Below are 72089 nucleotides of genomic sequence, written 5' to 3' on the forward strand. Positions count from 1 at the left end.
ATTATCAAGGTATACTGCAACCATATGACAAGAGATACTTTAATATCATCATCGAAATACCAGAATCTAACTTTAAGATTATTGTGGTGTGTGTCTAACCCTATCACTTGTAAAATCATAAGAAACTAACAATGTAAAATCAAGAGCAATGGAACTGAAAATAGGGTTAAAATGTGTTTTGGTCTCTATGGCTCTCTGTCTTGCTGAATTCTATCTAATCTCTCCCTCTGCAAACTCAGAAAGAAACTACAGATGGCCAGTCATTCTTTTCTTCAGTTGGAGGTTTGTTCAGATATATTTCTCCTCTGAATTTTGAGAAGCATTGTTCTACAAATTACCTTTTCTTTTCTATCACTACATTATTAACAAGCAATGGTTGCCTTAGCAACTCTTTAATAGGCTGCAATTCTTAAAACCTATCTTTTCTGGAGAGATTGTTCAGACAGGCTTCCTCCATTAGGAACCAATAGCTCTTCCTAATAAATATGCAGAAACATTTTTGATTAGGAAACAAATCATGTGGCTTGAATACTTAAAATATTTATTATACATAAGAGTTAGCTACATACATTTATCAGAAACTAAAATGTTGTTTTATAAAGTAATAACTGATCATGGTAGCATCCACCACTTACTAAGCATTATTTTTTCCCACTTATTTTTTTCAGTAACCTTAAGGGGTATGCAGCATTACTTTCTAAATTCATCAGATGAGAGACTTAAGTTTATAAGGGTTAGTTCAGTAGCATGCTAGTAAATAGTTAACAACCAACATCCAGCTCTCTAAAAAGAAAATTATAAATGCATAAGTATAATTATATATATAATTTTATTATAAATATTACTGAAACAAAGTATGTGTAGCACATAGTGTTAAAAATAAGTTACCTTTGTTTTTAATATAATATACTTAATTTTATGTTTATGTCATTTAATTTTTAATAAAGGCTGCATTTAACAATTGGCATGAAAATTTCCTGAAAATAACAATCAGTTCTTGCAATTTAGTACTAGTCTCCATATTACAAGTAGGTTAGTTACTTGCTACAAATGACTAGGTTAGGTGACACTGCTACTAAGAAGTGTAATATTTAGATACAATAGAGCTTTTTAGGAAGGAAATTCAAAGAAATACAGGGCTGCCTCAGAATTCCAAAGAAAAAACTCCCTGTTAAAGCACTACTTATTTCAACTTTAACTCATACTCTTGAGCATGTTTCTCTTTGCCTCTTATGTACTTAGTCATTTACTATTCAGAACCCTGCACTTATTTTTACTATAATCTTCTGGCATAAATATATCTTTAATTTGTTCAAGGTCAGTTTATGACCTAGTACCCACTCCATCCAAGTTGGCTTGAAAGTTTGCCTCGTTAGCATTGACCCTGCCAATCACCTTGCTCTTGACAGGACCTCTGCTGAGCTTGAAGTCTTCCCTGGCTTTATCTGTGCTGTTTCTATCACAGTTCTATCCCTCCGCTGCCAGCCCTCACAGACACCTTCGCAGAAGACGGGTGCCCTTGGAGAGAGCACTGGCAAAAAAAAAACCCCTCCGCCCTGAGCACCAGCACCGATACACGGGCAGCCCATGGAAGAAAAGCCTCACCCATCAGGGCTTGCTCCTGGCACAGCTCTGAAGGAGGTGAAGCTTATTTTTGACACCTCTTTATTCCCTTTGAATTACTCTCCATTCATGCATTCTCAGTGGAGTTGGCGCCTCTTTCGCATTGAATTTCCTCAGCTTGGACTCCCTTTGCCTGCATCCAGGCCCTCAAGGCCCAACTCTCACGAACATATTCCATGGACCTTTCTCCTGCGTCCACCATCTCAATTAGTATCAATTGATCATTTCTTTGCCCTCCACAGAATATTGCTAGTGCCTGCATTATAATCAATAGCAATCCTTTTTAAGGGAAATTTATGCAATGGCTCTAATATGCCCAGCACTAAAATACTTGGTAGCAATACAGGGATAAATAAAACCAGAAGAAAATTCCTTGACCCAGAGGATTCTCTTTGGAAATGCAAAGACTGGGGACATAATTGCAGGGATGTAAGTGCTACAGTAGAGAAAGTTGTTTTAAAAAGAGTGTGAGTGAATTTGATTTTTGCTGATGCCCAGATCTTACAGCATATGCACCCAGTTTGGCTCCTCCTACTTAGGAATAATCTTTACATCTGCTAATATACAACAGAACCTTAATCATACCATTTCCCCCTCCATTAAAAGTGGCACATTTTAGCCGTTATATTTCTCTCATTAATGCCTCAGTGATATTACTTCCAAGTGCTATAAATGGAGATGGGATAAGATATCCTTTTCTGGATTAAAGATATCCCAAAAGGAATTATATTTAAATTCAACAAAACTTATGGAGCATTTACTACATGACAGGTACTAGGATAGTGGTTTTCAAAAGGATATTTAATCCTTCCTACCACTTCCTATTTTAGAGGTGAGAGAACAAAGTTATCTTGTAAATTCATCCTTTAGCCCCTAAGAGCTCATTCATGACAACTGGGAAAAATAACATAAATATCATCAATGCCCTATTTATGTAAGAGACAACGGAATATAACATCATTAATTCATTGTTATTTTAGCCAAATACAGAAAGTCATACATATTCACTAACAATATCATGTGGAATGATTCTGTTGTTAATTCGATATGGGCAAGCATGCGTTTGTTGTTAGTGTTGTTTTCTAAGAGAAATGATAAGTGTTTTCATTTTACTGTTGTTTTTGTTCATTTGTTTGTTTTATTTTTATAGAAAGAGAAGTGCTGTGGGCATGGGTTGATGCCGGTGAAGTCTACATAATTGCCTTGAAACGAGCATGGCATTACGATTCAACTTTAAACGCTCATGAAATTCAAAGCGGGAGAGTCTAGCATGAGGCAACACTTAGGCTTTAGCCCTTTCTCGTTTTGTAATTGTTTGCTTTTCTTTGCTCTATGAATTCTTTATGACTCAGAATATCAAAAATGCACCAACAGTTGCAGCAGATAAAAGATCCTCCACCATGTGCAATCCGTGGGGAGAACATCATTGGAGACCAAGGGAGCAGCCTGACCTTTCCCTGCACATTCACTCCATGGCGGGAGTAAGGATTCTACGTGAGCGGTGCCAGACTCATCACAAAGCTCCTCATCTCTGAAATATCTAGTCTCTTCGAGGTAAAACTTTTTATGTAATTATTAAGTATCCATTAATCTAACATATTTGTTTTTACTTTCTTTTTGGCTAAGATTTTTTTTTTTAATATGAACCTTAAAATCAAAACAATTATATATATTTTTTTTACTTTTGCCCTGTTTCTTACACACAGATGGCATACTTGTAATCTCAAAAAGATTTTATCTTTTGTTATGCCCCTAAAAAACCCTAGATATATGAGTTTATACTTATGAGTATATTTTATATACACTAAAATGTATCCAATATTTATGAAATGTCTTCATACATTCTTATGGTATGCCCCAAATATTTTAAAGAGTTTAAAGTAATCTTAAAACCAATGAACCTACAAAATAAATCTCTATCATTTATCTAGAGCATCAAAACAAAGAAGTATCTCTAGAATGGTGCTTATTCAGAACAGCCTTGAAGAGATTTAACATTTTTCAGTTGTATGTGGAGTCCTTCCCTTCTGGGGAATCATGAATTATAACTTATTTTGAATTTCTAACAAGAAATAGATATGTAAATGTATAATACAGAGAAAAATAAGTAATTTTCCTGGTATCTTAAGACATCAGAAAAACAGACAGGACAAATTTTTAAAGAATCCCTCATATCTTGTTTCCTTTGATTTGATCGCATTCTTTTAAAGAGATGGAAAAAGACTTGAATTCATTACAAGTCCTTAATTGCCAGTTTCTCCACAAAATAGATGTTTATGTGCAGGCTTCAGAATAGCTACCATTCATTTGAGGGAGATCTTGTACAGCCGAAGTTAAAATAAATAGCAATGTTTTACTAAGTTTGCAAAAGCGTAATTAGTCCTAGAGGCACAATATTTTTAAGCGTCAGACACTTGTTCTCCAGCTGTACTATTTAGAGCTGTAGTTTCAGAAGCAGCTTATAGCCATCTCATTGAAGTCCAAGCCTTTTCATGACTGACAAACACTTTCACTATGTGTGTGCTCACAGAAACAGAACAATACATCGCCACCACTTCTTTGATAGAGGCATCTGCTACCTTTTTTTTTAGTTCAATAGTGCATATAAACACTTCAAAACATATTCCATAGGGGCCCAGTAGCGTTAATTTGTGTTTGTTCTGTCATGCAATTATATTAGAGAAATGAAATAACTGATCGGGAAACTCACAGGTGGGCAGAAATAGTATTACAGTTTAAACAACATATCATTCCTACAGTGCTGTGTTGGAGTCTCCAGGGGATCATAGTATTCATTTCTCTTTTCCCAAACAATACCCTAGTGGAAATCATTCTGAAGTATTCAAAGGTTTTTGTTTTTAAGTAGCAGATGTTTTATTTTTTTCTCATGTATACAGCAAATAACAAAGACGGCATTTATAAATTATGTTCACTTTAAGAACTTTGTAGGTAATATAACCTTCTTATTACAGCTGGTTCACTTGGCACCTTCATGGGGCTAATGGGGTCATTGGCAATGGCACTAAGTGTTGACCCCATCTAAACCAGTAGACTGCGTTCTATACCTTGGAATGCATATATGTGTATAGTTACGTTCACTTAAAACCATGAAGGCTGTGATGGCTCCTATAAAGGATGAAAATGTATAGCATATTGCTTGGTCCAAATCCATCACTCTACTTAAAGAAAAAATAAGACAGAAAATGGATGGATACATAGAAAATTGCATATCTTTGTATATGGTAACAAGTTCCTTGTTTTCTCTTCTTTTTGCTGTTGCTTACATTTCAGCTAAGAATTTCCCTTTCTTCTATTCCTTCCTACTTTCTCTTTTGACAGTGAAATCTTGAGAACAAGGATAATGTGTTACATTTAAATCTTTTGTCTCACAGTAGATGCTCAAAGACTATAGGAATGACACATCATTTCATCCCTATTATATACTAAGAAAAAGGAAAAAGATATTATAAGATCTCACACAGTCTGAGTCATAGATCCCTTTATCTTATCTCTATTAAAACACTTTTCAAAATATATTTTAGGCTTCTGACAGAACGATCTCCTCTCTGATTTATGACAATATTTAAGATGATAATAAAGGAATATTAAAAATATAAATCCACAGAACAGAGAACGGCAAAGAAGACAAAGTGGACAGAAATCCAATGGAGGAACAATGACTGGTTAGGCAGTTAGAGATGCTACAGCTGGAAATACTGAAACCTAATACATGTGCAGAGGGAACTAGGGCTGATGGAATAGCCATGGTCTAAGAGTATGAGTTTGTGTACCTAGAGCAATTAGAAGCTATGAAAATTTTATGTTTGGAGGACTGATAAAATCAGATCTACATTTTATAATGATAAATGAGACCCCGTGATATATTTGGAATATATATTACAGACACAGGTTTAATAAACCCAGTATATGAGGTATGTCCAGATGGTGTCCAGTCATATAATATGAAAAATAAAGACATTTATTCAAGAAGATACAAGATACAAGAGTCATTATACATAGGACCAAGTGGGCACCTTGGGACCTCACATAGTTCTCCCAGTCACCATCAGCTACCCTATCATATTTACTGAACCCCACTGATGTTCTGAAATCTCTTCCCTTTCAAAGGTGATTTCAGTCTTGAGAAAAGCCAGAAGTAGCAGGGCACCAAATCTGAACTGTGGGGTGTTAAGTTACCTGGGTGATTTGATGTTTCACAAAAAAAAAAAGAAAAAAACACTTTGCATGCGATGTGAAGCATGAGTGGGTGCATTGTCATGATGAGGCTGCCAATCACCAGTTGCCCATAGCTGTGGCCTTCTGAATCATCCAAATAGTTTCTGCAAAGGAATGTTCAAGCTTCACACAAAATTTGATGCATATTTGTTGTTCTACTCACTCAGTCATTTTGAATGCAACGACCACACAGTGCACGTGCTCACTCAGTGGTGTTTGCTGCCCCTATTGACTAGTACAGTGAAGTTTTCATTGTTCATGCATGCACATTCCAGTCCACTCTCCTTGGCTTGCCAGGTTACAGCAATGTCCCACAAACTATTCTTGTTATATTAACAATGGCTGGACAGACTTTAAATAAAACATCCTTACAAATTTATTAAAGAATAAAAACACCCATTCAGAAATGAGCAAAGGATAAAAGACCCAATTCACAATAAATAATTACAAGTGTCCAGTAAATATAATAATGAAATCTTTACTATCAATGGAACATTTTTATCTATGACTTCATAATTAAAAGTTGTTACTATTCATGCTATAATACTCTGCAGCCACTAAAATTATATAGCCTAATTATGTATATTGGCATAGAAAGATGTCAAAAATTCATTGTTAATAAAAACAAGGATTTCAACAGACTTTTGCATAATTTCATATCTTGTAAGAGCTATGTACGCATGCGGTCACACACACTTACATGTGTAAGAGTCTGGAAGATACAGTAACAGCAAGTGATCTCTAAGCGGGAAAACTACTGTTGCAATCAGAGAATTATAAAGCCATTCTCATTTTTAAATAAATGAATGTGTATTATTATTCAAAAATGTTTAATATGCTGAGCTCTGTCCTGTACTTAGCACTGTGCCCAATGGTGTGAAAGTAAGAAGAGTTTGACATGTTCTCTGTTTTTAAGAGCAGCCATTCTAGGTTAGAGAGAGGATCAAATGTATTTAAAATTACTAAACCAAAGCAAACTGTTGCTAATAATAAGATAAGAAATATATTTATATATGTTACTTGATTTCACAGGAAAGATGAGTTGATTTTCAGTGAGAATTCTCAACATTCACTTAATGATGTCACTAAAAAACATGGTTTCCGGTCTCTATCAAGTTATTGGTGAGTCCTGGAAATATGAAATGTAGGACAGAGTCCCTGACCTCAAGAATCTCAAAAGTAAGAAACAGATGGATACACAAAGAATGACTGCATCAAAATACCACAATACTCTGTAAAATGCAGAGTACCTTATCTGATTGGTGGGAATATATAGAAAGAATACTCAGCTCAGCACTCTCCTGTCAACTTCTTGAGAGCGAGGCCGTTCATATTCGCACCACTGTCCCCTAAATGCACACAAACATACACACACACACCCCACCACACCAAAAGCATGTAACTACTGAAATTCTCTAATTTCTCACAGTACCAAATGTACCCCAACTTCCCCTATATCAGCAGTAAGAATGAGAATTTGTCCTACACCAATCTCCTGCTTTGCTTTAATTCTCAAACGGTTCAGTGTTCTGGAAGGGGAAAAAGAGACTGAGGTCTCCATTTAAATAGTATCCCAACATTACTGAGAAAAAGATAGAACCATCCTTTTGAAGGTAATATGAATTAGAATTGAGCAAAACACACTAGGGCAAAAGAAGCTACTGTTCAAACCAATGGCATATTTTTACAATAATAAATAATAGTGACTTTGCTACACTAGGAAATGAGCTAAGATCTGTCCAGGTATTATTTAACATATTCTTTTACAAACCTCCTAAGAAAGTGTACCCTTTCTTTACAAATAAGTAGAGAACAAAGAATGTAAATAAGACAACCAAGATATAGTAAATCGTCAGATTAAGGTTTAAACCAAATTCTTCTGTCTAGCATAAAAATGCATACTCTTTCTACTAAACCGCATTGTTTTCTTGTAACTTTTTTCCAAAAATGTCTTCTTTAACAGCATAAATATTTTAAAGCGTTTCCTATATGCTTGACTCTTAACTACTTGTTGTGAAGAGAATGATAAATAAGGCAAGGTCTCTTTATTTAATAATCTCACTTCCTAACCAATTACTGTCAATATACCCTGTTGTTTCCTTTCCCCATTGTTAGGAAAATATCACCAAATAAGTGAAACAGAATGATTTGTACATAAATGAATGAATAGATGTAGGGCACTCTAAGTTCACCAGACAAAAGCATTCTATGAATTTAAGGTATTGTAATTATTATGAATTGGTGCCAAAAATCTCCATGACTCATTTTTTTACATACTTTGACTTCATGTTTCCAATGTACCCTTTTGTATGTCTATTTTTGCTCACCTTTAAAATTTGTTTATATTTTAAAGGAGAATTGAAGACATAGATTGTCAGTTCACCTACTTTTAAATTAGACTAAGATCATGCTCAAAGGCTGGTGAAATTTAGGAATAAGGGAAACACAGGCCATTCCATAACAGGACTTGTATACACAAAGGCAAAGCAGTTCACTGCAGAGCTGCTCAGCTGCAGTTCTACATAAGTTTTCATCTTGGCAGCCAGCATCTTCCTCCTGAAGCACACAATGTGATGCATCAGTGGGTGCATTGTCATGATGAGGCTGCAATGCTGAGGAGCAAGGAATCCATGTGAATCAATTGTGATTTACTGTGTTGCAATTTAATCTATAAATTTTTGCACTCTGGGAAAATTTGTGAAAACCTCAGATGGTAAAAGTACACTTGAAGATAAAGTCAAAGACAAACCACATTTTGTAAAATAGTGTTTGAGTTTACTCTTTATTAGCTCCTATCTGGAGACATAAAAAATATAGTAATTATTTTCTTTATACACAAGAAATCTCCAAGTTTTTGCACAGGTTTCTGTTTTTCACCAATTCACTGATGTCTAGGCATGCACTTGCTTTCTTTAGATGGTTTATTTATATTTAATTTATGTTTCCATGTTACATTGACATAATAAAATTTCTGTTCAGTGGTAGTGTAAACTTCTGATGAGGGAAAACCGCTAAACTTTTTCCAAGATCATTAAATTTGGAATTTAAAAATCAGGCTCAAATTAAAACTGTTACATTTTTTTTTTAATCCTCACCCAAAGATATGTTCATTGATTTTTTAGTGAGAGAAAGAAAGATCCATCCAGTGTCCCTCACCGCAGCACGCACCCAACTGTGGATCAAAACCTGCAACCGTGCTACGTGCCCTGACCTGGAATCAAACCCACAACCGTCTGGTGCAGAGGCCATACTCCAACCAGCTCAGCCACCTGGCCAGGGTAACTTGAACACTTTTAGAATGTGCTTAAACAGAGAGGAATAGTAAAAGGCAAAGTTTTTAGGCCAAATGGTTTCCCCAAAGAAAGAAATTTAACCAAATACAAATAAAACTATTTGAGGCCTCTGGATATAAAGAAAGCCCTAAAATAGTATATAATAAAAGTATCAACTAAAAAACTCAAGATTCTGCACTGGAAGAATAAGCACTGTTAGAATAACAAGATACAAATGAAAGAAATCCAAATGCAATAAGAATAACAGTAAATAGAAGGGGAGCAGAAAAGGGTTGGATTTCGATTTAAAAATAGAAAGAGAAATGGGACGAAGAATGAGATGTTTCAATAAATGAGATTTTCTTGAACTTTGGTTTAACCAATGATGTACTGACATGTTGAGGTTGTCATTACCATGGTTTTGCACTTGAGATCATCCAGGTATATTCAATATACTCAGAATATGGAAGACTTCAAAAAGTCTTGTATTTGGGAAACTGAGTTCCATTCGGCCCAGCATTTTCCCCAAAATTAGATATACACAATTCTTTTCCATTTATGACTCAAATATGTAAAGCAATATCAACTGTTATAAATGACTTGATGAAATACAGGCACACCCTAGTGAAATATGCCAGAACCTTAATCTAAAACTCCCCCAAAAGAAGTTTTCAGGTTATTTTTTGTCACTAATATATGTTAGTATCACACAAGTTTGACACTCAAAAAGGTTCTCAGTTAATTCTTATTAAATAAGTGAATGAAGGATATACTCAATAAATGAAGACATGAACATAGATTACTTTGAAATAACTACCAGTGAGGACTATGTCAACAGGTTTTTTGGGTAGGATTAAATGAGTTAATACATGTAAAGTGTTTTTGGATAGTATCTCAAAAATAGTTTGTGCTCTGTTAGCTATAATTATTATTCATCCATAAACAAGATAGAAGTTAGGACAAATAGGGGTGGAAAAGAAACTGACTTTTAAGAGTTGCTGAGTAAGGTTAAAACAAATTTTTTATTTTTTCCCTAAAGAGGGTTGGAAAACTCTCATGGATTCTAGAAGACATTATTGTTCTCAAAATAATCCACTAAAATTGAATGCGTGATTATGAGGCAAGTTTCTCATAAATATGTTTGCGAGTCGACATCGATGATCTAAGTGGCTAAGTCCAGTTTCAATAAGTATTTTACCTAGTGGATGAAAACATGCAGAACAGATCAAGTTCATGAACACTCACAATAGCGTGGGACTGTCTTTAAAGGTTTTAAAATTAGAACAGACTTCCCAGGGAAAACAGCAATGAAAACATTAAAATACAGCTCTGTATGTATAGTGCCACCCAGACCACCCCTCTACTCACCACTTTTGTCCTGCTCCCTATTCTTATATATACATCCTGATGAGATGACCCCTGGCCACCAGCCACCTAAGGGTAGCAGAGAAGGCTCATGTGGATGTCCTCTTTCTGTGTACATTGCAGAAACACTTGTTCAGCATCCAGCTCTGATGAGTTGTGGAAAAAGAGGAGTATCTTTACCTGCAAAACTGCAGTCTGTCAGTGTTGGTTTGTTGTACTTATTTGGAAGCAAGCTTGCAATTTCAGTGATGCCTTCTCATGATTCTTTGGTTTCCTTGACATGCAAAAAGGCCCTGCACTTTTGTTTTCCCTTCAGGGGCCTTTGTTTGCCACTAATTTCTGGCCAATGTATTTTTGCCAAAGAAAAGATTATTTCTTCCTTTCCCACCTCTCTGAGTACTTAAAAAAACAATGACTTTGCTGGGTATCCCTTTCAGAGCTAGTCATAGGAGTGCTACCTTTTCAGCAGCACAGGGAAAGAGCATAGCTTCAAAGAGTGTATTCACCATTTTTCAACTGTTCTATTCTTGCTGGTTCTCGGCTCTCCAATTTAGGGGAAATATCACGCAATGACTTGTAAAGTACTTTTCTACTCTTTCCCACCCCATTTTACTCTCCTCTCCATAAAGAGAGACATGTATTTACTTTTGACATTATCTTTTAAAACATCCTTAAAAGCATATTTATTGCCCCATCTAATGCAATAATGAGAAATTCTCTTGTATATTTTTTTTGTAAAGATATATTTTGGTCATCTTATGAGAAGTTTTCAGGGTGACTACTTTTAAATTAATCAGATGAGATGATGAGCAATACACTATTGCTGTAGCTTTTTTGCTCAGCAATTAGCAATAATAGGCATGTTGATTGACACAGGTAACTGAGACCAGTTTTATTTTTTACAAATATTATGTGGAAGTGGCTTGATGATTGTGATAAAGCATATATAAACAGATAATTGTTAATTCTCTGAACTTGGGAAAGGAGGCTATATCCTAAAAGTAACCAGTTTGAACAGGTCATGGCTACATGGAACCCCAGTGACAAAAAGTAACCACACAGGACGGTCTGATCACAAATTCCTAACTGGGTAGGTCATGGTGGGTAGTCACGTCCCTGGCCTATAGTTTCTTTAGCAAAGGTCAATCTTTACCTTAGGTTGAGTCCTTCCCATTATTCTTATGCATCTAGGATAACACATATTTGAAATGTCAGAGTAATTTTCTTTCTAGACCCCTTGGAGATATAACTGCTGGCATCAAAGCACAAGATCACCAGAGAGCAAGAGACCACAGAACCCCTCATTGTTATCTTGTTGCTTGCATATCATCTCTATGTGCTGTAAATGTAAATTATTAACTATCTTGAAGCCACCAATGTAAAAGAGTATGTGTTTCTCCATTTTGTGTTTTGTCCAGTTCTAGAGATTTCCCTGCTTTGCTTTCTCCTGCTTCCTTAATCTGCCACTGAGGGATTTCAGATAACATTCCTAACATGTTTTACTTTGATCCTAAATGTATAAAATGAGTTGCAAAACTGCTATTTTCTGGAGCATTTTCTCAATCGAGATCATGCTTCTGGGCTTCTCAAAATTTTAACTCAAACTCATAAAATTTCTCTATAGGTTGGATGGTCATTATGTTACTCTTGTGTTATCATAAACAAATACAGATAACACCATAATTTGAATAATTAGAACTAAAAAGCAGAATGTAATAGCACGCATCAAATATAAAGTTCTGTTGCAAACTCAGAGAGTTCAGTAGGTTGCATTGGAACAGCTTTAATTTTTAACAGCACTTTATTAATACTTGTCCATAAAAAGATAAGCCAAAGATTGGAGAGAGGCATTTGCAACATGTAAAATTGATAAAGTATTAGCACCTATTACACATGTAGGACTTAGAAGAAAATAATAAATACAACTAAAATTGAGAAAATGCAAGTCATAGAATACTATACATATTGTGATATTATCTTGATGAAGTTCAAAAACTGCCAATACTGATATTATACATTAAGAGTAAAATATATAAGTGTGCACATGATAAATTAAAAATTCAGAGTCAGAGTTAGCTCTGTGAATAAAGGAAATGCATTGAAAGAGGGGTATATGTGTGAAGTAGGAGATTCTTGTATATTCTTCCAAAAATAAGTCTCATCTGAACATAGGCACACATGTTTATCTCTTTCTTTGGCAAATGATACAATGTTCTATGCAATGTGCTACAAGTTTTTTGTTTTTATTTATTAGGAGACCTTTCCATGTCAATTATTTTAGTTCCAGCCTTTGCTATCACAAGCAAGACTGACATCTGCATACCACATACATACCTCTTTGCTCACTTGTTCAATACACATTACACATTACTGTGCTTCCCCATTCCCCGAGTTTGAGTGCAGAGAAGCAGGAGGGGAATTTTCACTGATCAAGAACTAAGTGCCTCACAAAACTGCTTATTAACATCGGTCTAAGACTAAACAAAGAAACCAGAGACATACCCAACGTGACTAACTCAGAATGATCTCTGAAGGAGGAAGCCCAAGGAATCCATCTACTGTGCTTCGTTTGTGTTGTTTTCTGTTCTTATCTTCCTCCAGCCTTGCTCCCTGCTCTGGTATCACCACCTGCTTTGTCCTTTACACTTCCCCTGCTGCAGTCCCATTAACTTTCTCTGAACAATGTGTGCTGAATTATTCCTTTGAATCATAGAAAATCGTTGTTTAGCACTTAAAAATGATTAAATATTGGCAATCTCATATGTTCCAACTTATATCTGTGATTCTTTTAATGCTGAGAGTGAAAAAACCCCAGTGGCCTTTACGATACCGTCAGTCTTTATAATTCAGTTGTAGTTGCGCAGTCCACGATAACATTGATGCGATTTCCTTCCCGCAGCCCCTGGCCCCGACCAGTCATCTTTCTCAGCCTCCTCAGCTTGCTGTCGCTCATCTTTCTACTAAACAGGTGAAATTCACTGTTTTGAACTAATCAGAGTTCTTGTACCACTGTTACCCTATTAGGTTTACCTCACTTGAAACATTATACAAAACTGAAAAAAACTGCTCATACTCAACTGTAAATCCTAAGTATAAAAGTACAACACTCCAACTTCTATTCCATTCTGGTGGGCTCCATGTTCCCTTGCACCTTATAGAGATTTATTTTATTTTGTCATTTTTAGGAAACATTACTGCATAAGCAATGCTTTTGAGTCTTTGTGTAATTACTGGAGAAAACATTCTCTATTGCATGTCTCATCTAATAGGCCCAGGAGAAAAACCTGTTTTAGAAACTCTACCCTAAGAAAATATTTTTACTTTCTAATTAAATGTTTTCCACTATGCAACAGAGAAAGGTATGTTTCTTTTCTTCAAATAAGAATTTTTAGTTTAATTCTTTGGTCAGAGCTAACATCAGAGTATACTGAAACTACAATAACTTAAAAGTCCTTTATTTCTAACATTAACTCTAAATCTAACTCAATTTTGTTTCATTCCACAACTATACTTACAATTGAAACTTCTACATTGACAACTTTACTGTAATTTATATTATTTAACTAATTTTATGTTTTCTAAGTAATCAACTAAAATAAAAAATAAATAAAAACAGAAAACCTGCCACAGCATAATTTAAAGTAAATCTACACAAGCAAATGAAGGATCTACCAAATTAATAAAATTACTATTGAAACAGCATATAGATTATAACTATTTCATAAGTTGTTTTAAAAATAATCCTGACCGGTGTAGCTCAGTGGCTTGAGTGTTGGCATGTGAACCAAATGGTCGCTGGTTCAATTCCTGGTCAAGCCCCAGGCCTGGGTTGTGGGCCAGGTCCCCAGCTTGGAGTGTGTGAGGCAGTGTGCCTCTTGTACGTTGATGTTCCTCTCCCTCCCTTCCTCTATCTCTAGAAACAAAGAAATAAAATCTTTTAAAAATAATTCAATGCTATGAATTTCAGATACCTAGAATGGCTGAATTAGACCAACATAAAATTTTTAAAAGAGATAGAAAATACTCCATATGACACTATAATGGTAGATACATTTATTCAAACCTGTAGAATGTTCAAGTGTGAACACTAAAGTAAATGATGAACTTTGGATGGCAATGATGTGTTGATGTAGCTACATCAGTTGTAACATAAGTATTACTATGGTGAAGGATATTGATGATGAAGAAGGCTAGGCATATGTGGGGGAGGGGAGATATAGGATACTTCTGTGCCTTCTTCTCAATTTTCCTGTGAACCTAAAGCTGTTCTACTCTAAAAACATCATTTAAAATGTAAATTGAAAAGAATTAGATAAGAATAACTTTTACTTTTTATTTGGTATATGCAGAACTTAAATGTTTCCCTTTGGATTACATGGAAACTTCTAAAGCTTGAAAATAATATGTTATCTTCCATAGCAAGATATTTCTCCAAACATCATCTTTATGTAATACATTGGTTTTTGCCTTACAAAGTTAAATATCTGCCTCAATCTGAGTAAATGTGAACAGTTTCAAAAATAAGACATTTAATCAATACAATTAATGCTTTTGAGAAAAGCCAAACTAATTCCAATTCCTTCACAAACACTTATGATTGAAATGGAGGTAGAAGGCTTAATTGTAAAATATTATCAAAGGTAACAAGCATAGCATTTACAGCTATCAATAAATGAACTTCAAATTGATTTACCACTTTGTCACATGAATCTAAGTTCAGTATTTAACTGTATTTGTATTGTGTTTCATTTATCAATAAAACTATATATGTCCATATATATGTGTATATATGTGTGTGTGTGTGTGTGTGTGTGTGTGTGTGTGTGTGTATCTTTCCTTTATACTTTATCAAGGAAATGACCATTAACCAAGTCAGTTACATCCTCATCCCCAGCTTAGTAGACAGTGTGCTTTACACTGTGCAAGGTGGTAAAACAAGACAATACATTCTCATTGCTAAAAATTTCAGAGTGGAAGAATATGAAATCTCATTAGGTATACTGGCAAGTATCCTTGTATTTATGAATCAAAAATCTCAATTCCCACTAGAAGTAAGTAAAGGCATCTGCTACCACATTCTGTTTAAGCAAAAGTATGTGTTCAGCACAGAGTTCCAAAAATCAAGTGTAGTCTGCAAGCCTGCGCTTTGGAAGCCAATTTTTTCTCTAAAACTTAAGTGTTAAAGTATGTATGTTGAATATGATGCCATCTATTATTTTAAGCATAATTTAATTAAATTTATCTAAATAATTTTATATGTTGACCCCCTGCAAGTCAGTGTTCTGGGACTACTTAACTTCACTGTGTCATTTATTGAATGGGTAAATATAGGTTTTCCATCAGTTTTGTCATTTATAAAATGGGAAAAAGACCTACTTTATTTAATTTTTTTGAGCATAAGTATTACCTGCTCCCCATTCAAACAGACATCAGGATTGTTATTTCATTATCTCTTCCAAGATATGTGATACGGAGGATGGAAAAAAAGAGTAAAAAGCAGCTTTTTAGAATTTTTAGAACTAGGAATTAAAGAATAGAAAGTAGGGAAAGTAATGACTTAGGAAAACTTTCCTCCAACCAGTCAACCAACTAACCAAACAAACAAACAACAAAAAATGGTTTCCCTGGGCTGCAGGTAGAGAAATTTGTGACTCCTGGATAAACCCAGGGGTTGCAATATCCTGAAAAATAAGGGAGTGTATGTGATATTTCTTAGGGGAAAAAATCTATGCACATCAGGTGTATTCAGCATGAAAAAAATATTTCTTTATCCTGATATTTCAGAATATCAGTAGAGAGAACCCAGGCTCTAAAAGGGCCACGTGATCAGAGGCAACGGATGCCTCAGCAGTAACCTGTGAGACAGATGACTGATGATCAAAGGCTCCCCCATCCCATTTCTGATATCATTCTGATGCATATATGCAGGTCCATTGATTTTAATGAATGGACCCCTCTGGTGGAGGATGCTGATAATGGGGAAGGTCATACATGCATGGAGTTACAGGGCATACAGGAAATCTCTGTACTTTACCCTCAATTTTTTTATGAGCCTTAAACTGAATTAAAAATACTCTTCATTAAAACAAAAGCAGAATGCTTTTAGAGTAATAGAAAATAAAGATAGAAAGATTGGGTTCCAGCATTTTACAGAGCACATTAAAGATTAGGTTGTGTTTTACTCAACTTTGCAGGGCTTTGGCCTAGGAAGTAGCATGTCAAGGTATTAATTACAAAATGCTACATTCTTCTATAAACAATGTCTTATTTTAATACAAAATAAGAGAAAATGTGAATAATTCCTTCACTTGGCAGGATGAATTAGAAAACCCTAGGAGGCAGGTCCCAGGAACAGAGCAAGCCAACAGCTGGGAAATTTCATTGTGAAAGCAAAAAATACTGACATAGAACACATAGTGACATGTGAAAGTAATTACTGCAAAGGACAGAAAGTAACAGATTTCCCTGTTGGACAATGGAATTTGAGGATATGGAAGCCAGGGCAAGAAAATTATATCAAAAAGCATATAATCAGCACAAAGAAAACTGATGTCAGAGACAAAGCTATTTGGCTCATATGAAGTCTGTCCAGGAGGTATCCAGCCATGTAATATGAAAAATAGAGACATTTATTCAAGAAGATACAAGATATAAGAAACTGGTACATTGGACAATGATGCCTCAATACCCTTCAAAGTAGGCACCTTGGGACCTCACATAGTTTTCCCAGTTGCCATCAGCTGCCCCATCATATTTTCCTGGATCTCGTCAACAGTCTGAAATTTCTTCCCTTCCAAAGATGATTTTAGTTTTGGGAAAAACCAGAAGTTTCAGGGTGCCAAATCTGGGCTGTAAGGGGGCGGAGTCACCTGGGTGACTTGATATTTTGCCAAAAAATTCTGCACCAGATGTGATAAATGAGCCATCACGTTGTGATGAAGTTGGCAATCACAAGTTGCCCATAGCTGCAGCCTTCTGAATTATGCGAATAGTTTCCACAGAGGAATGTTCAAGCTTCACACAAAATTTGATGCAGATCTGTTGCTTTAATCTCTCAGTCAGTTTGAATGTGACAGCAACACAGTACACATGCTCACTCAATGGCATCTACCACCTCACTGACTACTACAGTGTAGTCTTCATTGTTCATGCACGCACATTCCAGTCCACTCACATTGACTGCCAGGTTACATCGATGTTGTGCAAACTGTTCTCATTTTATTAACAATGGTTGGACTTTCTCCAGACAGACCTCTATTTTGGTCAGGACTCCAATTTGCAAAGAAAGAAGATTGATAAGGCTAATGCTTGGCCTTTGTCTAGTGGGGCTAAAATTGAAAGTTGGTTATTATAGTCAGATTCTCAGCCTTTTCCATATCCATAGACCACCTTATTTCCCTCTCCTCCTGAACAAAATTAAAGGAGCCTCTAATCCACTCTTTGACTGTGTAAGAAATCCATGAGATGGCAGGAGACACAGAGATTATTGAAAATGGACATTGAAGAATAAGAAATCCTCAACCAAGCACAGAGATCCAATAGAAATTATATACAAAGTACCAAAAATCCCGAGTCTTAGACTAAGAGATGTTGAATGGCATCAGAGTAAGAACAAGACCCCAAGGAAGGCTAAAAGTAGACATTTTAAAGCTTCTTGAACTAGAGCGGATAAAGATGCCTGGGTACAACTGGAAATATAGTAGACGGAGAGGAAGTAGATGTTCAGATTTCATTTTTTCCTGCTTCTGTCCTATCCAAATTGGACAAAAGCATTTCCCAAGCTATGTTGTACAACCTGGGATAAATGCACAGTCTTCTCCGTAAGAATTGACGGTTCAAATGCAAAGACCATCATATATCCCAAAACTCTAACCAGTCTGGTGCTGAGACATATTAAATTCTTGACCCATATGGATGAACACAGTTGCCGGAGTTGCTGCCTCTGGAAGACTTAACAATACAGAGACAGAGGCACTGAGAATATCTCAGACTCCACTTACCAAAACCAAGTGAACAGTTGGACACTGAGCCCTTAGAATGATGCAGAACACAAATTTTCCAAATAGGAGAACATGTTTCCATTTTTCAGATATCTCAGTTCTAACAATACTTTGAAAGTTTAACATAGAAAATAAAATACATTGTAGTTTATTTAGCATGACTGACCATATCAATGATATTTCCATACTTTATAAGCTGAGGCAGAATCATTCATATGTGAAAGGCTTTATAGGTAATATCTGTGCTCATACAATTGCACTTTCTATGTAAAGTTAATGGAGCTCAGAGCTATTCAACCCAGAAGGAATGAAAACTAAGAAATATTAACTGGAAATGATGTACCAAATAACATGTTTTTTGTTTTACATCAATTAATTTATGCTCTGAAAACAGTAGCAAAATTATATCATGTATGTGAATGCTACTGTATTTTAATTTACATTACTATTAGAGAGATCAAAATGAGTAAATAAGCTTATTGGTAAGTTGGATTTACTTGCTAACATTACAAAGTTCTCTAAAACTAAAACCATATAATTTGTTTTTAAAGAGGGATTTTGATAATGATAGAAATTATATCTTAAATGCATATAAGAATATAAAATATACATGTCTTCTAAGAAAGATGTGATTTAATTCACTCTTTAAAAGTCACCTTTGTCTTCCTATAAATCAAATGTTTTCTCCTGACATTTTAATACACTCATATCTCCAGGCTCTTGGAACATTCTGCATGCATTTCTACATCAGGGGCTTCCATCTTCAAAGCATTTATTTTCATCATTGAATATGGAGTTAAATAATTTTGGTTATTTGTCATCAATAATGTCCAAACTGATCATTTACAATGAAACACAGCTTAAAATTTATGAACAGGTTAGTAAAATAAATGGCAAGACGAAGTTGAGATGATTAACATTTGTGCTTTAATTTTCTAAAATCAACAAAATAAATTATTTTGACAAGGACATGAGTAACTTGAACCATTTAATTTCAATATAAAAGTTTAGAAATAATATAATATTAGTTTTTTAAATAACATATTTTTGAATAGGCTATGGTAAGGAAATGTTTTTTTATTTAATATAGCAAAGGACACATTAGCTGGAGTGTACACTTTCTTCAGCCATCTCTTAGATGGCCTTGAAATTTGTGAGGGCCTTTAATATTATCCTATAAAAAAATTTTCTGAGAAGTAGCTAGAGAGAAGCTCTTTATTTAGAGAAAGTAAATCATTCTGTCATTATAATACTATTATAAATTAACTTATTGTGTAATTTTAGAATAAAATATTTAAAAGGTTAAAAATATTTTAGTTTTTGCTTAAGTGCCAAGAAATATATACATTTTTAAATGCTGATTTAAATGAATGTTACAACAGATAAAAATTCAATCTTCCCAAAAGCATAATATATGTGGAGGAAAGACTATAAGGACTGTTAATTAGGAGACTCACTTATAATTAGGAATAGGCTCTAATATATTTAGGTCAGAAAACATCCATTCTGTTTACCTATTCTCCAACATTTCATGGTCCAATTTTTTTCCTACAAACATATATATAATCACTCATTTTCAATTTTAATGTACTAGAGCTGATTCTCATTAGTTATGCAGCTTGATGCCATAATTTCAAACGTGAAGATGAGATTACCTGTTCTGAAGAGATTACAGACTAATAAAAGATGTTGAAACTCACAATTAATTTCATGTCACTGTAATTTACATCAAACCATACACAATTCCCAATATACCATTTTACATATTTGTATGATTCAACCTAGGATTATACCAAAATAGAATGATTAAAGTATTATAGAATCATACAAGAAGAAAAAAAAGTTGTTGGCCTAAAAGATTATGTGTATATGTAGTGTAAAAAATTTACAAATTAAGCTATGAATCTCAAGATTTAGCTGGATTGAAAGAAACTTAAATGATTTAGAAGTCTCTTAGAATTTTTTTATTATAAAGTTCCTGTAGCTTAAAATATAAATCTAAAAATTCTAGGGTCTTCCTTAAACACAAAAACGTACATATGTGCTTACTGTTCTGCCATTTTTTTTCTCCCTCTTAAAACGTTCTTATGCTATATTCATTTAGAGATCCCAGTTCAATTTTTCTTAATCAGAATAAAGGCCATAATAAACCAGTTTCCTTAGAATTTGCTAATGACTATTAAATATAAATTTAATAATAATTCTAAAAAGATGGATTCCAGCTGGTTAAGCAAAATCCTCCTTAAAATCCTCCAGTGTACTCCCACCACTGGAATTAGAAGGAATTATATAATTCATTAATTTTAACTGAAGTATAATGAGTAATACTTATTGAATTATTTATTTTTACTTAATATTTTTTAAACATTCTTTCCTTTTTTATGTCTACTCAAAAAATATAACTAAAACTAGTTATTATCCAGGTCAAAATGTATGTATTAATATCTGAAGTATAGTTTTTAATTAATTCTTTCCACAGTTTTTTTAGTTAAAAATGATTATTTTCAAGTCCTATCATTACCAGTAGCTGTAGCCCTCCATATATCAATGATAGGCTTCAAATCCTGACCATCAACTATTTTTGCCCAGGTCAATCCTTTCTAGTAACATGATTCCAACTATCCTTTATCCCTTTGAATCTATATTAATCCTAATGATTTTTCACTTATCTAGCTTATATTTCCTGGTCAGTCAATGATCATAATTATTCCCTTGAGTCTGTGGTTCCTCCCTCCATGATATTATGAATGCTGCATCAAGCTTTCTGCCTTCATAGCACGTCTTGCCTGAAGTTGAATGTAGAAGGGGAAAGATGTTACCCCAACAAGCAATCTCACTTTAAATTTGTTACCACAAACCGCAGTGCTGCCAAGAAAACATTCTATTTATCATTAGTCCATTTACTCTCTCATTCTCTTAAATGACTACAACCTTTTCTCTTCACCGATATCTTTGCTCCCATTTTCATTCTCAGATAAAGACTTTGCTGCCAAGTTCATTAAGAAATTTAACCAATATGAAAAAAAGTCCTTCTGATGCCAACTCCTCCATTTTAGTACCATATCCCATTATCTTTTACCTCCCTTAACACCTCTCCTACAAGACTGAGAAAGATAGGAAAAAAGAACTATTTAGTAAGACAGAGGCAAAGTTGCTGATCCTTAGAGAAGAAAAGATTCCACAAAATTAAAAAGAAAATGTATTTTTGAGGGTTAAATTCCTACATAAAGTTTATCAGTATCATTTCTCAGAGAACTTTGAAGAGATCTCAAAACTTCAGAAAGAAACGTTGACATAGTGGCTGTACCAAGGCTTTAAAATTACTCTAGAATGACCACATCCAAGATTGGCATGTGTGTTTTGATGTTTTCTCCTTCAAATGTATTCTATGGTCTAAGAAAATAAACAACTCAGAAACAACTATGAGAAACTGAAAATTAGTTAGTTTTCTCCCATTTCCTAGTAAATTTCTAAATCTTTTGGATTCTTATACAACTCTAGGTAGAAAGAGAGACCATTACAAATCCAGTTGGAAAATCTCACCTCCCTAACAAGTGGAATTTCACAGTCAGATTTAATTTTACTTAGGAAAAAAGTAAACCAATGTGAGCTTTCTTAAATACAGATGTGGTGATTGAAAATTTATACATGGTATGCAAATGGGACGATCTAGTGTGGTTGAAAATTTTCATACATCACATAATGACATCTGAGGCAGAATGAAAACCTGAGCATTTGAGCTAACTGATTTCAAACAATAGCCATGACCTCAAGAGATCTACTGTGTCAAGATAAATTGAACTCTCAAAAGTCACTGGAGATTTGATGACTATAAGTAGGCTGTAATGAGTGTGAGTTTTCAAAAATAGATCAAAATGTTTTAAAATCCTTGAGAAAACCAGGATGACAACAAAAAGGAAGAATGTGAATACTTCCTTGTTAGAGGTTTTTGACAATATGATTCCTGTGAAATTCCCTATAAAGCAAGGAGCTGAAAAGTGAGCTTTGCCGTCCTGTTCCAGATTATGGATCTAAACAACTTGGATCTTCTAGATTTCATAGAGGGCATACAATACTTAATCTCACTTCACTCCAGTGAAAAGGTTGGATACATTGCCCCTATTTCTCTACTTATGGACTCATCAGCAAATTTTGGACAGGTAATAGGGAAAGTTGTTTTCCTTACTAAAAATGTCACTACCCTCAAATAAGAATGCATTTTAGGAATGAAATGGCTGCCACAGAAGAAAAGTAAATTAAATATTAACACAATGGCATTGCTGCAGCAATGATGTCTCTCTGAGGCTAGGAAATGGTGACAGCTGTGAGAATCTCTAATTTTCCTGTACTTTGTGATTAATCTTCTCTGGCTCTTCTTAATTTCCATGTACAATAAGGACTAGAAACACAAACACAATAATGTCAACCCCTCACCATCACCCCAGATAATTTGAGATCTATGTGGATCTATATAAACCATCTACAGAATCTTTCATGGTACTGATGTACCATGGACCACTCAAGCGTTTTTGGATGCTAACTCTCAAGGTTCTTCTCCCATCTGGAAATAAATTCCTCAGCCAGCCCTTTTAATCAGCAAAAAGACATTGACATTACCTAGCCTCATTCACATTACTTGTCCTTAATCTTTGTGGCCAGCTTCTCAGCCACATGAAGATATCCAGGAATAAAGGGAATCTAGGAAGCATTTAAACTACCTTCACCTAGAAATTCTACCCTCCCCACCTTACAGAAGAGAAAACTCAGCTTAAAATACTTTAACAAGGAAAATGGAGACAGATTCATAGATGGAAAGCAGGATGACAGCCAGTCAGCGATGGAGAGATTGGAGTGGAGTGATTGAGCAAAAAGAAAAAGGACCCCTGGACATGGACAGCAGTGAGGTGATTGCTGGTGGGTGAGAGGGCATAAGGGGACTAAATGGTAATGGAAAAATAAAATAAAGAATTAAAAAAATTTTAAAGATATTTTATATTCTTTCCATTAAATCTACTAGGCAATAAAATGCAAGCAGAGATTAGAACCAAGATTAACTGGTTCCAGCTACCAAGCAACTTGCATTTAATAGGTTCTATTGACTTACATCAACTTCAATATCTAGAACAGGAAAGTACAATATAGCATCGTAGCTGTTAGGTTCACAGAAGCTTGAGGATCTACAGATAGTCGTCATAGGTCAGAGATGTAGGAGGGAGGTATGAGAAAGGTAAAGAGAGGTCCTACCACACATAATCTGAGACATGGATATGGTTTCATCTTTGCCTGGACCTATTTCTTATCACCAGCCTTAGGTGAAGGGGTTAGATGGATGACAGTCAGATTCCCCATTGCTGCATTGCTCAAAATCCTAATTGAAAGGGTCAAGTGGGCCTGCAGGAAGGTAGATGAGGAGACCCAGAATCCTCGGTGTAACCTGAAGCCTGCACACATGAACACCTCTACCTCTATCTATGCCATGATGTTCCTAAAGTTTCAATCTAACCAGAAGAGCAGGATTTCAGCGAGGTATCAAGAAGAATATAAGAGTAACTTTGGTATGGTCAATACTCTAAACAATCTAGAAAGGCTGTCCAGGCTAAAATTTTTTATATATAGACTTGGCAAATCCAATTATATTGTGGGTCCAGACAAAGAGCCCCAAAGAAATGAATCAGTCTGGTTACAATGATGGCCTAGATACTCAGGATGTTCCAGAACACCAGCCAGCTCAACAAATCTTAATGCGCACATGTAGTATAGAGTCACTAATTATCCTAATTATCCTGGTCATCTAAGATGAGTGATCCAAGACAGAATGATGAACTATATTATACCACTATCTTAGACCTGCCAACTCCTACTCCCTTCCCCAACCTTTTCTCCAGCACCCAGGAAATAATCTGCTTACACTGTCTTGGATGACTTTGTGGATAAGTAGAACCCAGAGAAGTCTAGAATTACTCAGAGGTTCTAGTTCAGGGCTAAATTTTTCCTGAATTCCAGTATGACATGGGCTTCCCATAAACACATATTTTCAAAACAAAAATAAATACATTTTATGAGACATACTGTAAATCTTGACAAGTACATATGACAAAGAGTTTGTAAAGAGTTTTGAGATTTTATATAATATTTAAGGTTGCATATACCTCTGAGCCTGCCACAGGGACCCATATTAGAACACAGCTTAGACAATCTCTAATCTGTTTGTAGCTTTATCAAATATATGCTATTCTCTCAAGAATGTCACTATTGTATATACTCAGTGTTACATCTGAAACAATTTTAAAAATGTAGAAAATGAACAAAATGTGCTAATATTTTAGTGATAGCTGTTAAATATGCTGTTTGGATACATTGTACTGTGTAAAGATCATTCCAGCTACAATCTGAAGGATGAGAAAGAGAGATAGGAAAGAACTCTTAGAAGCAGATTAAACAAATAAAAATGCCTTGTCAAGGAATAAATGCCTTTGAAGAAAACAGTGGGGCCAACAGTTCAGGATTTCATTTATTCATATCTTCATACATAAATTTTTAATTCTACATTAACTACTTATAAATTTCCTCTTTCTCTCTCCCTGCTAAGTTAAACCTTGCGGTGGTAATGATGAATCCCATAGTAATACAACTTACTGTGAAAAGAAATATGAAATGGGGAGAGTCAGGAAAGATAGAGCAGCAGTGCAGGTCTTGGGGAAATTAGGTTGGTTGAAGGGTTTAACCGCTGTTTTGAGCACTTAATTGGTGTTTAAAAGATAATTTTTATTTTATTATCTAGCTAGATGACAGTGGTGAATTATGGGAGGACATTGATAAGGAAAGATATAAAGAAAAAAATAAAAAAGTAAACTGTGAGCCCATTTTGTCAGTGTTCAGTGTTTGCCAGTAGAGAATATTACAAATATGAGAGAATAAAATTCTCAACATGGAAGAATGTGATGCACTCTTAATTCTGATTTGAGATGCAATTATATTTCTGAAGTTACATCTTTCTAGAGCTGTTATACACAGGCAACTAAATAAATCATCTCATGTTTAACAAATAAGTATCTTTCAAAATACAGATTTTATTTTTAACTTGGCAAGGCAGTTTTGCAGCTGTCAATGAATAACTCAAGAAAGTCTCACCAACAAAAGAGCCATTACTGAGAAAGGAGATATTCCAGAGGAATAATAGAAGGCTTATTTAGGGGAAAAAATGATAATTCCACTGCATTTAAATACATATTTATGTTCATCAGCCACATTTTTGTCTGCATAAATGAAACGACTGGTTTAAAGATTCCCATAAAGAGATTATATAGGATGTTAATATTAAATCAATCAACAAATAAAATATTAACACCTTTACTGTATTTGTTCTCAGTGAGCAAAGCAAGCCAAGAAAGTCAATTGAAAATCTCTTCTAATCATTTAAAATTTATGGGAACTGACATTTTTGAGATTGTGTTCACAGCTGACTATTATAATTTGGTAATCTGTGAGATCTTTGGAAAGAGCAGCCACGCTTTTCCCTTTATTCTATGAAAGACTCCATTGCCCAGTTGTTAATATCATAGACTCTGCAGTCAGGTTGCCTCGGTTCACATTCTGGTGGCTCTACCTAACTGGTTTTGTAATCTAGCTCTCTGAGCCTCACTTTCCCAACTAAAATGGGGATACTAATCATGGCACACATGTCCTGTGGTTATTGGAAAAAGACAATGTAAATACTTAGCACAGTGCCTGGCAGTGTTAGACCTCACTGCAAATGACCACTCCTTCATGGTCTCATTCTGGAAAGAGTATTGATAATTGTTACAATAATAGTAACTGAAGAAATAGAAATTCAAATGTAAAAGAGACAAAGAAAACAGGAGCAGATGGTGGAAAGAGAGAAAATGCAAAATGGGAATGGGAAACCTAAAGAAAGCGGGTTGTATGTTTCAGTGGCTGGAATAAGAAAAAGACAAAAGAGATAAAGTCCTTTCTAGGAAAGAAAAAAAGTGAGAGCAGTCCTTTTTATTAGAATTTATGTAGGCAGATCATCACTACCTAGAGCACTTTAGATACAAAGTTCTAATTAAGCTAAAATTCTATTGAGTTATTGAATTCAGTGCATAATTCAATTAATTGTATTGTGTAACTGACCATTAATACTAAAAGTATAAGATAAATCATTCTTTCCCACAGCAGTTAGGGGGACTATTTAATGGTGATTACTAAACAACATTTCCCAACAATCAATATAAAGGGAAGTTATTGTTTCTGAGCTGTGTCACACATTTTGAAAGATTGTTCACTATTTTTTTTTTCTCATTCTACTCAAGTGGTGATTAGAAATCAATTCATGCCATAAACACTCACAGGGGAAAAGCTGGATCATGAGGTTCTATTGCCAGAGGTGGCCAGTGAGAGCCAAGGTACCCAGAGAAAAAAATCATAAAGTAGAAATACTATAGGAAGTTGAAAGCAGAATTAGGAAAAATATGGCTATTTCATTTTTAAGTTCCATGGTGTGATAAGTCTGCTGTAGATATTTGTGCTTTTACTATCAATGATGGCAAAGAATGACTAGCAACTTTAGTTTGTGATGTATTAATATTAATTCTGTTGACCAAATTCTAGCACCAAGCAATAATTCAAGGTAATTCCAAATTAAGATCTGAGTGCTTTTTCAATGGTGTAAAAGGGGTGTGGTCTACGTACTACTCAGTCTGTATGGTTTCTAGTTCTTTGAGGAAGAAGAAGCATTCATGCATTCTCCTTCATAATATTAGCACACACCTTGTTCTTCAGAATAACATTATCTCCTGTTCATTATATCGCATTTAAAAAACTAAAACTAAATATAAATATATATACACATACTTTTAAATATTAAAAAAAACCAACATTTTATAATAATGGTGTAAGTGATTTTGGAGCAACTGCTGAAATCACAAGCAAAGCCAGTGACATATGAAGCTCAGACTGATTTAAATCAGTAAACAACTGAGGAAGAGAAAATCAACAAGGTGCTTCAAATGATAATGCTTTAAATTTTAAAGCATAAGAAGTGGCTCTTGGAAAAAATGATGACATTCTAGTATAGTTTGTAAAATTGATCCTTTTAATGATATTTCTGCAAAAGTCAAGGTTGAATTTAAGCTGTTATATGATGCTAGCATACCACAATTTTGTCTAAATGTAAAAATATAATGCTTAAGCAACTCTGTATTTAAGAACTAATTATTATTTTACCTTAAGCCCATATTTTGCTAAATGTAGAATAAAATTGTTTATATTATTAGTTTTATTTTGCAGAATAAAGCCTCACACACTTCAAGATTACTATTAAATGTTTATTTTAGGAGATTCACTCTTGTCAATTATTTCATACTATTTTCTTGTATAACAAGAACCTCATATATATGTGTATTATGCTGAGAATTCTGGTTATAGTCCTGAATTTGCCTCCTTGATGACTTGTTATATTTAATTCTGAACACAAAAGTTTTGTTTTGTTCTTTTTTTTTGCAAGATGCTAGAAGGATTCAGAAATTTGGCTAACTAGAGGTTATCTAGTATTCACCTTTCCAGATAATACAGTGATGATATAAAATAGTAAAACATAAAACAAGACAACACATCTCATTCCTGAACAAAGAGCTGTTCTATATTAAAGACATGTGTGTTTCTAAAACATGATTTTTTTCCCCTAAGCCTCCTAATGTGTGAATGCCAAGAAACCAATATAAGATGGTAGTGTCATTACCTTTATTGCCCAATATGCCAACGATAAGCTGAATTTTGGGATTAGTGGAGAAAATATGGCAATAGCTGTGGTTTAGAGTGTTAACATTAGACTGTTTAAATAATGAGTATCCAAGCATATATATCGGTATTTAAATCCATGCTATTCATGCTTAAGCATGAGTCTAAGACTACTGAGGCTTTCTGAGTGAGTGACTATGGCTAAAAAGAAAGTGTTTTAATAATATTCATTCTTATATCCTTTCCACTTATGTTTTAGCATTATGTTTGTAACTGAAAGCTCTCTATTTTGATCTCTAATGCAATAACATACTGATTTTTTAAAATTTATTATTTTTAAAGTTTCTACTCAGTACATGAAAAAAATTTTTTTTCTCTTTCTCTCTGAGTAGTATCTCCTCATTTCAGTAGACCATGTGTGGGCAGTCTATGTAGAGCCCTGCTAGAGTTGCAAGTCCATATCTTTCCAACTAATTCTACTGGTCCAATAGCATTAAGGATAAAATGACCTCAAAGGTGTCAAAGTATCTAACAGTTTAAGGTTACACGGTCAACTTTGCCATTTTTTGAGAAAACTCCTTGTTGTCTCTGGGCTTCATCAGAACTCTCGAAGTGATTGAGAATTAATGAGCATTTAAGATGGCTCAACTAGTACTATGCTAAGCACTTAGCAGTGTACACAACTATAGGAGAGAAGCAGACAATCAACCTGAATGAGTTGTAAGGCAAGGTGATTAATAGGAAATAAGTTGTATTTCTTATTTCCGTTCAGTGTAAGAATTAGTTTCAACGTAGACTCAAAAACAGTTTGATATATTCTTTTTTCCATAAATATCAGTAGTGTCAGACAAATAAGAAAAAATATAGAACAAAAAATGAACCCTCAAACAGGCCCAGATAGACACAAAAATGGAAGGAAAAAAAAACAAACTCTGTTAGGTACATCTGTGTCCTACACAACTATAGATAAAATGTGGATAAACAATTGTATTCTTGTATTAGTTAGAATATTCGACGAGCAACAGAAATGTGCTGCCAAAGGCATTTGAAGAATTAATATGTGGTAGAACATCACATTAAAATAAGTGATTTTTTTAAAAACAGTTTAAATAGTTCAGGATACCAGCTACAGATATCTGGAATTAAGAACTAATGAGAAGCCTTTTGGGGGTACCACCAACAGGATCGATCAGCTCCAACCATTTTATTCCATTCTTTTTTGGTTCTTAGCTTAGGAATCAAGGCCTAAGAAGAAAGAATCTAGCTGGCTTGGATCACAGGCCCTTTGCCTGGAAAAGGGCACACCCCTTGATTAACAATCACATAGCTTCCTATCCAATGGGTATGTTGCCAAAGCAAAATCACTGACTTCTTATCAGTAGGAAGAGAGATAGACGTTGAGAATCCAAACTGACACAGAGGCATAACCTACTTCTGTGCAAATTGAGAATGATTACTGTGGCCAAGAAAGAGAGATGAGGGGAAGTAAGTCCATTAATTTCATAGAGGGAACAAATTAGAAATTCATTATCAAATAATTCAACTTCATAATGTCAGAGTGTAAAGTATATTCTCCATGCATGTTTATATTTCTGGATTTAGTTTATACCACCGATATTGCAATAAAAATTCTGATGCATGATGCTGATAAACTGGATAAATAAGATCACTTATAGTATTCTTCTATGTCTCACCTTCTTTCTGCCTGGCTGGGCTATCTATCTGTGGTTTGTTCAGCTGTGATCACAGCAGCACTATGACTTCAGGGGAGTTGAAAGAGCTCTCCCATTACTCAACTATTACAGGCAAAACTAGGGCATGAACTCTTGTGTATCATTTCTAAGTTCAATTGTTCCACTGAAAGAAAACGGCCTCCTCTTTCAGTTAAGTAGAAGAAAGTTACATGACCTCCACGGCAGAATAAACTCCCATGAAGGAATTCCACTGACAATTTCTACTGGCAAAAGGAAGAAGCAATTAAAGGATGTGCTTGACAACCAGAATAGGAAACCCAAAGTAGAGTCTCAACACAGCTGCTCTGTTTTTTGCTATTTGAATCCTAGCACCAACATTCTGCTAACTGCATGGTAATTGCACAGTTTACAAGACATTATGTTTTAAAGACTATTGTTGGGTGGGTAGGTTGATCATATTAAATTGCTTTTCAAGTATAAAGCTAATTTCAGTTTTCTACAAAACATGCTATTTTGTCCTATATTTAAAATTTCAAGATTTTTTAAAATATGCTAGGCAACACTATAGTTATTACCATTCCCAGAGACCAAAAACTTACTCCTAGCAGGGTACTGTTAGCACTGAAACATAATTCCACCTTTACATTAACAAGAGAGCACTGACCAGGAGCAAAGTAGGTACAAGGAAATAGAACATTGTTCCCAATTGAACACATAGCTCTAAATGTTAAAACTCAAAAGGGGGCTTGTATTACTGCTAAAAGAAATGTCAAGTTTCTTTTCACCAAAAGGTTTGTTAAGATTTTTTAAACAAGACCAGAAGTTAAAATTAATATAGGTCATAGATTCACAAAAACTGTTGATCTGAGTCACAGGGGCCTGGCTTCCTGACCATCAGGAAACACAGTGTCCAGGGCAGCATGGTCCCTGCGTTCGGATGAGTGGGCCTGCATCCCCGCTCTGCTGTGCAAACTCACTGTGATGCTGGGCGTGCTGCTTAACTTCCCTGAGCCTCAGTTTCCTCATCTGTAAAATGGAAAACATAAGGGGATGTTTTTGACCAAATATCTTATGCTTATAAAGTGCTTATCACAGTGTCTGAAACATATTAAGCATTCACAAAATATTAGTTATTATTTGTATGTTGCTGAAACTGTCTCAGAAGTGATTATTTTATTTATAAATCATGAATAATAATCTGTTTTCATTGCTAGAGTGCTACTGCAGTCAAATGAGATAACATATGTAAAACTCATGTGAAATATGAAATAGCATTTAAAAATGTTATAATAGTGAAATAGTAAATGAAATAGTGAAGTCTTAAAAGTAAACAGGGCCTGACCCTTGATCTTTCCTAAATGACCTTTTATAATGAAGATAGAAAATAATATAGTAACAGGAACAAAGAAAAAAAAACATATCAGGAAGATATAAAGTGGAATTCCTTATATTTTTTTTGTCTAGGAAGTCTAAACTGTCACTAAATAGTGACTGATAAAATGAGTCTCACTTTTTTAAATATGAAAAGTCAAGGACACATGTAGAAGGTACAGGTCTACCTTCAGAGTTTAGAGGCTAACACAGATAAAAAGTTCCTCCTTGCAATAATTGAAATGCTCAAAAATGAAATCAGCCATTTTTAGAAAAACCTGAAGCTATTATTGTATATGTCCTAAGTATAGTGCATTACAGTAATATGTATGTATCATAATGATATAAACAGAGGGTCTTCTGAATCCAAGTTGGAATGGGATTTCCTCAAAACAAAACAAGATTATACACCATAACAGCTTAACATGCAATGAATATAAAATCCTAACAGAAGGGCTATGACAGAAAGTAGATGAAAAAGGTAAGGATCAGTTGGTGTCACCCCAGCAGTGACCATGTCTGTGGCCTGTGGGCAATTTGCTTATTCAAGCTTCCCTAGGCTGATAGAAAGAGTCCTTCATACAATCTCATTTTTTAAAAAAATTCTAGTTCTTTTAAACTAACCAAATGCATTTATCTACCAGATGTGACCAGTAGAGATTTAGTCATATATTGTGTAAGTGCCAACTGAACCTATTGGCATTCTTATTTACATGTCACATGTATATGGAGGTCTATTAGGGATAAATCAACTCTGTGAGGATTAAATCACATGACTTTTTTAATTTTATTTTTTAAATTTTTACTTTACTTTTTCCATTACAATTTAGTCCCCTTATCCTCTCTGCTCCCAGCAATTACCACACTGTTGTCCATGTCCACGAGTCCTTTTTCCTTTCTGCTCACATGACATTTTATTGTGACTAACAAATGACTCATACCTGTGAGATGCTACATCAAACATCTGGGCTGCCTCTATGTATCTTTGCTGGCAGCAGTATCTGAGTTCAGCTAACGTCTGCATTTCATAGATGTGAACAAAACCAATACGTATAAAGATAGTTATTGTACCATGAGTAGTGGTCGAGTTAGAAATAAAGTGGAGGTCTGTCAGGCTTGTTCTTTTCAATTACAGGATTAGGTAAGTAGAATAAAAGATAAAAAGAAGGAGAAGGGGAGGGAAGGAAGTAGAGGGGAGGAGAGAAAAAGAGAATAGGAGAGAAAACAAGAGAAAAGTAAAGACAATACTGGGCTTACAGATTCAAAAAAACTTTTTTTCACGCCTTACTAAAACAAGGTGCAAATATCTGCAATATCTATGTTCAGGGTATTCATAACCTTTAATCCCTTTTCACCTTTTATTTCATTGTTCTTGCATGATTTTGGGCTGGAAGTTGTTTTTCAATATTTTACACAAACAACCATACATAAATATACTTGTATAGGTTACTGTTTGGAAATAAATCATTCAGAGCACTGACATTTCTCTTACTTAAATATCTTGTTCAGGCAGCAAGGCCTTTAAAACTATTCAAATAAAATAAGAATAATAAATCGTCAAAAAATAACTGAAAAAGAGGAAAAGATGAAAGTATAGCAAAATATCCTAATAGGTATGCTTTACTCTTTCAGGTACATGTGGTAGACCAGACAGCCCTTCCGTGACCCACAGTGGTCCATGTATTCATGCAGTAATCCTCTCCCTTTGAATGTGAATGGGACTGTGACTCACTTTGAACCAATAAAATATGGCAAAGGTAATTAGATGTCACTCTTGTCATTACATTATGTGTGTGTATTTATTGCATAAATATAAAATTATTAAATATAATATAAATTGTATATAAACTGTTATAAATTACATTTATTTGTTGTGCCAAGAAAACTGTAAAATAGTAGTTCTGCCCTGTTTTCAGCTACTAATTCTGTGGTATTTTGTTACACAGCAATGCAAAACTAATACAGCTCTGTTTTACTGCAGTTTAGCCTATTAATTCTAATGAATTATTTCTGCAGTTACAGGATAGAACAGGACACTCCCCAAATAAAAGCCTAGTTACATGTGTATAAACTACTCAATTTGAGACAAGTTACTTAATTTTGTAAGTTTCAATTTTTTCATGTATAAAAATGGATATGACAATAACTACCTTTCGGGTTTTTAATGTGAGGATTAGAAGTAACAAATATAAAAATGCATGGCATTCAAAAAATAACAGTCCAAGAAATAGTAAAATCCTGGCCTATTGGTTGGGGCCATGAGAACCAGGACATATCTTACCCCACAGACTTACTTTCAAAGAGGATGTCATCCTTCTACATCTGGTGGTGAACACTGAGACCCGTTGTCTGCATTCTCTCACTCAAGCCAATGATTTTACTGATGACATAGCAAGAGGCTGCTTGAGTTGCGAAGCAAGATTTAGGCCATGGAACAGAGCAAGTCTTTGGAGGCTGCAAAGATTCAAACATATATTCTGAGTTTAATCACATCTTCTCCCAACTCACAAAAGAACTAGTCACATATTGAAAAATGAAGTTGTAGAGCTAATAAATATCTTTTTCATAATAAAAAAAATTGCAATCACTTAAAAGCTTCAAGTTTTTAGTGTAGTCCAACAAAATCACTCAGCAGATCTCAGCACTAATTATAGTAATTTAGCTTCTCTCATATAAGTAAGATTCTGGGGGAACCTTAATCAGAGACTATGGATGCACAAATACTGATTTCACTGTTTGTATCTTTTTTTATTTCTTCATACTTGTTCCCATTTGGTTTAGTTCGAGAGTACATAGGTTTTAACCATTAAAGTGGGCAGTCATTATTGCTAAAAATCAAAAGGGAATTACTCTACAATAATAAATGTCATAAAAAACGGGCTATACCCTGGAGAAAATTTCTCCATTTGGGAACTAATAAAACCACAATTCTTCTTCAGCTGGAATTGCACATTATCAGGGTGGTACAAATATCAAAGTTCTGACTCAAGGGGAAAATCATTTTTAATAGCCATATAAGAGAATGGAAGTAGGACTTTAATATACTGTAATTTCAGCCAAAGTTTATATACACACACATACACACACACACGTATATCATATATTTGATTTGTCTGACTCAATAACATACAATAGCAAACCACAGCATCAATTTCTATCTTTAATTTCTATCTCACTTGATTTCTGCTCTAAACACACGCTGAACACTTTCACCAAGAAAACAGTCTCCGGGATCAAAAGAAGCTATAAATTCTGGGAACCATTATTCCCCTTGTGTGCTCTTAATAGTTCTGAAAGCTGCATGGTGGCCAGGATAACCAGAAAGAACCCAATATTCATAGATTTAATTTTACATCATGAAGTGAAAATATTATTGGGCCACAAAAAAACTATTTATTAACTATCATCAGTGTAAATGTTAACATTCCAAATCTTTAAGGTCTCAGTCCCACTATAAAATAATGAAATATTTTTGATTGCTCTTTTTACCAAGAGTTACAAAGATCAAGCGCTTTATATATTTCAATGAAAAAAAATCATTTTACAATTGTTCTAAAATTTAACGATATTAGTGAGTATGAGGAATTCAAAATACATATTATTAAACTCAGTGGTATATTTATCTTATTGAATAAACCTGAAGTTCACATTTCTCACTATATTCTCATAATTGTAAGTGAAAAAGCCATACATTTGATGTACTTTGTAATTAAAACTGAAAGTCCACCAAATGGAAAGTAGTAAGAATGGATTTTATAAGTACAATAAATATCACTGTACACATGATCTTTAGAATAAAATAAAAAATTATGTTTATCTTTTATAGCCTAGAAAAACATTAACATGTTAAATTATTAGGTACTTTTGACAGATGCTAAAGATTTCTGAAATTAATATATAGACATATATAATAACTTAATCCATATTTTTATGTTTACAAAGAAAAGGACTCAAAGCCTAGTTCATTTTATCATAGCAAATGCACAAGTATTTCAAAAAATATTGGAAAACAATTGATAATGATTTCTTAAAAGTATTTGTGTTTTAGTAGACATATTGTACTTCTCTCAAATATGTCTCACAACATTCTCCAAAAGTATAAATCAAGATTAAGATGCAGTAAGAGGTTATATGAAAAAAAGATTCTTCTACTGAGTTTCATATGTGTTTATGTCAAAACAAGGATTTCTAATGTCAGAGACTCAAAATATCCAGAGTATACATGTTCATTAAGAAAAGAACATATATGATTGCTTAATGGAGTAAAAAAGCTTATCTTTTTATACATATTTCTCCTCTCCCAGCAATGTATATGTTAAACAATAATCTGTGTCTCAGGCACTGCTTTACAATCTCACTGCTCTTCTGAAGTTAACAATGGTCCAACCACAGTTATCCTATTTGCAAGTCCCTGAATGTAACCTGTGCTTGTCTGCTGCTGGCTGTCATCCCTGCCTTTCCTCAGCCTAGAATATTTTTCAAATTCCCTTTTTTATCACATCCCTAGCTGGCTTTTGTAAATGCTGTTAACTCATCAAAATATAGCAAAAATATATATTTCCCCTCTGATGTCCTCAGTCACCACAGCAGGAATTAATCACAACTTCCTTGGGGCTTCCTAGGATTGTGTTTATACTTAACTTTTGACACCTGTCACTTCATGCATTTTGTTATGGCAATTTTGGAACACATGTTTCTCCCCCACTAGGTTGTAAAATTATTTAGGTCAGGATAACAACTTAGTAAACATTGGCTGAATTTAATTTAATCCCTAATGTTCTGCATGAAATGCACAGAAAAAAATTTAAATACTTGTTTGGCTCTTATTATTAAAATATATTCCTCCCCAACTGCACAATTATTCCCAGCAGTAAATGAACTCTGGGGTACTGTTCACGAACATGGGCAGCTAATAAATATGTCCTCTAATGTGAGATTGCCTACAAGGGATGTAAAAACTCTAAAATATTTTTTTCCTGAGCACAGATATAAAGTCACAGTAAATTTTTTTCTTTACTACACCTCAGCTAAATTGTTAACTAAATTAAAAATTGTATAACCCTGTCTAGACTGACAGTTCTTGACTTTTCAGTAAATGAGGGTCTCTTTCAATATCAAAAATGTCAAGACCCTCTACATCACTGGTTTGTCTGCTGCTGTTTCCCAGCACTTAGAACACCAGGAAGACAAACAATCAAATTAAAAAATGGGCAAAGGACCTGAACAGACACTTCTCCAAGGAGGTCATGCAGAGGGCACATAAACATGAAAGGATGCTCAGCATCACTAGCCATCAGAGAAATGCAAATTAAAACCACAATGAGATACCACTTCACACTAGTCAGAATGGCCATCTTTAACAAATCAAAAAACAACAAATGCACATAAGGATGTAGAGAAAAAGGAACCCGTGCATCACATCCACTGTGGAGAACAGTATGGAATTTCCTCAAAAAACTAAAAATGAAACTGCTTTTGACCCAGCAATTCCATTGATGGGAATATACCCTAAGAATCCTGAAACACCAGTTCAAAAGAACCTGTGCACTCCAATGTTCATAGCAGTGTTATTTATAATAGCCAAGTACTGGGAACAGCTTGAGTGCCCATCAGTAAATGAGTGGATGAAAAAGCTGTGATTCATTCACACAGTGGAAAACTACACAGCAGAAAGAAAGAAAGAACTCCTACCCTTTGTGACAGCATGGATGGAACTGGAGAGCATTGTGCCAAGTTAAGCCAGGCGGCTAAAGACAAATACCATATGATCTTAGCGACAAGTGGAAACTAATCAACAAAACAAACAAGTGAGCAAAATAGAACCAGAGACATGGAAATAAAGAACAAACTGACAGTGACCAGAGCAGGTGGGGGAAGGGGAATAATGGGGAAAAGAAGGGGTAGGTCTAGTCAAGGAAAAGGTATGAATGATCCACGGACATGGACAACAGGGTGAAGACTGTCGGTGGGAGCGGGACGGAGCAGGGGAGAGCAATGGGGAAAAATTGGGGCAACTGTAATTGAACAATAAAAAAAAAGAAAAACACAGGAAAATAAAATTAAAAAAAAGAGCAGGGCCCAGTTAGTTGTTCTTCAAGCTGATTGCCTCCTGTCTTTCATGCCAATATTTCTTAGATCCCAGTAAAATCTTCAATCAACTGATGCTACCACTTGTTCACTGCTCTTCCCATACACACACTCCATGCTCTCATTTCTCTCTTCACTCAGCTTGGATTCTATGACTCATCACTATAGTTCTCCCTTCCATATATCCTTAACTCACTCCATTTTACAAGCCAGGCTAAATCCCAACCCTGATTAAACCCAACCTTCCTCATAGTCTGCCCCCATTTCTGAGCAGGTAAAGGTGGCTGCAGAAAGACACTCCTCTGCGTGGTGCTCCTACATTTTAATCATGTGTTAGGATGCTTCACTAGTGAAGCCAGAGAGTTACAGGGAGTCAACTTTCTCTATTATCCTCAATGGAAGAGCTGGTTACCTATTTCACTGAGATTTTGAACTTACTCCCTGCAAATTTACCAAATATCTTTCATTTTCAAAATTACCCTCTGCACGTCCCTCTGTTGCACTGAATGAACTTTCTCTACCCCTACCCATGACCTACAGCACAAGAGAAAATAGACTCATGAAGGCTTAGGGATGTGTCCAGGTGAAGGGGTTAAGCATTTGAACTTGGACATTCTGATGCTTATAAATTCCCAAGATAGATGTTTATTTGCTTGGATGTCACAGTGATATACAGCATTAGAAGAAAAATTAGTTAGACAAGCTTGGATTCAAATCATGACAATAAAAGTTACTAGTTCATTGACCTTTGTCATATTATCTAAGTTCTCTAACCCTACTTTTTCTCATCTGTAAAGTAGGGAAATAATACTGGTGTTACAAATAAGTATTAGCTCCTCTTCTGTTTATATAGAGGTTGAGTCTTAGTATCATACTGAGTAAAACATATGGCAGAAATGTTATAACTACACATTGTACATCAGAAAAAAAAAACAAAGAAGCATTAACTAAAGCATGCATATTTGTATTCATTTCATTGCATTTTGAAATTTTAAATTTTATTGGGAATTACTATCTTAACCCCATCTGAGATATGAGCATAAAGTGTAAAATAACTAATTTTATAGGACAACATATGTAAAGAATAGTGCACAAAATACCCCATTATGGGAAGCCTGGAATTTCTTCCCATTAGTGCCTATTATTGCTCCAAATGCCAACCCTAGCTTACAATAGCGTGTGCTTATGTTTATTTCACTGTTATTACTTAACTGTAGAGTCATATGGTTTGCAAAGCAACCTATTCCTACCTTACCAGGCAGTAACTACTATAAAAACCTCCTTCAAATCGTGGCAGAGATAAAAGATAGGAACAAAGGCCCCCCACAGTGACACTTGAAAAGCTGACCACTTAAAAATGTTGTCAATGAGGAAACTTTGATACCATCTTTCGAATCCTGATGCCTAGTGTTACCATATTGTGACAGGTAACTTAAGAAAAGAGAATAAATCTTCCAAGCTACTATTTTTTCCTGCAAATTGCAGATTTATTTCTTCCTCAAATTATAGCCTTCACTCTTGCTTAATTTTCATTGTCCTCATAATTCATCAGAGTAGGCTTCATGTCAATGTGACAGCAAAAAATTAAACTTTGCTGGTGCTCAACAAATTCATATTTGAGGGAAGAATTTATTCAGAATAAATAGCAAACTATGCAAGCCCAGATTGCCAGATGACATTAAAATACAGCTATATATAAATAATCAAAGAAGCCTGCTTCACATAAAATCCTATATTATCTATGATTAGTATTTAATTTTTAAATTCCAGATAATTTACCGTTACTAAAATGGCTATGATTGAAGTTGACCTCAGTGTCCTGCTTATTTCACTAAGAACACAAATAAATATATAATTAAAAATACTGAACACATCATCCTATTGATAGAAGTTGAAAGTTAATGTATAATGAGAGTGGATGATACTCATTTTTTTTTTAACTAGCACATCCAGTCTGTATGCTGGTGCATAATAAATGAAGAAGTAAAGGCTAGGAACAAGGAAAGAAAATTTGGAATATTAATCTGAATCTAATTTTCACTGATACATCATTGTTTCTAGTCCAAATAAATAAACTTTGTGTACCCGAGCAAATGAAATAAAACAAAATCAAAGAAGTTGGGGGGAATACAAGACACTGAACCTATATTTCACTTCCTTTGGCATCTGTTTCACCTTCTAATGACATGCCTTTGTATACAACTGTGAAGTGAAGACAGGTTCCCAAAATAATCTTTGCTAATTAGGGTGGGAAGACCCTAAATGCTGGGCATTTATGATTTTACTTGGTCATTAAAAACATCACACACAAGCTTTGGTTTCCATTTGTCTAATGAAGGAATAGCAAACTAACATAAATCACGGTGCCAAACAGGAAATATAAATTTAAGATTCAGAGCAATAGAAACAGTTTGGAATAGAATAGGGCATGACCTTTGAAAAAGTATTAAAATTTAAAAAATATATTAAATATTCCAATAGATTAATCTCCCTTAGTCACCAGTTTTTTACATTATACTAATTTTATACTCTACATGGTACTAATTTTATTCTGTACTAGGAAATTACAGACTGGGCATCACATTCAGGAGCAAATAAAGTTGGTGCAGAGCATGAAAGGTCAAACATAGCTCTTGAGATTTTCTCCTGGTCATTTCTTAAGGTTGAATGAGCATTAAGATGTGCAAGCAAAGGCGGAGTTGCTGAGTGTTATGAAAACATAGATCTGTGGAGTCATATAGTGCCCCTCAACTTTCATGGAGCAATGGTATTCTCAATCCAGCCTCTGACTAACAGGGGTGGTGGTCATGTTTTCCTGATTATCACTGAGTTCCAACAGATTTCTGCTGTGGCCTAATGAGTTCCTGAGTCTGTAGCTTAATTTAGGTGGTGCTCCAGGAGTGTCTACCTGTCAATCCACCAGGATTTCTGAATAAACCTAACTCATTCTGGATAAACACCATACACCACATGCAGGAGAATTCACATTGCTTACGCAGGACACAGTACTTCATCCTGCCTTAACATTTCTAGTAGCAAGTAAAAATCATGACTTTCATCATTTTAAAGTGATCTCTCAGCATAATGTCAACTCACATACTTCCAAATTCTTTTCCAGGATGTCGAAATCTGCCTAACTTGCTCATTGATTTGTGTAAGATTCCTTGTTGTGCTTGTTCATAAATCACCAAACTGTTGGGAAAGGGCCATAGACGTTGGCACAGCAATTTATGTTCTCATAGCTGATTAGATAAGGTTAAAGGAGTGATTTCTTCTCAAGAACTCCAATAGGATAAATTAAAAAATAATTCTCATTTAAGATTTGATTTATAATTTCTGTATTTTCTTACCACTTACACGATGCCTATTTCTCACTCATAACACACAGAGGTTTGACTGATTGAGGATTACTTTGTAGCTCTATGGATATACAAATCCTATCCAAAAACACTTCTTTTTTAAAGTGTAACTTTGGAAATAAAAAACAAAAATCAGCCTCTGTGTTTATTATGAACACGACCAGAAATAAAACATTCATGTGTTCACAAAGTTTCTTCTTCATTCCTGGTCAGCTCAATTCAATATAAAATGAGGTGAATTAGAATTATTTTTTTTGAAAAAATACATGCTCTAATGGTTTTGATAACAAGAAATGATGCAAACCTCTCCCCTAAAATAAGAAAAAAAAGTCAAGAAAAAATAAGATTCTAAATATAAAAACAAAACAGAGAAATAGACTTCTGGTTTGTTCTCCATGATTCAATTAAAACAGCCTAAAGCCATCTGCGGTACCAGAGGAAGGTATCTGGTCTTCGTTTCTGGTTCCTGGCACAGAGTTCCTAAACTCTTAAAATGTCATGAATGAAAAAGATGATAGGAGTGTCTTTTGTTCTCTTTTGTCAAGATGAGGTGACTATTGGCAGGGTCCCTAGATAACGTCAGGATGGAGCTTGGTCACCAGAAAGACCAGACCTTGATTAGAAGTTTGGATATTTCAGCCTCAACCCTCAACTTCCAAGTTGATGAATTGGGCTGAAAGGTGTACCAGTCAAGATGCTAAGAGGGTGTTCCTTCCAAAAGGAGCATGGAAACTCTGTGTACCAACAGCCTTTCCTATATGTCACCTATGTATCTTTTCTGTTTGGCTCTTCCTCACTTGTAGCCTTTAGAGTAAACTAGAAAATATAAGTATTTTCCAGAGTCCTGTGAATCATTCCAGTGAATTATCGACCTGGGGAGGGACTGCAGGAACCCCCAATCTATAGCCCATCAGTCATAAGTACAGGTGGCTCAGAACTTGTAATTGGGATCTGAAGTGGGGGTAACCTTGTAGCACTGGGCTCTCTACGTTATGGAAGCTGGTGCAACTCCAGGTAGATATTATCCGAATTAAATTGAATTGGTTGACACCTGGTTGGTGTCAGAGAACTGGAGAAGTGCTATTGGAAAAGACACATGTATTTGGTATCAGGAGGAAAAAGAAAACCTCTCATTTGGTATCAGATGTGATGTGCGTAAAAACAGATGAGGTCAGTAAAGCGTTTCAGTTTTTAGTGCTCTCTCCCTTTTCCCAAAGGTGATAAAAGAAGACTACAAGTTCCAGAGAACTCACAGCTTCCTTTTCACTTGCTTCCATAAAATAAACTTCTTTCTTTTTATTGAAAGCACAGCCATCACCACTATCACATAACTTTCTGCCATGTTGGTTCTATCGCCAAGGTCGTTGGTATAGTTTATTAAGCTAATTCTTTAGTAAAAAGAAATGTATTTGTGAAATCACATATTCTAATGTTTTGTAACAAGCTAGGGAAAAATAAAGCAGTATAACCTCCTCTCTTCTACTGAAGGTTTTTTATTTGCTTGTTTCTTAACCCTAGTCTCTTTTTAAGGAATCATTTTGTTGTTTTTACTTGCATTATTGTTCTTTTTCTTATCATTGTTCATGTTTTTTGTTTTTAATAATTAAGATCACCAATGGTTTAAAAGGTGGCTGCAAAAACTAAATTAAAAAGTTTTTAAGGAAATTAATAAAATGGGAGGAGAAAGCCATTTAAAATTTGTCTTGAGTTGATCGGGGTGGGGGGGGGGAATACTTTACACACACTGTAGGATGTCATTGACAACCTGAAGATGATCAATTTAAAATCATCTCTTCGTTATCCTTTCCAGTCCTTTTAAATAGGGCTCTGTATTGTGTCCTGTTGCCTTCATCTCTAAAACCCAGGAGTAGCAGTTCATTCAAACTCCTATGATGCTCTACATTCACCCTGGCACTCAATAAGCTAGGCCTCTGTAGTTCAAGAGGGAAATTGGACTATACTCAACTTTTATTTATAACACTTCTCCAAAAAGGCCCTGTAATTAATAACCTCATAAATTTTTCAGAAATAATTTTTAAAAAGGCACCCAGTTAAAAGCACTATCCATAGCTGCCGAGAAAGGCAAGAAATAATACTGTGTCAGTTTTTTAATTAATTAATTTATTTTTTATCACCATTTATTTCTCCTATACTCTTTTCCACTTCGACCCACCCCTCCCCCAAATCATCACTCTGTTGTCCCTGTTCATGAGTTATTATTCTTTTTCTTTCTTGCTCAATCCCTCCACCCCCAGCCCCACCCCCCAGAGCTGTCAGTCTACTCTCTACCCATGAGTCTGTCAGAGTTCTACTGAGATTTTTTTAAGAACTTTGGAAAAGAAAGTATGCTCCTATAACCAAAACTGCCAGTCATTTTATATTTAAATAAAAGTTTAAAAATACATATATTTTAAACTCTCTCCTGGAGATTATGCCCTAATGGCTACTTGAATGAGTCAAGCAGAGGTGGCTCGAGAAACAATATGGAAAGGAGGACCACAGAATGTTTCAATTGTACCCAACTTTATTGAGGTCCTAGATTCTGTGCGAGGAATAAAGGGCATAAATATTAAAAAAAAACACATGAAAAAATCCATCAATCCATACATAAAGGATTAAATAAATAAATGGGAGATAAGATGCACAATTTCCTCTGCATCTTATGGTAAGGATTGAGGAAATTGTGCATCTTATCTCCCATTTATTTATTTAATCCTTCTAAATGAATAAAAATTCCAAATTGCTTATGTACTTCCTCTGCCTTCGAGGAGTTGGAACATAACACTCCTGAAACAGGAAGTACACATAGTGACTTCCCTCCAAAGAGTTCAATGCGGAAAGGGGCAAACGGTAAGTCTACAGGGAAGCACACAGATTGACACCCTCAGCCCGGTCATCAGGGCAACATCAGTGGTGAAAAGTCATGCTCATAGTGTATACTTTTGACACTTTGTAGTGAAACTATCACTCTACCTCTGTGGCTTTCTTCCAAAGAATACACAATACCAGTTTAATCATGAGGACAACATCCCATGAGAAAAGACAAATCCCAATGAGGGACTTCTGACAATATGCCTGGCCTGTACCGCTCCAGTCTATGAGAGCCATCAAAGTTGAAGAAAATGAAAAACGGTCACACCTGTGACAGCTTTAGTTAATAATCATGTATCAATGTTTGTTCAATTGTTGTAAATATCCCACACTAATGTTAGATAGTAATAAGGTAAACTAGTGTAAGGTATATGAGAACTCTGTACTATCATCACAATTTTTCTGTAAACCTAATATTATTATAAAGTAAAAAACTTTATTAAAAAAATGCATGATCTTTGCTTCTAAGTAGCTAATGGTAAGGATTGAGTCTTCATTGGAAAGAAATGCTTCTTGGTTTCTCACAAAAAAACTCCACTATGATTATGATTCTGAAGAACATAACATTATAGTGCATCCAATAATGTATTTAAAAACTTGACAGATCTGCTAATCTGATTTAGGACTATGTCAAGTCTCTGCTTATTCCTATTGGTAGGCACTGATTTAAATTTGAAACTGTCCTTATGTCATTGACTTAAGAATTAAAGTTTAAAAGATTAATTGTAATTCCTCCTCTTTCTAAGCTATGACCTCAGTTAAGAGAATGAATACTTAATATACCATAATTTATTTTAGGTGGTTACATCATATCTTTAAGTTTGCTCTTGCAATTTTCTGGTCATAAACATTGAGAAAGAGTGAATCTCCATCTATAGCCATTTACTTGAGCTATCAAACAAACAAATGAAAAAAGTTCTCAAGTACAAAATAAGAGAAAAATAATGTATTTGGAAACCTATCTTTCTTTCATCCATTTATTTTCCTAAATTATATTCAGTAACACGATGTTTCTTTTAAAAGGAATAGTAGATTTCTATAATTAAAAAATGTTTTTACTATTGTTTGGATAAGTTGTAAATGACGCTGCAACTTTATTCTCTAAATTTTAGTTACTGCAGCTTTTTTTCCCTCTAATAGTTTACATGTTTCCTATTTCATTTTTAGATCTGAGCCATACTAGAATTTATTTGTGGGCTCTGTAATGGTAAATTGGATGTTAGCTGTATAAAATGCATTGCGCGGTTTTATCTATTCTGTTAGCTATATAACAAATTATCCTAAAATTTAGCAGCTCAAATCAAGGGACATTTATTATTCGTGCAGTTTCGGTGGGTCAGCAATTCAGTAGGAGTGCAGCTGGATAGTTCTGGCTCAGAGTCTGTCATGAGGCTGTCTTCATGTGTTAAACCAGGGCTGCATTCTATCTTAAGGCTGGACTGGGGAGGTACCTCCAAGCTCATTCAAATATTGGGAGCACTCAGAAGACGCATTTCCAATCCCACTTACGTGGAACTCTTCATAGTGCCCAGTATGGCAGCTGGCTTCCCAAAAGTGAGCGACGAAAGAGAGAGTGAGAATGAGAAAGAAAACTCAAGACAGAGCCATATTACTTTGTAACATAATCTTGGAAATGAAAACCTACCATTTCTGCAGTATTCTCCTTAATTAGAAGCAAGTCAGTGGCAGTGAGTCCTGAGCACACTCAAGAGGCGGGCAAAGCACAGGGCAGAATCCCAGGAGGCTGGGATCACTGGAAACCATCTTAGAAGCTGCCTACCACAATTGACAACTAGCATCTTTTCCTTTCTTCTGAAAATGTTATAAAAGCAATAAGGATATCACAAATAGGACATAACCAAACAAAACATGATAACTCTTTTTTTGTTTTTTCACAGAACTGAGAAACAAATAAGCCATATACAGAGGTGGACAAAGGTAGGTTTGAATCCAACCACCACAGGGGGCAGCAGGGCTAACCCAAGCAGGTCCCTGAAACGCAGGCTTGTATACTGATTTCCAAAGACAACAAGAATGTGTAAATAATGAAGTCCCGCAATTTGTGCACTTTATGAGGTTGTACCTCAGTGCAGTGTGCCATCATGACAGTCTTTTCGCTCAATAGAGCTATTATAATAATCCCAACCTGCGTGTCTTTTTCCATATGAATAACTATAAAACTACTTTTGCCCACCTCTGTATTACAAAATAACCAAGGAGCTATCAGAACCATCAGTAATCTTCCAAAACCTACAAGGAATTAGAAAGAAGTGAAGAAAATGGTAGGGAATGTAGATATTGCAGTAATAATTAGCATGATCATATAATTTGTCACCCAAGCCAGAAAAAAAAATTGGTATAGTTTAACTTATTATGAGAAATTTATATTTAAAGTATATGAGAGACCATTATTCATTTTTCATATTGGTAAAATCATCTAAATTTGATAATTAGCATTCTTATACACCGTTGGTGAAGTTTAAATTGACACAACCTCTATGTAGTATAGTATTTGAATACCTATTAAAATTATAAATACATGCGCTCTCTTACTCAGGAATCCCACCTCAGGATATTTAGCTTTGGAATATCCTACACAAATATCATGTTATTTATTGCAGCATTACTGTAAAGCAAACATTTGAAAATCCTATGAATATCTATCAATAGATAGCTAATGAAATAAAGTAAGAGAGGACTGGAAGATGAACTCATGTCTATGAGCAATTGATATTTGACAAAGGTGGCAGGAGCATACAAGGGAGAAAGAGTCTCTTCAATAAATGGTGCGGGGAGAACTGGACTGCTACACACACACACATACACACACACTAAAGAAAGAAAGAAACTAGACCACCAATTTACGCCATACACAAAAATAAACTCAAAATGGATAAAAAACTTATATGTAAGTCATGAAACTATAACAATCCTAGAAGAAAACATAGGTGGTAAAATCTCAGATACTCAACATAGAAATATATTTGCTGATATATCTCCTAAGGCACTGGAAACAAAGTAGAAAGTAAACAGATGGGACTACATCAAATTAAAAAGTTTCTGTAAAGCTAAGGAAACAATCAGCAATCTGGGTAGGAAACCCAGTGTATGGGAGAATGTTTTTACCAATGATATATCTGACAAGGTTTAATCTCCAAAATATACAAAGAAATAATACAGCTTGACACCAGGGAAACAAACAACTCAATTAAGAAGTGGGCAAAGCCAAAGTGGGGTAGGAATTGAGGATGGGAGGTGGGGATGGATGGGGCAGGGCAAAGTGGTGGTAGGAATATGGAGGCAACTGTACTTGAACAACATTAAAAAAATAAAGAAATGGGCAAAAGGCCTGAACAGACACTTCTCCAAAGAAGACATACAGTGAGCCTATAGACATATGAAAAAATGTTCAGCATCACTAATCATCAGAGAAATGCAAAATAAAACCTCAGTGAGCTATCACCTCACACCTGTCAGAATGGCTACCATCAATAAATCAACAAACAAGCGTTGGCAAGGATGTGGAGAAAAAGGAACCCTAGTGCACTGTTGGTCAGAATGTAGTGCAGTGTGGAAAACAATATGGAGTATCTTTTAAAAATTAAAAATGGAACCCTCTTTTGATCCAGCAATTCCACTTCCAGAAATATACCCCAAGGATCCTGAAACTCCAATACAAAAAATATATGCACCCTTTTATGCTTAAAGCAGTGCTATTTACAATAACCAAGCTTTGGAAACAGCCTAAATACCCATCAGTAGATGAGTGGATAAAAAAGCTGTGGTTCATTTGTACAATGGAATACTACATAGCAGTAAAAAAGAAGCAAAGGTGGACCTAGAGAAAATTATACTAAATGAATTAAGCCAGTCGGTGAAAGAAAAATACCACCTGATTTCATTTATATGTGGAATCTAATGAATACAATAAACTAACGAACAAAATAGTAACAGAAGCTTAGATACATAAAACAGACTGATGGCTGCCGGAAAGAGGGGGACGGGATGAAAAATGGGGAAAGGATTAACCAAGGCACATTTGTGCACAACCCATGGACATGGACAACAATATGAGGATTGGCTTGGGGAGGGAAGAAGGTGGGGAAAGGGAAAAAAAGCAGGAACAACTATAACAGCATAAACAATAGAGATAAAATTAAAAAATAAAAGAGAGACACCAAAAATAAAATTCTATAAACCTATTAAATAATAAAAATTATACGTAATAAGGATGTTGTCTATACGCTGATATGGGAAGATCTCCAAGACATATTTTAAAGTGAAACAGCAAGGTCCAGATCAATATTTACAGTGTTATGCTTGCAAAAAAGAGAGATGCATTAGCTTCTTATTGTTGCCATAATAAATTAACACAAATACAGCAATTTCACACAACATAAATCTATTATCTTAACAGTGTTGTAGGTCAAACCTGACACAGCTCTCACTATGTTAAAATCAAGGTGTCAACAGGCTCTGTTCCTCTCTCGACGCCCCAGAGTCTGTTTTCTTGTTCATTCAGTTTGCTGGCAGACTTCAGCTTCTCGCAGTTACAGGATTGTTTCTTTGCTGGCAATGATCTGAGGGCCATTTCCAGATTCTAGAGGTTGCTGGGTCCCTGGGCCCATGGCCCACTTCCCCCATAATCAAAGCCAGCAATAGCAAGTCAAGTCCCTGCCACACTTTGAATCTCTCTGTTGCCTCCTCTCCTTGGTTGCATCTCTTGACAGCTCTCCTCTTTCTCTCTTCCATTTGTAAAGGTCAATGCCATTAGACTGGATCCACCAGAACAATCCCGGATACTCTCCTATTTTAAAGTTTGTAGTCTTAATTATATCTTCAAAATCCCCTTGGCCTGGCTGTGAAAGGTAACATATTCATAGGGTACAATGATTAGAGTGTGGTTGTCTTTAAAGGAGGCCCAGCAAGTACCGTTTCAGATTTGTTTGTTACATGTACAACAAAACTATGAAAACATACTTAGGAAACTAAGAAAAATGGTGACATTGGAGGAGCTATTGGGAACTGGGCAGTTGGCATAAAAAGAGAAATGTGATGGGAAATATTATACTACATATCTTTTTCACATATGCTTAGACCCATGTGACTATATTATTCATTAAAAAGTACATAATGAAAATAAACGAACATCTAATAAAATGACGAAAACTATATAAACACACATTTATTAAAGAGTTTTAGCCCTCTTTTCCTAAGTCTAATGTCTCATCCCAGGCCCCTGAGGCTGAGCGTTGGGATTCAGAGCCTGCTTTAGAGACCCTGGCCAGCTTCTCGGTGTGATCTGCGTTATTTCTTCCTGTGACGTCACAAAGGGACAGCCTTCTCTTTTTACAAAGTATACCTCATTTTCCTTTCAAATAGATATTTTATTTCATTCAAACTGTTTTTTTTTTAATTCCGCAGGTCTATTTTCTTTGGTTATCCAGAAACCACTCTGCCACTAATCTTTGTTAGTGGATTTAATTTACCAGTCTCCTATATTGAGGTAATATGTGAACAGTCTTAGGAAGTGATACTCATTTTGCACTTTGCCTTTATCTGAACCTCTTTAAATTGATTTCCTTTTCAATGTTACATAGTGATTTAGATTCCTCTTGATTGCTATATCCATAACCACCTAAGTTCAAACATTTTAGTTGCTATAAAACTGTTACTGAAACACTCTATTAAGCCTATTGTATAGGGCAATGTTTTAAAATGTACTTTCTTCTTCAAAAAGCCAAAATTTGCCCTAATTTGATTCTCACAATCTTTCTACTGACCAATCCCATCTTCCTTTGGTTTGATCAATGTCAACAATACCTTATGTAAAAATGTGAAAATGCCTTGTGTCTGCCCTTCAATTTATCGAGTGAGTTACCTGGATAGACTTGAGGTTGGGATGATCTTGAAAGTCACTAAATTGAGTCATCTACATACATGAATCACTTTACAATGCTACCATTGAAGATAAATGGATGATATTTACTGTGAATTTAATAGTTACCTTATTACACTATGGAATTGAGTGAGGATGAACAGTTCTATCTCAGTCTTGTGCTGCCATTTCAAGAACACCCTGAAAAATGTTTTGCTACTTCTTAAAGACCTGAACACCTAGCACAAATACAATAATTAATAGCAACCAATGGAAATGCGCACACACGCGCACTCACACACACACACACACACATACACACAGCTTCAAGTAGAAGCTGTGCCTAATGGGGCTTTTAACAAAGTTATCAGTTTTATATTTGAGCTACTAAAGACAAAACACAGACAATAGTATGCATAAGTTGAAAGACTATTATACAACACACTTGAAAATGTTATATTTACACGGCAGCCAACTTATTATATTTACATGAACATCTGGCACAGGTTCACTAAAATCTTAAAAGCAGATGGACATGAAGAAAGAACTAGTAATTAACAAAGCTATATGTTGATTAAATCAGCATGTGGTTAATTTTAATGATTGCTGATCTTTATTAAGGATAGGGAGACTTCCCAAAAATCAAATCTTATTGACCGACATGTCAATTGGCCAAGGAGGCAATGATAACTATCTGGTTATTAACATGCTATTTCAATATTGTTACCACCAAACCCTGACTGCACAAGGCATAATCAGAGAAGTAAAATTTAAAAGCTAAGATTTTATTGCCTCTGAAACCCTCTGGTTCTTATATCTACAAAGGGGAGCTGAGCAGCATTATTATCATTTGGGAATAATCACATACAGAGATGTATATTATTTGAACACAATTTCTATGTTCTAAATCATTTCAGTAGACTCCTGCTGCCCTTCATCCATCCTTAGGACACATTGTATACACTTCTGAGCTCTCCAAATAGGCACCCTCTGGTTGCCAAGCAACTAGATTTTCTGCAAGTACCTATGCCATGTGTACTTAACCTGTAGTTGGCCTTTTTTTCTTTAACTTTTCAAAGTTTAGAAAAATAAATATATGACTGATAGGTAGAGCTATGTATGTTTTGAAAGAAGATACTGGGAAGTCAGAAAACACTAAAAAGAGCAGAACCCCATTTGAGATATTATGCCCATTTAGATCCCCTTTTTAAAAGCCTTTATGTTAACAGGCTAACTAATTCATCAAATAAATGAAAATAAAACTGTGCCTTTTTCCTAAGATAGCAGATATTTTATATCCAAAACCCAGTGAGTCAATGGCTGTTCCCGGGGTTTTCTTTCAAGCACCGTAGAACTTCAGTGTGGATATCCAGAATGTCTGCTCTGACAGACAGCTCATGGCCAGCAAGCTCCAGCCCTGGTCCTTTTCTCCAGGTGGAGTTTTCCTGGATTGAATGAACTTGATTTCCAGAAACAGTTATTAAATACTTGCTCACTACTTTCTTTGAACTCAATTTGGGAAGAGAAGGCTTTTCGAGAACAGGTCTGTCGGTCATGGCTGTGACTGAGAGTGAGTCTCTGGGGGGGCTTCATAGAAAAGACTGAGGACTTAAACAATGGTGAAGAAATAATACACCTCACTATAAATTAAGTTTATCTTATCTAAAATCAAATTTATATACATATTCTCCCCTTTATAAATTTTTATATTTCAGGACAAAAATAGGTGATTTTATTTTCATTATATGTCCCTGATGGGGATTAGGACAAGCGATCCCAAAAGATGGCACTTGATATACCAACTATTTTAAGCTGAAGAAATTTGAGAAAACAGCAGAAGCAGGAAAAGCACTCAGAACCACCTTCCCCCATCCTTCTTTTCTGAAACATGTCATAAAACCCTCATGTTAGAGCTGCTCTCCCTATACGCAGAAGATGCATCCTTATCTGAAGACAAAAGGACACCAAGAATCCAAATAGGCCTTCCTAAGTTTTCCCTGGTTTGTTACACTTACCTCATATTCCTTGACCTACCATATTTCTTCACAGCTATCTGCTCTTCATCAAACCTAGCAAAAAGGCGCTCCGGTTGAACCATTGTGGGGCGGGAGGGCGGTCTTCATTTCCTTTTGACCTTCCAAGTGATGTAAAACATGTTAGATAAATATATATGCTTTTCTCCTGTTAATCTGCCTGTGTCCCTTTAATTTTCAGACCCACCCAGGTACACTAAGAGACTCGAGGAAGCATTTTCTTCCCCTACAAAGTGAGTTAATTATTTTCTCTAAGTGTGAGCGAAGACTGGGTTGACAGAGTTATTATCACTGAGAGAGCTAGAAGAATTTGTATTTTCCCGGAAGCTAAACCTAACAGGGTAACCTGTGAATTTCAAAAGAGAAGTGTATCTTTTTAGCCATTGTAGAAATGATTCTTATTGTATAACCCAAGACCAGAGGGACTGTGGAGCCATATTGCCTACGCCAGGGTCTTGGCTCCATCGCATACTAAGAGACCTAAACAAACCCTTCTCTTTGCTGTGCTTCAGTTTTCTCATCAGTAAAATGGAGAAGATAATAGTACCTACTTTATGGACAGTGCTAAGATTAAATGAGACAACAACTGTAAAGTACTTACTTCGAGGTATACTGCAAGTAATATGTATCAATTATAATTATTCAACTAGGCTTCTTTGACTCTGTCCCTGAATTCGTTCGTTCCGCAGGCTCGAATCTCCATTGTTAAGAATATATGAGTGAAATTATCTTTGATCTGTCTCCTAACGGAAGCCTTAATAACACTGTCTCTCCCAGAAGCCCAAAATAAATATTTCTCCAGCCAGGATGATACAGGCGTAATCCAGCATAATGCATAACCAGGCCTGTGCAGGCAGTGCAAGCAGGAGCAGAGGGGAGGGGCCGCCTGAGCGGCACTGTGTTGCCCTGGTAACCTAGCCAAGCACAACACAGGATGACAGATTCCCCACCCCTAGGTAAAGATGTGGCAGGAGGAAGTCAGTGCTCTGAGTGTGTGTGAGGCTATTGAAATGTTTATTAAGGGAAAAGCCCTCTTACTCCTTCCAGTCCCTGGGTAAGGGTGGGACCAGAGGATATAGCAGCTCGTACCTTAGAGGTCAATATAGCCTCAGGGAAGGTGCTGTGCTGGAGAAAGACCTGTCAGTCTAGCCCGAGAAGAAGATGGCATTGGTTGGGGGAGCTGGGCCCTCTTGTAGCGTGTGGGAATTTGGAAAAGAGGGAGAGGGGCTCTCCTTTCTTGCCCACCTTGTGGGCATGCAGGCCGTGCTTTCAGGGACCTTTTTGGCCCTGGGAACCCTGTGGCCAATGGCGACACAGATCACGCGACGACCCTGAGAAGGAACCTAAAGCCGGACTGCACCAGAAAGAAGCTAAGCCACCTGGATGATGTGCTGCACCCCCCTGCATTTCCTGAAGGAGAGTGTTTTAAATGGGAGAAGGAACTCTGGGCACGGCTTTGGACTGGTCTGGCAGAGAGTGCCAGAGGGTTTTCCTGGGAGTGCTCTGCAGGGAATGGGCTTTGAGGCAGGAGCCTGCCAACCTCCCAGACTGCGAAGCTTTTGAATCAAAGACCTCTTTCCTTTTCTCACCAAACCTCTGCCTCCGGCATTTGCCTGTGGGTGGCGGCAGGGGGCCAAACTCCACTTTCGTTTGCTAACGAAAAGAGCTGAAACATTGTGGTACTGATACCCAGTTTTATCACCCAGGTTTTTGCTGAAGTGCAATTCTTGGTTTTGTTTTTTTTTTTGTCTTGTTTAATTGAGAATTGATGTGTTTATTCATATTTCATTTGGTCATTTAAGAATGCTAAAAATATGGAACAGGAATCAGTCAAAGTACAGAATAATTGGGAAAAGTCCCAGTTATATGAGTTAATCCACGAGGATGAGAAGCAAGGGAAAAAAGAAGAAGGAAATGCAAATTGATGAGTAAATCTATCTTTTAGTATGCTTTTTACTTTTCTCTACATTTGATTAAAACTTATTTGGCAACAAAATGTATAATGAGAATTCTACATTTTTGCTTATTTTTAAGTGTTTTTTTAAAAGTTTGTAATTTTTAACTCTTCTTTCAAGTTATGTTGTTTGCCTGGCAACTAAATCTAAAAACACCTCCTTCACTCTCCATAAATGTCACTTATTTAATATTAACAATTCTCTGTTCTTTGTCCTTTACCTGTATGGTTTGCCTTTCTCTGGAAAATCTTCCTCTTCTTATATTTATTTCAATGTTTAAAAGTAAAGGGGAAAGTCAAGGAACATACAGCAAGGACTCATGGACAAAACCAAAGGGGAAGGGTTGAAGTGGGGGAGGGAGGGGGCAAGGGAAAGTGGTGGGGGGAAGGCAGAGACAAATGTATTTGAAAAGTAAATAAATTTTTTAAAAAATAAATAAATAAATAAAAGTAAAGGTTAAGAATGAATTATCAATCTTAAAAAGAACCAGTAAGTCTCAGTTCAAAATTACTGAGATGATGCCCAGATTTAATTTTTCATTTTCTTTCATTTTTTTCTATCTTGAATAGAGTATAAGGAGGAACCAAAAAAAAGAAAAAAAAAGAATTGTCTTCTGGAGGGAAGCCCCCTTGTAGTACAGGCTTCCCCTCCTAGGTGAGTGTTCTAGGAACCCATCTGTGTCATTGTACCAGCTGGCGTTGTTGTGAGGAGCTGCATTTGGCTTCAGCAATTTTTTTAAAGACTCTGAATTTGCTCATTTCATGATGAATAATTTATTAGTACACCTGTCCACACCATACTGAATGTTTGGCAGTTTTTCACCAAAAATGACAAGACCCCTGTGCCCCACCCTCCCTGTTCACCTGATCTCGCCCGAGAGACTTCGTTTCCCTGGCTGAAAAAAGTCCTCAAAGGGAAACATTTTGCCAGTGTGGAAGAGCTGAAACACAAAACAGCAGAAGCACTAAAAGGCATCAAAATCAACAAGTTCAAAAACTGTTCTGAGCAGTGGCAAAAATGTATTGATAGGTGTACTGCATCAAAGGGAGAGTACTTTGAGGGTGACTGAAGTTTAAACATGTAAGAATAAGTACACAATTTTTTATAAATAAATTCTGATTTTTTGGGTCCCCTTTCATATGCATTCCTAAGTAACTTTAGAGAAAAAAATAAGTCAATAGTCCAATGAAATAATTTCAAAGTCTTTGTACTATCAGTTAAATTTGGAGAGTAGTTTTCAGAAATATTATAATGTAAAAGTATTGCTATTCTTCCAGGTACAGAATGCCCAAAATACTGCCATACCATACCACATTAAATCTTAAAGAAATTGAAAAAAATTTTAATTGGTTTATATAGAATGTTTTTGACCACTTTCAATTACCTTATAAATTAATATCAAACACATAAAACAGTGCTTTGGGAAATTTAGAAAACAAAATTTACTGATCTCTAAGTTACAGTAGATGTAGTTATAAAATAAAAAATACTTAGAACAAGCCCTCCTGGTTCGGCTCAGTGGATTGAGTGCCAGCCAGCGAACAAAAGGCTCCCAGGGTTGATTCCAAGTCAGGGCACAGGCCTGGGTTACAGGCCAGGTCCCCAGTTAGGGGTGTGTGAGAGGCAACCACACATTGATATTTCTCTCCCTCTCTTTCTCCCTCCCTTCCCCTCTCTCTAAAAATAAATAAGTAAAAATCTAAAAAGAAATTTTTAAATCTTTAAAAAAATACTTAGAACATAAGAATAATAATAATACATTCAAATTTGTCCACACAATTAATGTATTCCTTAACGGGAAATTTAAAATCTAAAATACTTATAATAAAAAAAAGAAAAGCTGAAAATAATGAGGTAAGATTTTAATTTAAGAAGTTAAAAAAGAATGACAAAATAATTTCAGGTAGAAGATAATAAAACTGGAATTTATTTCCTTGGAAGTAAGAATCAACAAAGCCAGAATTCTTCAAGTTCTGAAAAATAGTCAAATCTCTGAGAAGACTGGGAGCCGAGGAGTGGAAAGGGAGGAAAGAAAGAAATGTCAACTGACTGAGAAAGAAACATGGAAACAAGGGAATAATAGTGCCTTTAGCCAAACCACAAGTTTACTTCCAGATCTGAACACTGATGAGAATGACACCTCATAGTTATATCAAATTGCCTTTACTTTATTATCAAATTAACAGATATAGGATGTGAAAGATAAGTATACAAGTAGGTTTAACTCACCTGTGCTAATACCTCCAGAATATGACCAATGCACCTGACTGAGTGAGAAACCCAGCAGCTGTGAGAAGCCCAATTCTGGTATGGCTGCATCTTAGATCATTAGGTTGGAGGGACAGCCCAGTCAGTGCTCGAGGACTGTCCTATTATTACTTGAGGGATCGATTGCAGTGGCATCCCTGTAGACCTGTCCTGTACTTCTACTTTATTTCGAGTCTCTTGAAAATATAACAAATTTAGGACAGTAAATTTGAAACTTAAAGGAAATAGAAATAACCTAGAAGATTATAATTTATAAAAATTGACTCAACAAGAAATCAAAGAAATCTATAACCATTAACAAATTTGAGGGAGTCATTAAAATTTACCATACCCAAGTAGTTTTACATGTAATTTTGACAAAACATTCAAGGAATCAACAATTCTGATATATACAAATTGTTCCAAAGAATAGAAAAAAAGAAAAATATCCCCTTCAGTTTATAAAGTTAACAAAATCTTGTTACCATATTCAGAATAAATATAAAAGGGAAAAATTACAAACCGATTTTACCTGCTAATATAGATGCCAAATCCTAAATAAAATATTATAATAAAAATAGAACCAATATGAAATACAACCATATAAAGATGCTGTTTACAACAGTAAATCACTGAGAAATAAATGTAATATGAAATATAAAAGATCATTATAAAGAAAAAATTTAAATTGGGTGAAAATTTTAAAATATCTATAAATATAAAACTATAACATGTTCATTGATCAAAAGAGAATATTATCAAGATCTCAGTTATTCCAAAAATATGATACCAATCCAAGTAAACAGCATACCAATCAATATCACAACAGAAGGTTTGAGGAACTTAGTATGTTGATTGTAATGTTTAAATTGAAGAGCAAAAATTCAAGAATAGCCAAGGCACTGCTAAATGACAGTGTGGAAACTTTTTCTGTATAAAATATGAAAATCTATTATAAAGCTATCATAAATTGTGGTGTCAGAACAACGATAAAAAATATCAAAAAAAGCTAACTCAAACAGACCCACACATGTATGGAAACTTGATACAAGTGGTGGAAAAGGACAAGAAAGACCAAAAGATAACTTGTGACCAGAATTCCCAAAATTCATGTGAATGGTAAACAATGAGTAAATTCACAAGCAAACAAGCAAGTATTCGATAGGTAACAAACAAGAGAAGTTGATCAAAAGAAGCAGTTATGTGATGAATTTACTATATTTTGCCATGGGTAATGCACACTTTTTTCACCTAAATTTTTGAGGGAAAAATAAAGATGCATATTATACATAGGTAGTACTAATTCTGTATCTATATAAATGTTTTTAATTTTTTTTTACTTATGTGTTGAAAGTGTAACTCTAGAAGCAATAACAATATCTGTATGCAAAATAATACTCTGGAATAAAATAATCAGTTTCATTTCTAAATATAAATTTAAAAAATTGAGTTAAAAAATTAAAACAGCCCTGGCTGGTGTGTCTCAGTGCATTTAATGCCAGCCTGTGAAGTGAAAGGTTGCCAGTTCAATTCCCAGTCAGGGCACATGCCTGGGTTGCAGACCAGATCCCCAGGTGGGAGTGAACAAGAGGCAACTGATTGAGGTATCTCCTGCACATTGTTGTTTCTCTCCCTCTCTTTCTCCATTCCTTCCCCCTTCTCTAAAAATAAATAAATAAAATATTTTATAAAATTTTTTAACGAAAACAAAAGATTTTTTTCCTGAAAGTTTGGGACAAAAAAGTGAATGCACAGTATACGTAGGAGTGCATTATACACGGCAAAATACGGTATCTTTTCTGGCTGTGTGAATATCAGTTCAGTAAACCAGGTAAACTCTATCTCTACTTGACTTTTTACAGTATAAACAGACTGAAGCCTTTTTTAAAAAAGGAGAACGTTGTGAGTAATTGACCTTTTCTCTGGAAAGGAAGTGTTGATATTTTCAAGCAGTACAGTTACATCAAGTGGGTCACACTGAAGGAAGGTCACTTTTTCAGCGAAAAGTTGGGGGTGGGGAGCACCATGGAAAAATTCATTTTCTTGTCTAGATAATTGGAAGTCTTGTATAGAAAACAAAAGTCATGAAGCTTTTAAGGAGATCATTATGCTTGTTTCCAGAGCTTCAGTACTATTTCACATCATATTAGCATAACATTATGCAGAAAAATTAATCTATCATCACCAAGATTTTGGGCTGTGAGCCTCTCCACCTTAACTACAAGGTCATCTGAACTTCCAGAGGCAATTCCCTTCATTCAGATTCAGCCACACTCTGTCAGTTTCAAGTATTATGAGCCTCATCATCTGTTTGAATCTCTTAAACATAGCCTTTCAAGGATAAACATGCACAACTGACCTTATCAGAGATGCAAAACACAGCTCCAATTAAAATTGAACTGGGGAGGGGATGTTGGAGGGGCGATCTCAAACTAAAACGTAAGCCTCAAAGATAAGGAATGCTGCCATATGCTACAGCATCTTTATTCTCATTCAGTGATTACAGGGATCAGCAAAACACTGTTAGAAATCATTTCAGTTAGCATGGATGCTACTGTTGAGATTAGATGAATTAAACTGATAAATCCCAAGCAAGAATCAAAAGCATCTAACAACATGAAAGAAGACAAAAAATGAGACAGTCAGTCTTGCCAAAAAGCTTTTCAAAGCCCCCACCGGCCTAGTATGATTGGAAAATCTACAATTCTGAAGAGAAGGAAATAGACCAAATGCCAGGTAAGCATAAGCCTGTATAAAAGTTTGGCATTTGTCAGAAATGAGTTATTGGAACCAAAAAGAGCTTATTATGGCCAAAGAAAGATGCACAGTAAGTATATCTGGATGAGTTAGGCAGTTTCATTTTGACACTCAATGTAACAAAAAATAACAGTGTGTCTTATTGACAAGTGCTTTGTGTCTTCTTAATTGAATGCTGTATAAATGTCAGTTACTGACCACATACTAGGAGGAATGACCTAAGGATCTCGAGAGAGAAGGATTTAAATTATATCTGCATCTAAGAAAAAATTCATGTTCTTCTGAAGTGAAGCATTAAGTTTGAAAGCATACTGTGAAATCCCAAGGTATATTCTAATAACATCTTAATAACAAAAAAAATGACCCCTGCGGATCAGAGTAAAAGAAAGAGAAGAAGGATGGAAAGACAGCAGAACAACTGAGGAAGGAGGAAAGGAAGAAAGGAAAAGGTGATTATTCTATCGCTATTCCAACTGTTGGAACATGCTTCATGTTCCATGAAGAGATATACAACCCCAAAAGGAGCTTCCAATTTTATAAAAGTCAGTATGGGTCCAGGAGACAATTTATCTTGTTTTTAAATCTCAGTCTCATTTGGAAGATCTAACAGGACAGCCCTACTGTCAACGTTTCCTCAGAGAGATGTCCTGTGGTTTTTGTGCATTTTGAGAATAATTAAGCCACTGAATCAGCTTTCCAGAGCCAGAAGAAAGCTTCAAAACCATGTCTTTTGCCCAGTGTCACAGACCATGGAATGGCTGTTCATCTGTGGGCCAATATGTTAAGTGTGTGTGTGTGCGTGTGTGTGTGTGTGTGTTATTTAGAGTTCTTATAAAGACTAGAGGACTACCACAAGAGTAGTAAAGTGGTCCTCACATATGATACAGCCACCTGTCTAGAAATCAGTTTTCTCATTATATCTATTATTGATTCTAACCTTGGGGAAGCCTTCCTATTATCCTTCAAGCCCTGCTAAAAATGAAGTACTTGGGGTCAAGAAAAAAATACCCACTAGTAATGCTCAGACTCTGGGAATAAATGGATGTAATTCACACAATCCTTCACCTGGGGGATGGCAAGAACTAAGAGGAAAAAGTACCTAGGTTCAAATGATGACTTTAAGAATAATTTTCTGTTCCAGCCACATTTTCCTCTAGTGACCAAGCTAATCTAGTCTTTATTAGCATGATCATGAAAATAATTACCATTTATATGCAATTTTAAATCTTAAAAGCCTTTGTTAAAATGTTTGGTTTTTTTTTTTTTTTTTTTTTTTTTTTGCTGCAGGACATGCAATATTGACTAAACAAATGAATTCATTATAGTGTTTCTGACTTTTTTTCCTGAACTCTATAAATGTATATCTTATAACATATCCAAGTGCCAATATTAAGGCATAGACTGTGTATTGAAATATTAGTGTGTCTTTCTGATAATTAAGTCCTTAAAATTTTAATGTACATATAATTTTGCTGTGATATGTGAAAAGACATTTCTGTAATGCATGTATGTTTTAAAGATTTTACATAGAAAATTGCATTCTTCTTGGTCTTCATGATTTCTTCATTTACATCATTCTTTTGTGTCAAGAAAGCAAAAGCCACTCAGACTTAAGTACTTACTTTGTCTTGAAGATTTAAAATAAAAAATGTGATTGTCTTCACCAAATGCTTAAATTAAATAGACTCAATTTTATTTTCTAAACAAATGGCTATAATTCTATGTTTAATGCCTTAGAATTATACTACCAGTATATATACTTGAAATATTGAAGATATGAACAAATTTTAACTTAATAAAATATTCGCAATAAAAATGACTTATTTAAACAAGGAAACTTAATATTATTTTTAAGTGTTATATTCCAAAAGTTTTTCATGGTGAAAACTTCAAAATAAAACTACATAGAATCTGAAGGTAAAGGTACCGAAAAACACCTTCCAGTCTTAATGGAGACAATATAACTTCCACATCTGCAAACATAACATTTCTTCTTCGCTATCAGTATCGGAAATTAATGAGATAACCCTGGAAGGTGTGGCTCAGTGGACTGAGTGCTGGCCTGTGAACCAAAAGGTTGCCGGTTCAATCCTCAGTCAGGGCACATGCCTCAGTTATGGGCCAGGTCCCCAGTAGGGCATGCAAGAGGCAACCACACATTGATGTCTCTCTCCTTCTCTTTCTCCCTTCCCCTCTCTATAAAAATAAATACAATTTTTAAAAATAAAGAATTTTATGAGATAATTTATTGCCATTATAAGAATGTGTCTAAGGAAAGTAGTTATATGTTTTTGTCTAAATAATACAAGTTTATGAAATTGTATGAGAATTGAGGTATAAAATAACTAAGCTACTAGATGTTCTAAAAATTTTTGTTAATTTTTATTTTATCAATTTATTTTTCACAAAGTGAAACAAGATTTTACTCTTTTTATAGAATATTAGTCTAAGTTACAAAATGTTTCAAAATGCAAAGAATACCAACTGCCTGTTCTATGGTGTTTTATGAATAAGGGTGTGTAAGTTAATTTGTGGTTCTCAAATTCAGGAAGACTCACATGAGGACTGTTAGCAGTAATAGAGTTTCTAGTATTCTATGCAGAGGATTTTCATATAATATTTCTAAGGTGGAATCTGGGAAACTATTTTTATTAAGCACTTCAGGTATTATGGTAAAAGCTATCTATTGACCTGTATGTAGGACTCATGGAATAGCTGAAAATGATAAAACTCAAAATAAGTTGACATGGAAATAAAAGGCATCCAAATTGAAAAAGAAGAAATAAAACTGTCATTCCTTGCAGATGACAAGATATTATATATAATGAACCTTAAAGATATACAAGAAGGAACTATTAGAAAGGGAAACTAAGAAAACAAAAAACAACCCCATTTAGAATTGCCATCAAAAATTATATACCTAGGAATAAATTTAACCAAGGATGTAAAAGACATGTACCCAGAAAATTATAAGACACTGAAGAAAGAAATTGAGGAAGATACAAATAAGTGGAAACATAACCCGTGTTCATGGATAAGAAAAATTAACATTATTAAAATATACATATTACCCAAAGCAATCTAGATTCAACACAATTCTTTTCAAGATATCAACAGCGTATTTCACCATATTAGAACAAATATTCCAAAAGTTTATATGAAACCACAAAATATCCCAAATAACCACAGAAATCTTGAGAAAGAAGAACAGAATTGGAGGAATCACATTACCTGATATCAAACTATGCTGGAAGGCCACAGTGATCAAAACTGCATGGTACAGGAATACAGGCATAAACACAAACATATAGATCAATGAAACAGCTTAGAGATCCCAGAAATAAACCCACACCCACATGGACAATTGATATGAGACAAATAAGGAAGGAACATACAATGGGATCAAGACAGTCTATTCTATAAATAGTGTTGGAAAAATTGGACAGATATGTTTAAAAACATGAAACTAGATCACATTCTTATACCATACACAAGAAAAAGTCAAAATGGATTAAAGACTTAAATATTAGACCTGAAACCATAAAAATCCTAGAAGAAAACTTAGGCAGTCAAGCCTCAAACTTTTCTCATAGCAATTTATTTTTTATATATTTCTTCAGGCAAGGAAACAAAGACTAAGTAAGTAAACAAAAGGGACTACATCAAACTAAAAAGTTTTGCACAGTAAAGGAAACCATCAACTAAATAAAAAGACAACTCAATGAATGGGAGAACATATTTGCCAATAATATACCTGATAAGGGGTTAATATTCAAAATTTATAAAGAACTTCTACAACTCGACACCAACAATAAAAAAAAACAATCCAATTGAAAAATGGGCAAAGGATCTGAATAGGCATTTCTCCAAAGAGGACATACAGATGACCAATAGAGAAATGAAAATTAAAACCATAATGAGGTATCACCTCACACCTGCTAGAATGACTACCATCAATAAATCCACAAACAACAAGTGCTAGTGAAAATGTGGAGAAAAGAGAACCCTCATGCATTGTTGATGTGAATGCAGATTGATGCAGCCATCGAGGAAAGGAGTATGGACTTTCATTCAAAAAATTAAAAATGTAACTGCCTTATTAACCATCGATTCCAATCCTGGATGTGTAGCCGAAGAAACTCAAAACACTAATTCAAAAGAATATATGCACCATTTTGTTCATTGCTGTGCTATTTACAAGAGCCAAGATTTAGAAGCAGCTTAAATTCCCACCAGTAGATGAGTGGATAAAAAAGCTGTGGTAAACTTACACAATGAAATACTGCTCGGCTGCAAAACAAGAAGGAAATTTCACCTTTTGCAACAGCATGGATAGACCTGGAGAGTATTATGCTAAGTGAAATAAGCCAGTCAGAGAAAGACAAATACCATGTGATTCCACTTACATGTGAAATCTAATGAACAAAATAAACAAACAAAATATAAACAGACTTGTAGATACAAAGAGTAAACTGACAGCTGTCAGAGGGAGAGGAGTTAAGGGGCTGGGTAAAAAAGGTGAAAGGATTAACAAATCAAAACTCAGACACAGATAACAGTATGGTGATTACTAGAGGGAATGGGGGTTGGGGGGAGATAGAAAAGGGTAAAAGGAAGACAGATGGTGAGAGGAGACTTGGCTTGCGGTGAGGAACACATAATACAATATACAGGTGATGTATTGTATTACTCAGCCACAAAAAACAGGAAATCCTACTATTTGTGATAACATAGATGGACCTTGAAGCTATATGCTAAGTGAAGTCAGTCAGACATAAAAAGACAAATATTGTATGATCTCACTTATACATGGGATTTTAATTTTCTCACAGATACAGAGAACAGTTTGGTGGTTGTCAGAAGGGGGTGTGGTGGGTGGGCTAAATGGACGAGGGTGGTCAAAAGACACAAACTTCCATTGATAAGATAAAGTCCTAGGGATATAATGTACAGCCTAGTGATGATAGTTAACAAAACAGAAGGTCCCTGAATATTATTGTTTTATTCACATAATTTAGTTATAACATTGATGAGATGCTATATGAACTTAATTCTTGCTTATTATCAATTAGCCTCTGGTAAAATTGGTTTAATTACACATCCCTTAACTTAAAGTCACAGAATCTATCAACAATGTTAAATGTGGACTTACTGTACTATATTGTATGTTTGAAAGTTGTTAACAGAGTTCTTAAAAGTTCTCATCACAAAAGAAAGTATTTGTAACTATATGTGGTAATAGATGTTAACTAAACTTATGGTAATTATATTATAATAGATACATATATCAGAGCATTATGTTGCATACCTAAAACTAATATAATGTTATATATCAATTGTATCTCAATAACTTTTTTTAAATAAAAGGAAGTGCCTTGGTACAAAAATAAAAGATTATTCTTTTGGGGAATTGTAAAGCATTTGTGTTTTATTTTCTAAGAAAATGTAGAATTGTGGTCATTTCTCTAAAGACAGATATTCCTTTCAATCCTGCTCAATGTCACACTCTACTCTTCCTGGAACTTTCAGCATACAAAATAAAATTTTGTTAAAATGCTGAGCCATACTGGAAAGTGCTTAAACTTATTTGAAATGAAACTAAATTCTAAACAAGTTATTGTTTTAAAATGTACAAGTTCAAGTTATAGAATGACAATACAAACAAACATGATGAAGTCAACACACCATGTCATGGCTGCCACCTGGTTACTAGCAGTTGTCAAACAACAGGAATTGTAAAATGCATCCCAATACCAGATGTAATTTTCAGAATCTATAAAACATGATTATATTTACTCAAGTTCTAAGTCAAATTATGGAGGCATGAAAAGGATAGAAATTGTAGAAAAGGGCACTCTAGTACAGAATTTTCTATGGGAAAAAAAATCAAATTTTAATACATAGAAAATAATTATACTTTTTGATAAAACCCAGAACATACTTGCACTATTTAACAACTGGATATTTATAATTTATACCTTACCAGAGAAATAGATCTTTTCTTATTTAAAAAAATTTATAAACATAAATTTTATAGGTTTTTTCCCTAACATAAGCAATTCATTTCTGTGAAAAGTTTGGTTGAAAAAATGCATTTTGCCCTGGCTGGTGTAGCTCAGTGGATTGAGCACTGGCCTGCAAAGCGATGGGTCACTGGTTCAATTCCCAGTCAGGGCACATGCCTGGGCTGCAGACCAGGTCCCCAGTGTGGGGCGTGCTAGAGGCAACTGCACATTGATGTTCCTCGCCTTCTCTTTCTCCTTCACTTCCCCTCTGTCTAAAATAAATAAATAATCTTTAAATAAAAAAGAAAGAAAAACTGCATTTTACAGCATAGCTGGGATGGAAAGTTGTTAAAATGTTTTATATCAAATAAATCTGTTGCATCATTATAAACTAAAGAAAAGGAAATATAACACAATTATCATTTGCTCAACAGTGGTGAACAGGCATGAACATTCCAAAATTGAACTTAATGTGGGTGTGAAAAAAATCATTATCATGGCAAAGAATATCTATGATGTTTGGAGGAATATGACTCATGGAATTAATAATATGTTTCCAACAGTACCTAATATAGCATTGAATTACATTTTTATATACTTCATAGTCCTAGTTAAAACATTCAACACCCCTGAGAGATGAATCAATGCATTGATCTTTACTTTATACAGGAAGAAAAGATTCAATAACTAGCTATTTTCAGTGGAGAACAGAGAGAGAGGTGGAGATAAGCTTGGTTCATCCTGACGCCAGGGTGACATTAACCAAAGGTTGTTACAGCTCCACTGCAGCCAGCTGTGGTCGCAATCTGACAGAGAGTGATGTGGAGAGATGGACTAAATCAACCTGGAGCAAAGAATGAACACTTGGGTTATAATTCAGGAAGCAACCTAAATTCTCAGTGGGGGTTCCAGAGGGAAGGGATGTGAGCAGAGGCCCTGACCTTTGATGTTGATTGTTGTATTGTGGGTGAAGAAGGTGAAGGTATTAAGCAAAAAAATAATAATAATAGTAATAACTCATAGATACTGACAAGAATATGGCAATCACCAGATGGGAAGGGAATATGGGGAGGTAGAAGAAGGTATACGGAAATAAACGGTGATAGAAGAAGACTTGACTTTGGGTGGTGAACACACCCAAATGATGTATTATAGAATTGTACACCTGAAACCTATATAATTTTATTAACCAATGTCACCCCAATAAATTCAATAAAAAATAAAGCCAGAAGCAAAATACCCAGGAAACACCATAGCATCTAGAAACATGAGAATCTAATGGGGATTGAGATTTAATTCTTTCTGAATTTCCAGATACAGCTAAGAAGCTATTCACTTTCTAGTAACTAAAAAGCCTGGGTTGAAGAGGATTAAGAAGGAATATTTTATAGAATATTATTCTCACTCATACTGAGAATGGATAAACCAGAGGGAAAATACGCATTTCCCCTCCTTAGAACATGTTAAAATATCTGGACCTGTATTCCTTCCATTTTCCAAAATATCCCTTAGTTTGCTTCATTCTGCCCACCTCTAACCTTCTTCAATCATATAGGAGATCACACATAAATTAAAGCTAGACAGAATAATGGGTTAATGCATTAAAATATATATATATATTTATTTAACATATAACCATTTGCACCTCAATTATATAGAGATTAACAAAAGCAGCATATTGCAAGTAAAGCCTGTGATGAAACAAAAATGAACACAGATAAGGTACATACCTCTGGAGGACCATGCAGACTAGAGAAGAAATTACATCTGTTTATCTAATCATAGTAAAAATAGAACAGTGTTAAGTGCTAAGTAGAAGTTAAGATATTGTACTGTAGCAATCAGAAGTGAAATGATTAATTGCAGTTAGAGAGATCAATATCAGTGACAGCTTTCCTGAGGTGATAGTACTTAATTCATTTTTTGAAGGATTTCAGTAAATGACGTAGGGAAGGTAACTTCAAACTGAGAGAGTGCATGAGTAAAGGGAAAAAACTTGGAAGGTGCATGTTATTTTTGGAAAACTGAGAGGAGTGAATTTTCCAAACATAATGTAAGTTACAAGGGAAAACAACATGCTTCAACTTGTTTACGCTTCTGATGAGTTGGCTGGTTAGCTACAGTTGGCTTTGTACTGTATCTTCTGCTTGTCCTTAAATGTAGATTGTGTTTGAATTTGCTTGTTATTTGCCAAAATCTATTCTCTCTTGTGGCAATCGTTTTCCACTCCACATTCTCTTCTCCCTTGTGACATTGCCACAACTTAAAGAAGTGGTGGAGTCTTATATTCCTCTCATTAACTCTGGACTCTCCTTAGTAATTGCTTATAAGCAGTACGGTAGGGTGGAGGTGATGTTGCATGGCTTGTAATATTGGGTCAAAAAAGGCGCTGTAGTTTCCACCTGGTTCTGCTACAGGAATCATTCTCAGATGACTCCTTCCTCAAACCCAGCTGATACGCTGTGAGTAGCGCAGGCGATGTGGACAGGACACTGACAGGTGCTCAGGTTTGCATTATCATGTGATGCCAACACAAACCATCCTAGCCAGGTGCCAGACACATGATTGAAAAAAAACATTTTAGAAATAAATCCTTTCGTTTAAGCTGTTTCATCCTCCCTCTCAAGTCACCCCCAGACATTTGCATCTACCCTGCCTAAGTCCCAGACACTGTAGAGTAAGACTGCCTTTCCTGCTGTATCCTTTCTGCTTTAATGGGCTACAGAATCTGGGGCCATAATAAAATGACGTTTTATGTCACCATTATTTTAGAGTGCTTTATTATGAAGCAGTAATAACTAGAATACTTTTCCTTACAGCTAGGAAGTTACAGCTAGGACCTGGTTGTCCAATTAGTCTCTGTATTTCACAGTCTCCCCTGTGTCTTAATGGGGACATGTGATTATGTTCTAGACAATGGAATATAAACAGAAATGATGTGGGCACTTGTAGGTCTATCCCATAACATCCTGCAGTGAACTGCTATATCCTCATGGACAGTCCTGTGACATAAACTAACTGTTAAGTAAGAATAATGCCCCGTGAGACAACAAAGAAGATAGTAGGACCCCATGACTTTGGATGAATGATGGTCTACTTAGACTAATAAGAATGAAATAAATATGTGATATTTTGGGAGCTCTTTGTTGTAGGAGCCTAATCTTAAACTAACTGTGACATATGCAATGAAGGATTCCTTCATTTTCTCTTCTAAAATAGTCAGAGATGTAAAGCCAATGAAAGCTATAATGTAGAATTGTGAGATAATTGGTTTCAGCCAGCTTTCTTTTTTTGACACTATTTCTTAGTAATGTATGAAAAACGGCAGTGAGTGCAAAGGTATTGAAGAATTTAAAACTCTCTTCTTTCAAGAAAAGCCACCTTATGACCCAGCGTTTCCACTTCTAGGAATGTATCCAAAGAAACCCGAAACAGTAATTTAAAAGAGCACCTCTAGATTTATTGCAGCATTATTTACAATAGCCAAGATTTGGAAGCAGCCCAAGTGCCTGTCAGTAGATGAGTGAATAAAAAAACTGTGGTATATTCTCACAATGGAATACTACCCAGATAGAAAAAAGAAGGAACTCTTATCCTTTGCCACAACATGGATGGACCTGCAGAGTGTAATGCTAAGTGAAATAAGCTGGTCAGAGAAAGATAAGAACTGTATGATTTCACTTATATATGGAATCCAATGAACAAAACAAACTAACAAACAAAATAGAAACAGACTCAGAGAACAGTCTAACAGCTGTCAGAGGGGAGGACGTTGGGGGGCTGGATGAAAAAGATGAAGGGAGTAAGCAAAAAAAAAAAGAAAAAAACAACTCATAGAGACAAATAATATGGTTGGGGGGAGGTAGGAGAGGGTAAAGGGCGGCTGAATGGTAATGGAAGGAGACAACTTGGGGTGATGAACAGGCAGTATAATAATACATCAATGGCTGTACACTTGAAATCTTGATAATTTTATTAACCTATGTAACCCCAATAGGTTCAATTTTTTAAAAAGTTTTTTAAAAAATAAATAAATAAAGATAACACTAGTTAAAGGAATGCTGGAGTAGTTATATTGATTTCCGAAAAAGCAGATTTCAGAGCAAGGGTGAATATCAAAGGTAAACAGGGGTACTATATAACAAAAATGGGGTCAATTATCCAAGAAGACATAGCAATCCAGAGTAGATAAATCAATTTAAACAGAAAGCAGATGAGCAGTGTTTGCTAGTGGCTGGGGGGTGGGGGAGGAGATGGGAGAGACTGCTTAATTCCTCTGAGGTTTACTTTCAGGTGGTGAAGTGCCTTGGAACTAGATAAACCTTATAGTTGAACATTATAAATGTACTTAATTATACTGAATTGCATACTTTTAAAAAGCTAATGCACTTTTGGTGAGAATGCAGGCTGGTGCAGCCACTGTGAAAAACAGCATGGAATTTCTTCAAAAAACTAAAAATGAAACTGCCTTTTGACCCAGCAATTCCACTGCTGGGATTATACCCTAAGAATCCTGAAACACCAGTTCAAAAGAACTTACGCTCCCCGGTTGTTCCTAGCAGTGTTACCTACAATAGCCAAGGGCTGCAAACAGCCTAAGTGTCCATCAGTAAATAAGTGGATCCAGAAACTGGTACATGGAATACTACACAGCAAAAATTAAAAAGGGAACTCCTACCTTTCATGACAGCATGGATGGAACTGGAGAATATTATACTAAGTGAAATAGGCCAGATGGCAAAAGACAAATACCATATGATCTCACCTATAAGAGGAACCTAATGAACAAAATAAACGAACAAGCAAAATAGAAACAGAGGTGTGGAAACAAGGAACAGACTGACAATGACCAGAGGCGAGCGGGGAAGGGAACACGGGAGGAAAGAAAGGGGAAGGGACTAGTCAAGGAACAGGCATGAATGGCCCATGGACGTGGACAACAGGGTGGGGAGACTGTGGGAGAAGGGGGCGGGCTGGGCAGGGGAGGGCAACGGGGAAGTATAAGGATAACTGTAATAGAATAACAAAATATTTTTTTAAAGTTTAGCATTGCATTTTATGTTATGTGAATTTTACCTCAGTAATAAAAAAGCATAGAGATGCAACACACACACACACACACACACACACACACACAAGAAAAGCCTTGATCTAACTTCAAACAATTTTGAAAACAAGTGCAGTAAAAAATGGAGCAGGAACTTATTAGTATTATGAATGTACTGCCCACTTAAAATCTCAAGATAATGGAGTAAAGATGATTCTCTTCTCTTTCTCCACCTGAAGACAGGACAAACAGTAGCAAAAATTCTATTTAAATAAAATGAAAAGGCATACATCTGAAAAACTATACATAAAGTTTGAAAAGAAAAGACTATTAAATAGCAAAGAAAGGAGAGTTCAGCCTTTGTGTAATTGGGCTTGTAGGGCAGGTGGAGTAGAAAGGCAGGTTGGCTGCAAGGTTTTTCAAAATAATCATAGGTTTGGGGAACTGGAAGAAACAGTGTCTCAAAAAGAGAGATACAGTTAGGATTAAAAGCAGGGGAATAATTTGGAATTGTTTTAGGAAAACTAAACCCCTTGGTCTCCACCCTAACCTCCAGAAACTAGAGGACTAATCTTAATGCCTACCAGAGACATTTAACCAGGGACTCCCTGGACCCTAGCCTCTGTATCATCAGTCCCCTTTTCTGCCGTCTCCAATATGATTTCAGCCAGGCCTATAATCCCCAGGAAGAATACTGTAGAGTATTGGATATGCGCGCAGCCATATATAGTACATCAGAAGCAGTTTTTTCTCTAGAAAAACTGAATCCTTAGAAGAAAGACATATTTATCTTTTCTGCTTTAATAACCTACCCAACCTGTGAGTATAATAAAATATTTTATACCACACAAAGTTTAGAGTTCTTTATTATGGAGCATAACTTTATATATAGTATATATGAGATAACAAATTATGTATAAAGTATCATATATATCATATATATGGTAATTTATAAAACTATGAATGAGTATGAGAACTGTTGAACATGTATTCTAAGAGAACTAAGCAAAGTTTTGCCCTGGCCAGGTGGCTCAGTTGGAGTGGATTTGTTGGAGTATTGTCACACACACTGGAAAGTTTCAGGTTCAATTCCTGGTCAGGACATATACATAGATTGCCACTGATCAATGTTTCTTTCTCTCCCTCTCTCTCTCTTTCCCTCTGCCTCCCTTCCTCTCCCTCTCTCTAAAAATCAATGAACATATCTTCAGGTGAGTATTAAAAAAACTATGCAAATTAAAAAATTAAACACAATAAAATAAAATGTTATGCTAAAATAAAGTATGATCAGACCATATACCTTGACTCAGTAGTAAACAACATGTCCACGAGTATAATGAAAACACTATGTATTCAACAGAAATTGAAATATAAATATCTTTGGATAATGTGGACAGAATGAAGAGAGTCAGTGTTGAGGGACACAAGAAAGTGGTTTTGTGTTTTATTTTTGTTTTAAGATTTTTAAAAAGCCACTAGATTTTTTTAAAAATTATTTTACACTTAAGTTACTTGCATTTAATATTGATAAAATAAAAATTAATTTAAAAATAACTAACTAGAATATCCTGTGAATGAACACTTACAATTTTATCTCCATTCAAAATCATCAATATATTTGGGTTTCTCACATATACATCCATTACATCAGAAGATAACTGAGATGCAGACTGTATCACTGAGATGTCTTTGGAAGTTATAATAGAGATGTGTTCTAAAGGAAACTGTAAAATGCCTTCTATTTTTTGAATCTTCTATCAGGAGTTGGCATCCATTTCTACACTTCTTGATTTTTTTTATTTCTTAATTAAATGTATTGGGGTTATGTTGGTTAATAAAATTGTATGGGTTGCAAGCGTACAATTCTATGATACACCATCTGTCTGTTGCATTGTGTGCCCACCACTCAAAGCCAAACCTTTCCATCGTCATATATTTAACCCCTTGATTTTAAGCTAACCATACAACTTGCTCTGGTCAATTAAATGTAGTGGAGATGGTGTTGTATGAAGCCTGGGACTCAGCGTTTTGTGCATTAATGATTTTCCTCTTGGAACCCTGCCCTTTGGACAAGCCTGTTGATACAGATGCGGAGCAGAGTCACAGTTTCTACTGAGTTGCCTTAGAGCGGCCAGTCCCCAGTCATGAAGCAGCTAACACCAGACACACAAGTAATCCCAGACAAGTCTGCTGCAGATCATGAAAAATGCACCCTGCTCCCTCTAGCTTTAAAATAAGTAATAAATGGTTAATTTCAGGCCCCCAATTTGGAATAGTTTATTAAACATAAAATAGTGAGAAATTCCAACAAAGATGAAAAACCCTTGACATAACACAAGTGAAAGACATCACACCAAAAACTGAGTTCTCCTAAGAAGATGCTGACTGATCCCAAATTATAGGCAAATGGAAATGAAAAAAGGAATAGGATGTAGCTGGATCCGTAGAAAAAATATAACTAAAGGACAATGGTCATAGTCAGATCAAGCTGCTATAACAAAATATCATCGATTGGATGGCTTAAACAACAAGTGTTCATTTCTCACAGTTT

Source organism: Pteronotus mesoamericanus, unplaced genomic scaffold, assembly GCF_021234165.1.
Source record: "Pteronotus mesoamericanus isolate MK-2021 breed Mesoamerican mustached bat unplaced genomic scaffold, CSHL_Meso_final contig_181, whole genome shotgun sequence".
In the NCBI taxonomy this organism is placed as follows: Eukaryota; Metazoa; Chordata; class Mammalia; order Chiroptera; family Mormoopidae; genus Pteronotus; species Pteronotus mesoamericanus.